The sequence below is a fragment of the Marmota flaviventris genome, chromosome 2 (genome assembly GCF_047511675.1).
Source record: "Marmota flaviventris isolate mMarFla1 chromosome 2, mMarFla1.hap1, whole genome shotgun sequence".
In the NCBI taxonomy this organism is placed as follows: domain Eukaryota; kingdom Metazoa; phylum Chordata; class Mammalia; order Rodentia; family Sciuridae; genus Marmota; species Marmota flaviventris.
Window position 1 is genome coordinate 98,514,446 of NC_092499.1, and position 72,089 is coordinate 98,586,534.

The 72,089-nt window shown below is 41.4% G+C and overlaps 1 protein-coding gene and 1 non-coding gene across 2 annotated transcripts; both read right to left on the bottom strand.

The window, feature by feature from the left end:
* Window positions 1-3,712: 3,712 nt before the first annotated feature.
* Tnfaip8l3 (TNF alpha induced protein 8 like 3) lies at window positions 3,713-39,436 on the bottom strand. Its single transcript, XM_027926200.3, has 2 exons — window positions 39,213-39,436; window positions 3,713-5,223 (listed from the first exon to the last, which is right to left on the bottom strand). The coding sequence occupies exons 1-2, from the start codon at window positions 39,262-39,264 to the stop codon at window positions 4,661-4,663; spliced, it is 615 nt and encodes a 204-aa protein (XP_027782001.1). The 5' UTR covers window positions 39,265-39,436; the 3' UTR covers window positions 3,713-4,660.
* Window positions 21,813-21,914, bottom strand: LOC114085107 (small nucleolar RNA U13). The gene has a single exon (XR_003581401.1). It is a non-coding gene; the product is annotated as a small nucleolar RNA U13 (small nucleolar RNA).
* Window positions 39,437-72,089: the final 32,653 nt, after the last annotated feature.

A 72,089-nucleotide genomic window follows, 5' to 3' on the forward strand; every position in this document is an offset into this window, starting at 1 on the left:
ATTGCCAGGATAGAATGGTCAGTTCTTTGATTTGATTTGTAGGTAAGTTTTTCTTGGCCAATTTTCTTTCAAAGGGCATGGAGAGCATGTGGAAGCCCACTTGCATATATAGTACAGACCTATATTTCCCCTAGATACACTTATCCCTCAACCTTTGACCTTTCACATATGGGTCACTGTCAAGAGCATGGTAACGTTTTCCACTCTCAGCAAGCCTCCACTTATGTCGCAGCAATGTTTTTCAAAATGGAGCACTTGTGAAACCCTAAGTTATGCCAGCAGACCTCTCAGGGATGCCAGACCTTGAGTAAGAAGCACATGAAGTTAAATTCTGTTTTTTCACATAAGGTGCTCAATTAGCAGCAGTGACACTATAAACACCCAAACTCTAAAACCAGATGGCATCGCTTGGCTATAAGGTCATTCCTACATGACTCAGAATGTACTTATGTTGATTTTAATTCTAAAAAGTCAGAATGAACAAAAACTTTAAAACTTCCTTTGGAACTCATGGACTGTTCCTCAACTTTTCTCCCTGCCTCAGAATTACAGGGATTTGGCGTGGTGGCTCAGTGGTAGAGCATTTGCCTGGCATGTGTGAGGCCAATTCTCAGCACCACATACAAATAAATAAATAAAGGTCCATCAATGGCTAAAAAGAAAAAAAAAAGAATTACAGAGATTTATAGATGCTATTTTGAGAAATAATGTATCTTCTTTCCTAACAAGCAAGATCCTTACCTAAGGAAAGAGCAAGAAGCTGGACACAACTTGGGCTGTGGCTCACTTAGCAGGTCAGGCTAGATAGAGGAAATCCATTCAACCATACAACTTTGAGTTAGAGGGCTTTGGCGAGCCTCTTTCTTTCAAGGCCATCTGATTCATGGCTATTGTTGAGATCCCATTGTTGGACAGCTCCCACAAAAGTGATGTCTTCACAGCCAAAGTTAGCCAGAATTTTCACTGATTGGTTGTACTCTTGACATCTGGGATCTTGTTGAGTTAAAAAGAAAAAATTCCCAAAGATATTGGGGCAGAGGGCATGTAAGCCAGATTTGAGCTACTGCTGCTGCTGCTGTTGCTGTGAGTGTGTGTGTGTGTGTGTGTGTGTGTGTGTGTGTAAGAAGTTCATTGAAGCAGCCAATGAATGAACTGATTTGCTTCTGAAAAATGTACAGATGGGGAGAGATAGGAGTTTAGAGAAGCACAGATGGGAAAGTTTTTTCATTTTGGTTTATCACTGAGCAGAGAACTGGAGTTGCTGTGAAGACTCACAGATGCAAACACAGGGAGGAAGAATGATACAGACACATGACAGGAGGCAGCCAGCAGGGAATGTAGTTCTGCAGGGTTCTGACACATGAGGAATGACACGTACCAAGGGGAGGGCTGGGAATTTCAGCACAAGTATCTAGTTTCCTATGTGAGGCCAGAGCTGGGTGTTCAAGGATGATTTGAAGACCCAGTGATATTTCCAGATGATTTATACAAGCTTCTCCTACCGCCCCCACCCTTAAAGAATGAGTCATGTCTCTGTACTTGATTTGCTGAGCCAAGTACTGCTCTCTGAAGTCTTTATGCAGCTTGATCAATTGAGTGATTTTTTTTTTTCTTTTCCTTCTCCTTTTCTTCTTCTCCTCTCTCCCCCATCCTTGGTACTGGTATGCAAGTGCTCTACTACTGATCTATATCCCTAGCTCAATTTTGCTTGTTTTGAAATCAATTTTCCTGTTCCATCATTTTTACAAAATGGTAGATAGACTTTATTATTGATATTACCTAATGTATAATCTCAATTTTGCTTTTGTGGTTCTCATTGGAAAAATTTTATAGAGCTCTGAGCACAGTGCACATCTACAGAGTAATCTCCTTTTGAAAATATCTGCTACCCTCTGTCCTTTTTTTTTTCATGGCCACCAAATAATGCAGTTGGAGTCCTTAGGATAAACCAATATCACTATGTTATAAGTTTCCTTCTTTGGTCACTAGAATGTAATGGAAAGTGTTTGAAATTTGTTGGCCTTTCAGATGCCTTCAGATGAAACTCAAGAATAACTTGAGTTTAGATGCCAAAAGTATGTTTGAAAAGTATACATGGGCTGGGCATAGTGGCGCGTGCCTGTAATCCCAGCAATTCGGGAGGCTGAGGCAGGAGGATCATGAGTTCCAAGCCAGCCTCAGCAAAAGCAAGGTGCTAAGCAATTCAGTGGGACCCTGTCTCTAAATAAAATACGAAATGGGGCTGGGGATGTGGCTCAGTGGTTGAATGCCCCTGAGTTCCATTCCTGGTTATCCCTCTGTACCCAGAAAAAAAAAAAAAAGAGTATACATGGGATTGGTTTGGCTCTGTATTTTTAGATGAGTGTGGGATTACTTGCCTGGACAACCCAGCTCATTCTAGCTGCTGTTAATAAACTTGGGATACATCCAGCTGCCCTTGTAGTAGAGAACCCATTGGTTCCCTCACTGGGGGAGCCTAAGGCAGTGGAAAATGTTTCAGTCCATGCCACTATACTTGCTGAGACCTGCTGATGGAAACACTGATCTTTCCTTGCCTGGAATAGGAAGGACCAAGTTTCTTTAGAGCTTGTGGACTGTCAAAACCCAACACAACCTTCTTTCTACCACCACTGCTGTGCTTGTGGCCTGCTATGCCTGCAGCCCTCTTTGGCTGGGAATCCTGCCTTCTTTCCCCATTATCTCACATGGGCGAAAAGCAGTTCCACCCATTCCTTTTGCATTTGAGTTCTCTATAATGTCCACTTATTTAATGAAAAATGAGCCAATTTCTAGAATGATGTCTTGAACTAGAAGGAAGTCCTTAGTAAGACGAGGATACCTAGAAAGGCCTTAAAGCCTCTACCTGTGTAAATCGAGCTACTGCCAGACCAATGTCCAGCAGGCAGATGGAAGGAAGGGGAGCACTGTAACTGCAACTTCTATCAGGACTGCCAAATGGCCAGTTAAGTACCCCAGTCCAGAGGTACATAGGGCATTATCATTCAGCCCTTGAGTCAGAGAGGAAGACCAGGTCATGTTTGTCAAATGTGGAGAACAGGGACTGACTTAACTCTTCCATATACCTTAGTGGACATCCTTCCCATGAACTTACTCTGTTCTGTGGGTGAGAAGCTTAACTGGATAGTTTGCATGATGTTGACATAGGAGCCAGTTGAGGCTGAAGGGCCAAAGTAGGCTTAGTGGGTATGGTGTCCCACCTTCTATAAACCATCTCTCACTGTTCACAATGCTTCTGCTAGAGAGAGACCATGGGGCTGAGCTAGTGTGTTTTATTTTTGTTTTTGTTTTATTGTTATTGTTTTTTGAGACAGGGTCTCTCTAAGTCACCCAGTCTGGCCTCAAGCTTGCAATCCTCCTGTCTCAGCCTCAGGAGCAGCTGGAATTACAAGTGTGTGCTATTTACAGCTTAGTGTGGTTTACATGATCATAAGATGTAAGCATCGTGCCCTGATGTTGATTAAGACTATGATGGCAAGATGCCCAAGGTCTCAGTGTGAAAGTGAGGCTGAGAAATTTAAGTGCCTGTGTGTTAGCTTCCACTAATCCCCTCCAAGACACACCCACATGTGCTCCCTGGGGCTACTTCCCCTTGGGGTGTGAGTGTTGACCTCTTGCTCTTCATTTTCTTCTTTCTTCCAATACTTTTACTCTAACTCCAGGGAATTTTCTTTTTGAATCACAACTCCAAGACTTGTTTGAAGGGTAAATTGAATTTATTAATGAATCAGAGAAAACAGCACAAAATTACCATGAAAAGCCAAGAAAGATGAATAGGGTTTCACTCTGCCTGACTCTCCTGTACTTATTGGAATAAAGCCTCCCTGGGTCAAAAGGATGGAGCCCCTTCATGAGGGAAGGCTGGTCCTGCAGGGGGAGCATAGTGTTCCTCTGCTTCTGTGTTATGACTCAAAAACTCTCTCTCCATATCCTGTGGAAACTTTCTTTCCACTGGGTTATAAGTCTGCTCATCTAAGACCTAAACAACTTAGAAAGAATGTTTTTAAAGACATTTTTTTTTTATTTTTAAGCATACTTTTTCACACCTTTGGATTTCATTTTATTTTGTTTGAAGCAGCATATTTAGAGAGAGATTCAAGCCTGACCCATTTTTAATGCTGCTAAACGATCTAGACCTAGGTTTATCCCTTTCACACTCAGAGAGAAAATATTAAAATCTTACATTAGACTTTTCAACATTAGCATGACCATACATCATCTCATTTGATCCTCACAAGAGCCCTGTGAGGTAGGCAGACAGGCATCATGGCTCCAGAACACAGAGGACAGAGTTGTAACTGGGAGAGGTGATAAGTGAATTCATGTCCTCTGGCTCCTGGTCCAGGGCTCCTTCCACTCTAAGATGAACTGAGCTCATCATTATGAGCAAAGCAGCCTTTTTGCTTAGAATAAATGAACTGTCCTTTGGGCTTGCAAACACAGGCAATTTAAAGTACAGACCTCATCAGAGAGCTACGGAGTAAACACACTTGAGCTCAGTTCAGCATCAGCATTAGATGGATGAATAGGACAGAACATGGACATCTTTGACAAGGGTTTCTGCTTGTTTTCTTGATTCTCACCTGGACCATGTTGGATGTTGTAACTTTAAAGCAGCAAAGTCCAGGAGGAGAGTAGCCATTCAAAGGACTTTTTCATCTAGTAATTTATTGATTCCTTCACAAATCCTCTTGAGGTTGGGCCTACAGTCTCCATCTAAACTATAGAGGGTGGATAGGAACTCCACATCAGCAAAGTGGTTGAAGACATGGTTGATGCGCCCATGGGTCCTGGGCGTTAGGTGCCGCTGCACCAGTTCATGAACCAGTTCCTTGCACTCATGCAGGAGCTTGGAGAGCACGTTCTTATCGAAAGTGTATTCTACCTCATAGAAGCTGACCATAGTCATGGCGGTCTGGTTCAACTTCTTCCGGAACTTCTCCACAATAACAACCTCTTCCTGATTGAACTGGTTGTTCCTATAGAGAATCCCAATTTTGATTGCCACCTTGATTAAGTCTTTCATTATCTTGTGGGCTTCCTTCTTGTTGTGGGTGTGCTCTTTGGTGACTTTGTAGAGCTCATCAAAGATCTCACTGCTGGTGTCGTCAATCAACATGTTGACCACAGTTTTGCTTGCTATTTTGCTCAGAATCTTCTTCTGGGCTTGAATGGCAAGACTCTTTGAACTAAACACATCAGAACCTATAGTAAGAAAAGAAAGAAATGTTTTAGGAATATGAGACTTGTTAATTATGTTTCTAAAAACTCATGTCTTTATATACCATAACTCCCTAAGTGAACTCCACACAAGCCTGGTGGCCCCACATTCTCTTCACATGCTGTGCCTCTTTGCCCTTTGGAACCTTCTTAACTGTTCTTGTGCTCTTTGCAAGGGAAGTGGTCTCCTCTTGTCCAGGCTACATCTCACTATTTTGGATCTTCAAGCATAAAATCTTTTTTTTTTTTAAATTTTTTATTGTTGGTTGTTCAAAACATTACATAGTTCTTGACATATCATATTTCACACTTTGATTCAAGTGGGTTATGAACTCCCATTTTTACCCCGTATACAGATTGCAGAATCATATCAGTTACACATCCATTGATTTACATGTTGCCATACTAGTGTCTGTTGTATTCTCTACTAGCTCATGGAGAACTCCCTACAATTGCTGCCACCATGGAAACATTCAGTTTCACAAATTACACAGGAGCAAATTACTGCATAACGACAGAGATCAGTAGAACCAAAGCAGTAGGCACCAAGGGCCTTCCATGGCCCCAGTAAGCTCTCTCTCCAAAGTCTAAGACTATAGGATCTTTAAGCAACTTGACATCCAAGTGAACCTGACATAGTCAGGATTTTCCCTTCAGCCTCAGAGCAAAGAGAATAAACACATATCATATAGAACATAAAAGGAATGAATTGTGTCTCCTGACTACCCCAAGAAAGCTCTGATTTCCTGATTTATGCTTTTCCAGAGTTTGAGACAAATGTTATTCTTACCCAGTGTGATCATCCACCGTGGTCTCCAGACTTTGTGTGAATAACTTTTGCTCAAAAAAAAAAAATCAAATATGTCCCCCTATGACAAATATCTAGAAGCACTAGGATTTTCAAAAAATTGTGCTGTAAGCTTTAAAGTCAGTAATGGCCCTGTCACTGAAACATGTCTATGTCTCCTCAGGTGATTATTCCAAAAGGAACAATGAAATATAGATGGATCTGTCTTGAAATATAAAAAAATGAGTCATTACTTTATAGTCACAGCTTCTAAAAACTGCCTAAGAATAAGGTCTGTTATCATTTGGATCTTTAATGTACCCTGAAAAGCCTATGTGTTAGGCAATGCTGGAATATTCAGAGGTGGGATGATGAGATTATGACAGCTGTAATTCATCAGTGGATTAATCCATTCAATAGATTGATAATTTGAATGGACTACTGGGTGGTAAACTGTAGTCTGGTGGGAATGGCTGGAGAAAGCAGGTCACTGGAAGCATGCCTTTGGGGACTATATTTTATCCATGGATTCTTGTTCTCTCTCTGCTTCCTGGCTGCCATGACCCTCTGCCATGATGTTCTGCTTCACCTTGGTCTAATTTTTAAAGAAGACCTTGCTGTGCACCCTTTAAATGGACAATAATGGATATCATATCACAATGGTACTTGAATTACTTCATATTTCTGATCTCTAGAAATATAAAATGGTGCATTAGTGTTTTAAGCCACTAACCTTGTGATAAATTGTTACAGAAGCAATCGGAAATTAATTCAGGTGAGTAGAATTCAAACTTCCTATTTTATTTTTTGAGACAGAATCTTACTGTTGTCCATGCCATCCTTAAATTCCTGCACTCAAGCAATCCTCCTGCCTCAGCCTCCTGAGTAGCTGGAACTGTAGGTGCATGTTCATTTCCCAATATTATTTGATCAAGGAAATCTTTCTGTCTTCTTAGTAGAGCAATCACCTGTCAGGTTTGCCAGCAATCAGGAGTTTCCCAGATAGTGGACTTCACTGATAAATTTGAAAAAGTCCCAGGCAAATTAGGACAAGTTGGTCACTTTACTTTTATTCTTGAAGTATTAGTGATTGTGCATCATTGAGATTAAAAAATGAAAAACAGAGATGCAAAAAAAAGAAAACATTTCAGAAAGTGGAAGCAGATAATGTTTAATTAATGGGTAAGATGCTTCTAGATATCTCAGCAGGGTAAGCTGTACACTCTACATATTGCCACACTTCTCACCCCTTTCTACCTGCTTTTCAATTTTAGTGTCATGGGCTGGGGGTGTAGGTCAGTGGTTGAGGGCTTGCCTAACATATGTGAGGCCTTGAATTTGATCTCCAGCACTGCGATTAATTAATTGAACTAATTCTAGAGTCAACTCTAACCCTTTTTATCCCCTTTAGACCAAGGACTCTTTATTACTTTTTTTTTCCTATAGTTATTCAGCACTTACTATTAGCTTGATTCTGTATGAAGTATTATGGAAAAATCCCCCCAAAAGTATTCAGTTGGGTCTTATTCTGAATATGGTTCTGCAAGGAGGCAAGATCTAGATAACAAAACAAAATGCAGAAACATGAAAACAGCCTAAATTAGCATGAGTGGTAATTGTTGGCATGAGCTCTGAGGACTCTGAAGGTAGATTTGAATGTAGGTAGATGGAGACAGCTACAATGTTAGAAAGTAGTTTCTAAAGTCAGGATACAGGCCAGTAATTTCCACCAAGATGGTAAGTCCCTTGGTGGTTTCCCTGATGTTTCCAGTCATCTTTCTTGTAACAAAAAAAACCCCCAAAAACAAAACAAAAACAAACAAACTTATTTTGTACCTACACATGAATTGGGAGTACAAACTTCTAGGGTGAGAGCTTAGAAGGATCGCAGTGTGAACAACATCTCTGAAGACTTAAAGATCAAAACTCTACAGCAGAAAAACTCAAATGTTATAGATAAACAAAATCACTGGAAAGCTTTAAGGAAAAAAATTCACCACCAACACCAATGATCCCAAGCTCTCACAAGCTCCCTAAGTGATTATGACATGTTAAATGTGCCCCACCATGTATCCTGTGAGTCCTGTTCTGTCCTCTAGGATAGAAGGATCTGTAGTCAAATTAAATGAGTTTGTAGATGACTAAATATTAAGGCTGGCTCTTGATGGTTCACCATACAAGTAGTTTACTAAGGCTTTGAGCAGTACTGCGAGAAAGATAGCTGCATGTATAGTTTTATTTAGTCCACTTCCCAAACTTTCTGGAGACACACACACACACACACACACACACACACACACACCACATCTTTTACATATAGAAAATAATGGGAAGGATGAAGAAGAATAAAATAAAGACAGGCTGGTCAACAGAACACTTTTAATACCTCCCAAAGATATGTCAGGGCACAGTGGGGAGATGCCACTTCTTATGGTTTGGATATGAGGTTATGTCCCCCCTCCAAATCTCCTGTTAATGCAGGAATATTCAGAGGTAAAATGATTAGATTATTAAACTGTAACCTGATCAGTCCATCCTAGTTTGAATGAACTGACTGGGTGGTAACTGTTGGCAGGTGGGGTTTGACAGGAGTAGGTGGACCACTGAGGGCATTCCCTGGAAAGTTTGTTCTTCCTACAGCTCCTTCCTGTCCTTTTTCTGCTTCTGACCCATCTATGAGATGAGCCATTTTCCTGTGCTCTGGGCCCTTCCCATGATGTGCTGCATCACCTTGGGCCCAGAGCAATGTGGTCAGCCACCTGTGGACTGAGACATCTGAATCTGTGAGCCCCAAATAAACTTTTCCTCCTCTAAGTTGTTCTTGTTGGGTATTTTGGTCACAGTGATGAAAAGCTAACTAAAATACCACCGTTCCACCATGCATACATGATGTTACAATGATTTGAGGGAGAGGATGTGCCCTGAGGGGCAGTCCGATTCAGAAGATTTTGTATAAGCAAGGGAAATCTTGGCCTTGCTTCCATCCATCCTTTTGTCTCAGTCTTCTGCAAAGGGACCGTGTTGGTGACCTATAAGGAAGGGATACTGTAGGCAGAGAGGAAGAGCATGAGTTAGGCTTTGAGAGTCAAGGTCAGGAGTATGCTTGGAATATTTGGGGGAATAGGCCTAACTAGTGGACATATGCTTCTTGGTGGAAAATACCAAGATATCCAGGATAGGCCTTGGCAAAACCCGTTTTCTCACCCCTGTATACAATCCTGAGGAAAGCTCTTTTGGCTAAGGATAAATTTCTTTTGACTATGTTTGAACAAAAGTTCCCATTCTCTAGCCACGAAAGGTAAGAGATTAAATATGATACTTCAGAGCCTCTAAACATAGAGCTATAAATATGATTATACAGCAATAATATAGCTCCCCTGACCAGCATAATGAGACAACATTGATGAAGCTGAAAAATCCATCCTTGTAGAAAGAAATGGAAACCTTCTGAACTAAGATTGATGGGAGAGCTCGAGTAAAGGAATGTGAAGTCAATGCTTTGAAAGTAAGTATCCTTAGGACATTTATAAAAAAAGGAAAAGTACCAGGACTATGTTGGGAGAATGGTATGACAGGAATAGGGAACTAGTTTAGGGAGACAGAAAGCAAAAGATAATCTAAGTGGGGACTTCACTGGGACTAGTCTGAGTTACTGCTATTATAAATGATGTTCATCCAGAGAATAAGTGATGTTTCCATGATTCTAGAAAACACCAACCTTTCTCAGATGGTGAAATGCCACACTGATGGTGATAAACAGCAAGATCTTACCAAGCCGGATGAATGGGCCTAAAAGAGGCAGATGAGCCTGGTAAGATGAGCATGGTAATAACAAGGTAATAGATTTGAGGAAAGATGAAGTAAATGATGATTATAGAAGATTACAGCCTCTGAGCTGTCAGCTATAGCCTAGGAGAGTACTTTGAGCCTCACCCAGGATGTGGAGGTGGAGAGGGACCAGGGGACAGCTCTTCTGTCACTCACAGGACTCTGCAACTTCTCTACCTCTATAAGAAGGGTGTGGAAAAAACTTGAATATAAATATGTAGAGTTGTATCAAAATTAGATAGCTTGAAATTATGTGTAATAGCCAGCATACAGACAGTATCACTTGACTTCTGTAAACAGCTTAGATGAAGGCAGGAAAGCAAATTAGCTAAAAAATGTTAAGTAGAAGTTAACAGTGGACATGGTATCCAGACAAAAATAACCTATGGTGCTTTATGAGCACCATCTGTCACGACAGAGGACCCAGGGTACAGGGAAGGCGGGAGGGAAGGCCCCAGGTCATGGGGGGCAGGGTAAGACCCTGTGCCAGAGGGAGATCTGTGGTAGTCCATGCTTCTGACTCTCAATCACTTACTTTTAAATATTGGGGGGGAAACTACAAGCAAGCTTCCTTGAGATGGAGCAGGCTCACAACTACTTTGAACTTATAGGAACTATCCTGCTCAGCTGCTTATGCACCCAGAAAAGATGCGTGGTCCTGATATGTCCCTCATGTTATACCCATCACTACTGATGAGGGGCCAGGAGCTGGAAGCGGGGGTGAGGGCCTCCCCTCTCCCTTCTCATTTCCTTTTCTCCTCTGGGTGAATGATGAGGAAGAGATTGGCTACAGGAGTAAGGTAGTTGGCAGGAAGGGATGCCCATGACAAGAAGACATGGTTTCTGCTTTAATTCTTGGTTGTCCTTAAGTAGCGATGGGGACAAGATTATCAAGGAGCCTTGAGTAATGTTTTGAAATGTAAGTGTAACACAGTTGTGGTTTCCAGAAAGACTAACTGAGTTATGGCATCTTCAGGGGAGTCAAACTAGTCAAACCGTTTTCCTTCCCTAGTATAAAACTGTTTTTTGTATACTACTGGAATATCAAAGAAAGAACAGGGAGCTGGAGGAAATAGAATCAAATGAAATTGTTAAGGGATGGTGGGGCCTTTAAGTTAGGGACAAGCAAAAACCTTGATCTCCAACCTCATGGAAAAGTGATCAAAGCTTAGAAGCTCATGAGAAGTGCTTTTTGTTGATCTGATCCCTTTCATACTTGAGTGAGATGGTATTTTTGAGGCTTAAGAAAGGCATTCAGAGGGCTGAGGTTGTGGCTCAGTGGTAGAGCGCTTGCCTAGCACATGGGAGGCACTGGGTTTGATCCTCAGCACCACATAAAAATAAAAAAAGAAAGAGAGGAAGGAAGGTAGGTATTATTTCCATCTACAAACTTGAAAAAATATTTTAAAAAAAGAAAGGCATTCAGAGACATTTAAAATGCATACACAGTATAACTTAGATGAACAAGGAGGGGTTAGGGTTAGTCCTTGAGGACTTCTGTTGGTTTGGTCTCTCTCTAACTTTCCAGAAGAGCCCCACCTGCCTTAAAGACAGATCCTCTGGTGAATGATGAGAAAGGTCTTCTAAGAAGACCTGAGCTCCCCTAAATTTCCATTACCTGCAACAAGAAGAAAGTAGTTTGTGTGTTCTATGGACAGGGACACCGTGATTTAAAGGGCAGCAGCCTCCACCAACACCACTGGTGTGGTGCACAAAATGAAAACATTAGAACCTTTATTTATGTTTTATTGTAATGGAGAAAATAAACTTTACTAATATCTAATACAGAGACTGACCCTGGTCCCCACTGGTGTGTGGCATTCTGAAGGAAGAAAAAGTTACCCAGCATGGTATGTGAGTGAGTGTGTGTGTGTGTGTGTGGGGGGGGGTGTCTAGCGTATACCTCACTTGTCTGTGCCCTTTTAGAAGTTTTGCTTTATTTCAGCATATGTTTATGTATGCTTGGTTAAACAGGATCACTGATTATATTATTTAGTTCTAACTAAACTAACCATTGCAAAACAGACTGGTGGTTTAGAAAGATTTCTGTAAGAAACAAAACCAAGGACTGAAGAGCATGCATTAATCATGTAAGTACATGCAAACCATGAGGGGATGGCAGAGCTGGTGACTGTGTTCCTTGTGGCAAGAGCTTTTCCACAGCCAAACTATAAGGGAAAAGTAATGGTCTAACCAGATCTGATAAGAGATGAGCCATAAACATTTCAAAATTTTTAATAAGATGATTTGAAATATGGATTTCAAACACTTTTATTTGCCTTGAGTTATTTCCCAAAGGCAATAGGAAGACTTAACAGTTAACAAGACAGTTTTTTGTATTTCATGTTTGAGGTAGGATCTCACTGTGTTGCTCATGCTGGCCTTGAAACTAGGATTCTGCTCCCTGAGTTGCTGGGATTACATTTGTACACCATGGAGACTAGCTTTAGCAAAACAGTTAAATGCGTTGTGTTATTGATCTTTAGCTTCTCCTTTGGGAGACAGGAAAAGCAATAAAGAGTGGCATGGATGGCTGAGGGAGAGGGATAAGCCAAGAATGATACTGAATGTTCTTTCTAACCAGAAGACTCATTTGAGTAGGGGGACTTTTAGGTGCCATCAACTGAAATAAGCATCTTGGAGAAGCCAGTATAGCAGGAAGATGAATTCAACCTGAGTTGCCAGTGCCCATGGGTGTCTGGGCGGAGATGGGTGCGCTACCCTGTTCAATCAGGCACCTTAAGTCTCACTCATATGACCCCAAGCTTCCTATTTTCCCATGCAAATGCTAAGAAACAGATGATAAGAAGACAATTTTCCTGAAACAATTATCTAGCCAGGGACCCTGAGGGATAATCAGGCTCTTCCTTCAAAATGGAAATACCTGCTTATCCTATTAAAGTGGGTTCTCTATTTCCTGTAGTTAGAGCCACACTGTATCCTTCTTGGAATTCTCTTTCTCCCTTTGTGGCTCACCACAAAACCACCCTTTCTCCACCCAGTGAGAATAGGTGATTTAAAATTTAGTGTGTACTCTACAGAAAAAATAAAAACCATTATGCATGGAGAAAAAAATAGGGTAGAGAGGCAAAGGCAGGTTTGTGTGCAGGAGGATTGGTGTGGAGGGTGGAAGAAGGAAGGACTGAAATACCTGAGACAAACCCATAACAGAGGGTGTTGCACTGGACCATCATCACTCCTGAGACATGTGGTTAGTCATTTCGCCTCCAACTTATGCTTGAGCACCCCCAAATCTTGCCTTTTCCTCAAGCCTGTGAGCAGGCAGAGTTTGGCTTTGCCCATGGTGGATGCTTAGTCCTAGCAATTGATTCATTCAGAGACAGAACTGGGGATGGATGTGTTTGTGGGGATGAGGCATGGTGGACTTTCTTAGTTATACTGGATGTTTCAGCATGCTAAGCAAGGACATATAAAAGCAGCTATAGTCAAAACAGACATTTCTTATAGGAAAGGAGATTCAGATATCTTCAGAAACCTTACAATGAGTAATCGCCCTTGAAAAGCAGCACTAGACAGTAAGAAGAAGACGAAGGGTTTTTTTCATTCTTACTATCTTTCAATAACATATTGAAGAGAGACTGGCAGGGATAGTTGTGAAAACTTTTAGTTCATTATCTCATCTGGTCCTCAACCTCTCAAACACCTATCAGCACCAAGAAATATGTAACTCAACTAAGGATAAGCTAGAGATAAGGATCAAAACCACAATTTGTTTAACTGTTTTGCTAAAGCTGGTCTCAATGGTGTAAAAATGTAATCCCAGCAACTCAGGGGGCCAAGGCAGGAGGATTGGGGGCTCAAGGCCAGCATGTGTAACACAGCGAGACCCCATCTCAAACATAAAATACAAAAAACTATCTTGCTTCCTGTTAAGGCTTCCTACTGTCTTTGGGAAATAACTCAAGGCAAGTAAAGGTGTTTGAAATCTACATTTCAAATCATCTTATTAAAGCTTTTTAGCATGAATTTGTACCTAAGGTGGCATACACCGTGTATTTGAATCTCAACAATTCTGCAAGAGAGGAAGCTCTCTTCCATTGCATAGAGGAGGAGACTGAGGCACAGCCTGTAGAAGTAATTCACTCAAAGCTCTGGTGCTAATAAATAGTAGAGCTGCCATTGGGCCCAAGTTCACCAGACACCAAACAAAGCCGGCAATCTTAGCCTTTCTGAATCTACCTTCAGAAAATTGCTCTTGGCTTCCTAACGACTATGATTTCTCACTTATTAGAAATGTTAAGTAGGCCTCAATTTAAATCTCCAAGTAGCTAGGAGAGTTAACATCTCATCATTAAAAAAATACAAAAAGGACATCTTATGATAGCACAATATTGTGTATTCATCAAAACTTGAAGATAGATGTAGCATTTATTTTTAGAGGGGGATTATATATATTTCAACAGAATTATATATTGATTTTGTTTTTCATATTGATTTTATAGCCAGCTCTGAAAAGTGAATGAGTGTTTGATAATTTTACTTACCAGAGCTAACTGAAGCAGACACTTTGTGAAGTCACTGGGGGGTGAATCATCTCCAACTCAACAGGTTAATTATGGAGATCTGAGAGATATTTTTGTCTCACTGCAGCAGAAGAGCAACCATCACTAAAACAACATCTACTTACATGATTCCTTTAAACAAAGCTTATCTACCCCCACCCTGTTGCATCTAACAAATAACTAGTATCTCTCTGAATGGTAGATCATATTCAGGTTCAATAATAATAATAGAATCTACTTATGTGGTGTTGCTTATATGAAGTGCTTCATGCACAACAATTAATCATATTCTTGCAGAAACTCTATGAAGTAGGCACTAATCATCATCACCACTACCACCACCATCACCATCATCATCATGGTCATCACCATTATCAGCAGCAGCAGCAGCAGCAGCAGCTATAACATTTGAGATGAGCAAACAGAGATGAGATAGCTTGTCTAAACCTACTACTTAGGAAGTGGCAGAGCTGGATTGTGCCATCTGTCTTATAGTCTTATGCTTCAACCCACCATACTGAACTGCCATGCAGGGGGTGACAAACCAATTAGTTTAAATGCTTCTTGAATTGCTGCCACTTAAAAATGGAGTTAGAGCAGTTTTATTTCCCCTCGGAAGAATTAATTTCTTTTTAAAAACCTACAGCACATCTAAAACATCTAGAAAAAAACCAAACACTTGTGTGGTCACCACTCAAAAGCAACAAGTCTTAATATTTTGGCCTTAAAGACGGGGAAGTAAGGAGAGGGGACCTTCCTCTCTTCTGCTTCTACCTCCTCAGATCTAACTGGAATCCGGGAGTTGATGTGCCTTAGCTCATCTCTGTTTTTTTTTTTTTTTTTTTTAAATTTTTGCCTCATTGTACGAGTGTGCCTGCATCAACATTATATTGAAAATCATTTTTAAACTTCACATTAAAATGTGTCACAACATATTACACATATCCTTCTGTAACTTTTCATTCAACATCATGCTTTCCAAATTTACCTAGTCATTTAGTTGCCTGTATGAAAATATCCCTGTATTTCCTGTTGATGGACATTTAAATTATTTCCACTTTCTGCACATTCACAACAGCCTCCCAGAGTCTACACCTAGGGCAAGCCTGCCAAGTCTGTAGCAGGAGCTGCCAAGTGCTCCCCAGTGACACTGCACTCATTTTCGCTCCCAGCAGCAGCGTCTGAGTTCCTGGGGTTCTGCTTCCTCATCAACACTTCAAGTGGTCCAACTTTTTAATTTTTGCCAATCTGATAGGTACAAAGTGGAATCTTGTGTTAATATGCATTTCCCTGACTGCTAGTGAAATTTGATGTTTTTGTGTTTACTGGGCATTTATGGTTTTCTCTTCCATGAAATGCTCATTCATATAATATACTCATACTTTTTTTCAATTAGATTGCATATCTTTTTCCTGTTTACTGGTAACAGGCTTTAAAAAAAAATTTTTTTTTTGTTTTTAGTTGTTGATAGACCTTTATTTATTTATATGCAGTGCTTAGAATCGAACCCAGTGCCTCACACATGCCAGGCAAGTGCATTACCACCGAGCCACAATCCCAGCCCTTGATAGCAGTTTTATATACTAAGGATTCTTATCCTCCACTGATCTCACATGAGTTGCACATACCTCCTCTCAGTCTGTAGTATTCACTCTTACTTTTATTATGATGCCTATAGTCATACAGAAGATTTAAATGTTAACATTGTCACATTTTTCAATCTTTCCCTTGATGGTTGATGGGTTTTTATATCTCGTTTTAAAAATTCCTTTCCTGCCATGAGGTGATAAAAGAGTCATGTATTTTCCAGAAGTTTTAAGGTTTTGCTTTTCACATTGAGATCTTTGATCCATCTGGAATTTATTTTATGATGTCAAGAATTTTTTTCTCCTCACAACTTATTCTTTTTATTGAATAGTTTATCCTTTCTGCTACTGATCTGTTAGCCCCTCCTTTTTCTTATCAAGTTTCCATATTTCATGCATCTGTTTTTAAGCTTTTTACTCCTCCATTCCACTAGTATTTTTTGTTACCAATAACATATTTTCTTAATTACCAATACTCTTAAATTATGATAGAACAAAAGGAAGTCCCTTCTCTTTATTCTGCTTAGAAATTGTCTTGATTCTCACTTTTATTCTTCCATATGAATTTTTTTTTTTGTACTGGAAATTAAACCCAGGGACATTTTACCCCTGAGCTAAGACCCCAGCCCTTTTTATTTTTTGAGACAGGGTCTCACTAAATTGCTTAGGGCCTCCATAAGTTGCTGAGGCTGGCCTTGAACTTGTGATCCTCCTGCTTCAGTCTCCCAAGTTATTGGGATTACACACGACACCACTGCACTGGGTTTCCACATGAATTTTAGAATCATTTGATCAAATGCAATAGCACCCTTTATTAATCTTAAGTAAGCTGTTATCTTTAATATAAAAACATCACATCCATTAACATGATATTATTTCCACTTAGTTAGACCTTCTTTGTTCTCCAGTAATGCTTATGGCTCTTCTCCATAAAGCTCTTGCATTTTTTTCCACCAGATTTCCTTTAAGGTAGCATAGAGTTTCAGTTGCTCCTGTTAGCATAAATTTTTTCTATTACAATCATTGAATGGTTGTTAATGATGCATAGGAATCCAAATGGTTCCTGTATATTTATCTCTAATTGAGAAATTTTGCTGAGCTCTGTTATTAGGTTTTATTTATATCTCTTGGATTTTTTTATGTATACAACATTGCTTGCATAAAATTTTTCTTCTACCTCATTTTTTCTTTCTTGCTTTATGCCATGGTGGGAACACCCCATACGATTTGGATAGTAAGAGTGCTATTTGGCATCCCTGCTTTATTCTTTAATTTTAACAGGATTACCTCTAAAATTTTCCCAATAAATATGATGAGCTTTTGATGTGTACCACTTATCAAGTTAAAAAAATCTTTCTCCTGTTCCTATTTTGCTAAGGTTTTTTGTTTTGCTTTAAAGTAGAAATGCACACATAACTATAATACTTTCTTTGCACCTATTGAGATGATCATACAGTTTATCTCTTTTAATATGTGAACTTATAAATTATAAAAAGGCTTTTTTATTTAAACCATCATTGCATACCCAGGGTAAGCCTTTCCTGGTCTTAATGTGTGTGTATTTACTATATTGGTGAATCTATTATTAATATTGTATTTAGCATTTTGAAGCTATACTCAAAAGTGAGGTTGGTCTACAATTTCTCCCTGGTGCTTTCCTTGTCCCATTTTGATGTTAGAGTAAACTAGCCTCATAAAATGAATTGAGTAGCTTTCCTTCTTTTCTTGTTCTCTGAGGTTGCTTATGTAAGATATGTAAGGTGGGATTAACAGTTTTTGATGCTTTTAGTAAAAATTGCTCACTTAAGACTAGTGTATATTTTGAAAAGGTGAGGACTCAGTTTATGTAATATTTGTTTATTCAGGTGTAGCAGGCAATCATCTCCTAAAATAGCAATACTTTTGATATTTTATTTAACAACAGTCTTTCCTTCCTTTTTCCTCCCTCCCTCTCTCCCCGTCTCTCTCCTTCCTTCCTCCCTCCCTCCATCCTTTCTTCCTTCTTCTCTCCCTCCCACTCTCCCTTCCTTCTTTCCTTATTTTCCTCCCTTCCAGAGAGCATCCACAAAGGAGGAAGCTGCTCTGAATGGCAGATCACTCTCAGGAATAAAGTGATAAACGTGATTCACTAGTATAATTTTTAATACTATTCTCCTTGTTTTATTTTAAGAGGGGGAGACTAAGCAGTTATTTCTGCTCAAAGTTGTTTCTTTAATAATTTTCTCATCAAAAATGTTACATGAGCACTGCAAAAAAAGTCATAAAATATAGATAAGCTAACAGAAGAAAATGAGCCCCCATCATCCCAGCATGCATCACAGTTAGCAAGTGTATGTTCTTCCAAACATGCATATTCACAAATGTAGGATCTATGAACACTTGTTTTTTTTCACCTGAGTTTTCATTAAACATTTTGACAATGATTTTCCATGTCAATAAATATATATCATCTTTTTTAAATGACATTTTTGTCACCATTATTTCTATCAGTTCCCTCTTTTAAATTTTTTTTTTTTTTTAGTTTTAGAAGGACACAATATGTTTATTTATTTTTTATGTGGTGCTGAGGATGAAACCTAGTACCCCACACATGGGAGGCAAGCGCTCTACCACTGAGCTACAAGCCCAGCCCCTATCAGTTTCCTCTTGATAGACTTCAAACTGTTTCCAGTTTTTGCTATTGAGAATCTGGGGAAAATAGCAAATGACTCAGCTCTATATTTTGGGGAAAGTTGTCTAAAGGTATGTTTTCGCACATGATAGGAGTCCCTGCTAATGCCTCTTCCTAGACCATGAGATGGCTGGAGGCACTGAGGAGGAGTCTCAGAAACAGACCCTCTGGTTCTTCCCACCCTCTTGTTCATTCCAGTCCTCCTGGCAGAGGTCTTCTTATCCAAAGTCAGTTAGAGAACATGCTGAAATTAGAAGTCAAAGGTGGCTCATAAGGATGGCTTTGCCCTAACCCACTGGCTGAAGACAGTTCAACAAGAGCCAAATATAGCAGATATCAGGCCCTGTGTCCTAGCTGCCAACCACACCCTGACCTTCTCATGCCTACAGCCAAGTCTGATGGACCCTGCCCAGGTGGAAGAGGCACAACTGAAGCCTGTCTGTGGTGGCTGAAAGCCCCCTCCCACCATGAGCCCCTGGCCAACCCTCACTCCTTCCCCCAGGGAGGATGTCCTTTGCATTCATCTTCACCTCAATCCTTTCCGTGCTGCACTGTAATTGACTCTTCTTTCCACACCTGGGGCTGAGTTCTTGGGGACTGATGCTCAGATGATTTACGTGACATTACAAGTGCCTGCTTTGTAGAAGTAATTCAATAAATGTCTCTTAAATGAGTGATGAAATGAGTGATTTACCATGGTCTTTCTCATTCCTTGAGGCCCACATTCTATCTGTTCAGGATCCACAGTTGGAAGTAGGTGTGTATTGACAAAATGCAGATCGAATTGCATATACTCCAATGCCTTCTCACCTCAGCACAGGATTTACCCCTTGCCTTTCACTCCATGCTACCTGCCTGGCTTAGTCTTTACCCCATCAAACAGCAGCATCACTTGGGGCCAGATGCATTGCCTACCACACCCTTAGTGTTTAATTCCAGCAGGAACCCTCTCCATGACAGTAGCACCTATCCCTCCTGCCATGCCTAGAGCCTCCCCATTTGTGCCCCTTCACACTCATGAGCTATTTTAATATCGAGGAGTTGTTGGGCTTGGGAATAGCACAAGCCATGTTCTATCTCTCTGGCGATCCTCTCTCTCTCTGCTGGCAGCTCCCAAACTGTTCACTACAGCAGGCGCTCAAAAACCCAGGCTCAGGCCACCAGACTGCTAACAAGGACGCCAGTAGGATGCCATATTCAGAGTCATGGGAGGATGCCAACAGGGTAATATGTGAAATTAGTAAGTAGACTGAAGCAATAAAAATGTCAGTCTGGAATTCAATTTTTGAATTCCACCTATAATGTTAAAAAGCAGGCAATAAAATGGATCAAAATCTAGTCTAATTTGGAAAAATAAAATGTGACCTGAGGCAGTAGGTATCTGAGTCTAAAGGACTGAGGCTCCTGAAAGATACTATAGTTAAATACAGCAACATTTAAACCCTCAGTTTAGTAAGGTTACAAAAGGTTAAAAAAAAAAAAAAAAAGCTGTTAGCTATATTAGGGAAGTTAGAACAAATGAGGGAGAATAAACCAGAAGGTACTTCTGGATGGGAGACATTTCATAGATAGAACTATGTCTTGTTCAATGTTCTACTTTATTTTGGAGGGAAGGGTAAAATATGAATTTTGTACAATGATATTTTGGGTTTCAGTCACATTGAATGTGTAACAGCAGGAAAGGGGACGATGTAATATATTACTTATAATATCCCTTATGTATATGTTGTAGTAAAATTGTTGGGTTTTTTTTTCATGAATTTGAGATCTGAGACAAGAGTCAAATCACATTTCTAATTTCTGCTGGTGCCAAGCCTATGGAATGACAGTGTTGAGGGATGTAGTTTGTAGATGGGAGGTGGGATGGCCCCTGAAGGGGGTCCTGAGATGGCTCCCAAGTTCTCCAGGGACACCTGTTTGGATGGAGCTAAGGGTCAGACCCATTCATATTGCCCAAGAGAAAGGACCAACCAGCAGTGGCAGCCTGACTTCCTGGAAGTTACTAAGAACTGTGTCTTTCTCTGAGGCTTCCTTTCAAAACTAGATTGTCCCTGTACTTGGTTCTACAGCAGTGAATGGCTTGGAATAAAAATATTTAGACCTTAGGGTAATGTAAAACAATATCACCAAAAGGCTTCACCATTTCCCAGCCAAGTCACCAGGTATAGTCACTCAAAGATGCTGAGAAAGGCTGTCCTGAGGAATGGAGAAGCCAGGATGTGGCATGGGGTTGCTCCCCAAAGACAGGGAAACACAGACAGCTGATCAGGGAACCTGACTCAGGCCACTGAGCTGGGAGAGGACAGAATCAGCTGCCAGTCCCACCCCTGCACCCCCAAGTACTCATGGGGACGCTCATCCTCACCTTCCTGATTTCTTGGCCTGTTAAATGAAGAAGCCGACTAGATGATTCTGCTGATTTGTTTTATATTCTCAGTTGTAACCCCTACAGAATCAGAAACTGAATATGTGCATTTTTTTTTCCCTTAAAAAACCAGCACAGGGCAACATCAGATGTGAGCATGGGCCAGGTCACCAGCTTTTCTTTTTTCATGTGCTAGCTCCCTGCCCTGCAAACTCTTGCCCTGTTCTACTCTTGCCATCTTCTTAAATGGAGTGCCCCCTGCTTTGAACAATCTGGCCTTAGAGCCTCTAGCTTTCCCTTCCTGTGGCTTTCCTCCAGCATGCCTCCTTCTCCCCCTTTTCTTTGGGGCCCTTGACTCCCCAACCAGGCCTCATCCTGTGCTGACCACAGAGCACATGGGGCATGCTGGCTCTCCCCATACCTCTTCCTGTGCTGGCCTCAATGCCCACAGACTAAGCTGCAGACTGGTAACCCTGCCAGGCCTTCCAGCCCCAGCAAGCACTGATGCAGCTGCCTGTGGGAACTGTCTGGAAACCTCAATGCCAGCTCTTCCCACTCGGCCTGGCATCCCCGTGTCTCCAAGAGAAGTTGCTCATCCTTCCTCCAGGCTCACCCCATTTTGCTTTGTGTATCTTCTCCCTAGATCCAAGTATCACCTCCTATCCTCCAACAACACCTCCCCACAGTGGGGCTTACTCAAGGACCTCCAGCCTGGCTTCATTTGCTTCTTCCCTGGCAGTTTCAGGATGGGGCACCCTTGACTGTTGTGCCACCAACATGTGTCAGGAACTTGATACTGATTTTTTTTTCTTTTTGTCAGGTGGGTAATGTGCAGATGTTGTAACAATGTTTAGAGGAAGGCACATCTCACATGATAGCATGAACACCCAATCATCACGCTTATGAACCAAAGGATCTTGATAATGAATTTAAACCTCCAAAAGCAAATGGCAACTGGTCAGCCTGGGGAACTGTGGTTTTGTCCTTCCCTGGCTTTCACTCGGAACTTGATAGTTACTGCTGTTACCAATGCCATAAATGGTCTTTTCTCTTTTTCTTTATTTTCTTTCTTTATTTCCCTTCTTCCTTCCTTCCTTCCCTCCTTCCCTTCTTTCTTTCTTCTTTTTTTTTTTGGATTGCTGAATACTATTTTATTGTATAGCTCACTTTTTGGTTTTATTTTTGATTAACATGTATTAATTATACATAGTGAAGGAGTTCAATGTGATATTTCAATATGCATATATGCATATGGTATCCACTGATCAAATCCAGCCTCCCTTTATCCAACCCCAACCCTCTTCCCAATCTCTAGTAATCAGTATTCTACATTTGGATCCTCTTCTAAATACATTTCCATATTTGAGAAAGAGCATGTGGTATTCTCCTTTCTGTGTCTGATTTATTTCACTTAACATCATATCCTTCAGCTCCATGCATTTTGCTACACATGACAGATTTCATTCCTCTTTATGGCTGAATAGTATTCTGTGGTGTATATGTACCACATGTTGTTTGTCCATCCATCTGTTGACAGACACCTAGACTAATTCCATATCTTTGCTATTATGAATAGCAGTGTAATAAACATGGATATGCAGGTGTCTCTTTTGTATGCTGACTTCATTTCCTTTGGATATACCCAGGAGTGGGATAACTGGATCATGTGGTAGATCTAGTTTTAGTTTTACTAGGCATGCTCCCTACCACTGAACTATAGCCCCAGACCTCTAATTTTAGTTTTATAAGGAATTTCCACACAGTTCTCCATAGTGGTTGTACTAATCTACATTTTCATTAATAGTGTATGAGATTACACTTTTTTAAAAAATAGACATTTTTAATTGGAGTAAGATGGTCTCTTGTTGTTTTGATTTGCATTTCACTGATGGCTAATGATATTGAACATTTTCTCATTTATTTATTGGCCTACCAAATGGTCTTTTAATTGTCTCTGAGAAGTGTTTGGAAACATGGGAGGGCATTTTTTATTTTCACAGTGTGAGTGGGTGTTTTTCAGGCTGTTGGGAGCGGGCAGGTATGCTAACTATCCTGTAATCCAGGACAGAAAATGCCAAGGGGATTGCCCTGAGACACCTACTTCTCAGTCTTCATCTAACCTGGCCTCCAGCAGGTCTCTGTCTTCCTGATCACAGCTCTGTGTCCTTCTCAGACTCCTTCTGGGCTCCTCTTCTTCTGACAATGCCTTAAGATTGTGTGTTCTCCTGGGTTTCCTTAAGGCCTTCTCCACCACACACTCTCTGTGAGTGATAGGTGCCACTCCTCTTCCATGTGTTGATCCCTTCTCAATATGGCCTCAATCCAGTCTTCTCTCCAGAGGTCCACCCCATTTCTAACTGCTTGCCTGGTTTCTCCACCTGTATTCCCAGACCCATCAACCTCCACATGTTCAAAATCTCATCATCTTCTTTCTTTACCCCCAGAAGCCCTCTCCTGGTATTAGGTGTGACTGCCCCTTGCCTCATGTCAAGACAGGAATCTGGGGGCCATCCTTGCCTTATTTCTCTCCTTTAGTTCCCACATCTAGTGGGGTACCAGGCAGTCTATTCAGCTCCCTTCATTATCTTCAAATGCATCTGTTTTCCTCACACACTGTGTAGCACAGATCCTCATTATAATACCCACCTGAATGCTTATCTGCCTCCTCACTCATCTCTCTACTCCAGCTTCCAAGCCTGGGTGCAGCTTGGATCATGTTAGTCCTTTAGAAGGAAACTTCACTAGCTTCCCAAAAACTTCAGGATAAAGAAGAAGCCTCTAGAGCAGGGCACAGGCTGCTGAGCTGATGATCTATCTACTGTTCACCCACTACATGTCTGAGTTTTCAACTCTGGGCTGCACTCTGGTCTTACCTGTACCAGAGTATCTCATGCCTGGTCCCTTTTTGTCTCTGCACATTCAGTCCCCCATGCGTGGACAACTTAACCCCTCCTAGCCCAATTCCTACTCAACCTCCAGGGCTCCATTTGAAGGACCTTGGATCTCTGGGTGATTTCTCTACCCGTAGCTGCCCTCCAAGCACACTCATTCCCTTGTATAGCAATCTATCATCCATTAATCATCCACTAGCTATATGTGCAACTTAATCTTCCCAACAGTCTGCGAGCTCCCAGAGGGCAGGAATCGTGGTTTATTCATGTTCCCAGCAGCTGCATCCCAGGATTGAAACACAGAAAATGTTCATTATACGAATGTATATCTCTTAGTCCTGACATTTTATTAAAGGCATTCGCACTCATGTCAGGAACGATAATGGTAAGGGGAACTGGCATATCCTTGGACACTGAAACCTATTTCCTCCAACTGGGGGCCTGAGGCCCCATCACCATGCTCCTTCCCCAGTGAGAGGGACCAGGGAAAGGGACTATATTTGCCACATTACTCCCTAGACTAACTGGCTACTTTTATTTTTTTAACTTTTTAAAATATTTATTTTCAAAGTAATACATAGTACATTATTACTTTCAAAGTCAAAAACAAAATGTAGCCTCTTCTGGCCTGTCTCTGACGTTGGCTCTTTAAAGAGAAAACATTTTGAGCTGTTTTAGCTGTTTCGATGAGTAATTACCTCTATGTATTTAAATTACATGCTTATACTGTTAGTTCTTGATTTTATTGACTTTCAATTTCCTACTATGGAAGAAGAGAATTTAGCTCTCTTCCTCATTCATTTCTCCTTCCACCTTCCAATTTGGTTCTCTTTCAACATTTGGTTAAATCACACTTCAGCAATTACATGACTGGGATTTAGATGCCACTCACAGCTTAGTCATGGCAGTCTGCATTTCCTTTCTTATTCGTCTTGTTTTCCCAGGAGTTAACACTTCTTGTTTATCTTTTGGTTAGTTTTCTATATGTCTAGAGTTTACTCACTCCCAAAGTTTCCAGCAGAATATAAAATTTTTCCTGATAAATTCAAACACATCAACTACTTGACTACTTCCATTTTTTTCCTTGGAGGTCCTCCTGGGAACCCTGTCCCGTCCCCGTACCTCATATCTGGGCATGTTTCCCTCTACATCTGATATAGGCTGTCATCCCAGCTTCTCCTTCCTTGTTCGCCTTTTCTCCCTGTGTCTGTCTCTTGGTTCTCAGATTTTATGGCTCCTCTTTCTTTATATCTTGGTTTCCAGTGCAGCACTGTGACTAGCACAGATATCAGTAAACTACCTTAAAACACCAGAGAAGAAAGGGCTAAAGCAAAACAGAAAATATGATGTAGGTTCTTCTATATACACTTAAAGTGCAACTATTTAAAAATGTAAGCAATATCTACCATGTCTCACAATGACTTTATTCCACTTATGCACTTGACAGGTGGCTGCGCTAGATTGAGAACTCGGTCAGGAATCATTTACCTGGAGGATGCAGAGACATTGTACCACTGTTGTCCAGCGCTCTGGTTGCTCTTTAGAATACAAGTATGTTGGTAAAAGGCCTGATTGATTTTTCTGGAAGCTTTTAAGACTTTTACTTCAGGACTAGTCTCCAGGAATGGCCACACTATTTGGAGTTTCTGCTGTCCTAGTCCCTCTGATGCCCAAAGGGCTCCTGAGGGAGGGTAGGGGCCTAAGGCTAAGGAAATGGAGAGGAACTTCTAGTGTCCCAAATGCTGCAGGAGAAGGGGACAGCAGGAGGAGGCAGAGAACTGGGACCAGGGGCTTGGGGAGGATGAGGAAAAGTCAGGAGGAGAAACTGCTTGTGGCAGGGGTTGGGGGCAAGAGGGATAGGGCCCCACAGGGAAGCACACTTTTCTCTAAGTTTCAGATTTTTTAAGGTTCAGAGGGACTATTCCTCCGGGAGGAGGGGCCCACAGAAGCTAGGGCAGCAATGACTGGATGACCAGCTGCAGGCCAAATGACTTTGGAGAGAATGGGCCTGTCTTATGGCACCCCTGCCACATGCCCCTGATGTCCTGACCATCAGGCCAGTGACTCCTTGTTCCTTGCTTGGCCTTGATTCTTCTAGTTACCTTCTAGTTATCATCCAGCTTCATACGTTGCTCAGACTACGTTCCACTCTCACGGGGCTATGGAAATTTGACAGAGATATTTTTTTATGTGGAGTTTTTCTTTTTCTTTTCTGAGGTATCGAGGCTTGAACTCAGGGCTCATGCATGCTGGGCAATTGCTCTATCATTGGGCTACATTCCCCCAGCTTTTTTTTTTTAACAAAACAAAAAAGCACCCAGGATAGTTAGAAACAGACTTCTTTACCCATCCCTGAGCCTCATCTCATTATTCACCTACTCCTGGGTGAGGGGAAAATCTGGGTGAGGGGTACTTGGGAATAGCCCATGATCTTACTGCACTCGCTGGGACTAGCATGTGCTATGTATCATTCTTAGCACCATGCCTGTTTTTCTTGTCTTGTTCTGCCTCATCTTCTCTGATCTCTCCTTTAAAAATCGCACTGGTCATATCCACTCATTTGCAAATAATTAGGAAAGACAGTTTCTTAATAATAAGGGAACCGCTTTCCACTTGAAAACTAAGTAATTTTTTTAAATGAGAGAGAGAATAGTCTATTATAGTTTTTGTATATGAAAAGGGGTCAAAATAATAGTTTTTTAATAACATGAACCAATAAAATAAATATAGACAAAATCCTGGCTGATAGGGAATACCAATCACCAATGGTGATTGGGACTAAGTTACAACTGGGTTAAGTTGCTGATAAATATGTCTAACCAGTGAGCACTTCTTTTTCCTACAAGTTTCCTGACAGGGCTTCCTCTGTTTGGTAGGCTAGAGTGGAATGGGGAGGTAGGGAGATAAAAAAGAATTGGGGCTACCATATGGTCTCTTATTTTCAGCTCCAAAATATACAAGAAATCTTCAATTAAATTTCTGTCTAATTACATTATACATAATATCACACAATTCCTCAATGAATTTTTTTGGGGGGGAGAATGATGGAATCATGTTGATGGTGGCAACCTGAAAGCTAATAATCCTGTTAAAACAAACTTTAAATGTTCTTATTTTCCCCCTAATTTTAGAAGTAATACAAAATCCAAATATATAAATGAATATTGCTCATATTTAGGACAAGACTGAATTATAGAGAAAGGGTCACAGAGAGAGTGAGGGTCAGAGACACCAGGTGTTCACATGCTAGTCAGCAAACAACTGCAAGTTCACATTTCAAGAAAGCCAAAAAGGCAGAGTCCACAAGCTCACCCAGCAGGTCCTATTAGCCTGCAAGGCACAGTGCTGTTGGCCGGTCTGTGACCTCAAATGTATGACTTCATTACCTAACCTGTCCACACTTCTTCATGTCCAGGTGGGGACCATAGGAGAGGATGGTGATGGGTGGAGGCACCAGACAAAGAGGGAGTTGAAGTCAGGTCAGTGATGAGCGGGAAGAGGGCTGAGGACAAAGCCTGAATGATCCCCACTAGGTGGGTAGGGGAAGCCCATGAGAGCACCTGGAAGAAAAGACAGAGGAAGAAGAGGAACTGGGACAAGAATAAGATTGAAGGGAGAGGAAGGAGGGCACTGGGACGAGACTGCCAGAAAGTCAGAAGGACTAGCAGTAGACTAGACTGCTGGATCACTCTTGGCTGTTGCTTTTATTTTGTTTTATGGTGCTGGGGATGGAACTCAGGGTCTTGTACAAGCTAAGCAGGCACTCTACCATGGAGCACACTCCCAGCCCTTGGTTGTTGCTTATAAAACATTTCCTGCTGAAAGCTATGTACACTTACTGAGGAAAAAATCTGGAAGAAGAGAACCAAGAAGGAAATTAAAATTACTAATAAATTTGTCACCTGGAGTGATTTATTTTGTCTGAGCATTAAAAAGAATTTAAGTGGTTATGTGTGTGAATGTGAGGGGTGTTTCTTCTCTACTCCATATACAAAAGGGTGTGTGGACAGGGGTATGTGTGTATGCATATATGTATATACATACATAAAACAAAATTGAATGGCAAAGCATCTGCCTTGCATTCGCAAAGCCCTCGGTTTGACCCCCAGTTCCAAACAAAACAAAAAACAAAACAAAACAAAAAAAAGAACCCCACCCAAAAAAATAAGATTAAAAAAAAAAAAAAACAACCCTTTTCAGGGTTGGGGTTGTGGCTCGGCGGTACAGCACTCACCTAGCATGCCGAGGCCCTGGGGTCAATCCTCAGCACCACATAAAAATAAATAAATAAAATAAAGGTACTGTGACCATCTACAACTAAAAAATAAATATTAAAAAAAAATTGATTGTTGATCCTTTTTTGTATAACATTATAATGTGAACACTTCCCTATACCATTAAATGTTCTTCAAATTAATAAAATTTGAATAACAGCTGAATAAAATAGTATACTATGTGAAAATATCATTATGTATTTATTTATTCAGTAAATTAATATTGAATATTGAAATTGTTTATTTAGGCTGTATATTGAGTTTTGTTTTTCTCTTTAATTCCTGCCTTTTGGAGCAGTTTTATTATTTATTTATTTTCCCAGCACTGAGGATTGAACCCAGGGGCACTTTATACTCAACTTCAACCCCAGTCCTTTTTATTTTTTAAAAAATATTTTTAGTTGTAGGTGGACACAATACCTTTATTTTATTTTTATGTGGTGCTGAGGATCAAACCTAGGGCCTCATGAGTACTAGGCAAGTGCTCCACCACTGAGCCACAACCCCAGCCCATACCCAGTCCTTTTTATTTTTATTTTGAGACAGAGTCTAAGTTGCTGAGGGTCTTGTTGCTTGCTGAGGCTGGCCTTGAACTTGTGATCCTTCTACCTCAGCCTCCTGGGTTGCTGGGTTTACAGGTGTGCACCGTGGTACCCATGTGGGACAGTTTTAAATAGTAAAAAGTGCCACTTGCTTTGCAACTGGGATAATTCAATGTCTCTGACTCTGTTTCTTTATTGTAAATAGGGATTAATAATACCTGCCTTATCCATGTCATGATTTTGCTAAGAGATCATATATGAAGGATATTTCATATATGAGTTCTTAAGAGTTTACTTTGGGTGACTTGGTGGCCTCTAGCAGAGCAGGGAAAGGTGAGGGAAAGAAAATGGTCTGGATTCACTGTGCTGAGGTCTCTCCTGAACCATGAGGAAAGGCCCAGGGTCTCTGGAAGATGAGAATCTTGATCAGGAATAGGACTGGGCTGGACTTTGGCTTCAGGGAATCTTCAGTTTCATGTCATGAAAATGAATGGTCTTTTCCAAAAGAAAATGTTTTGTCAGAAAAGAGTAAGGCCAAGACCCCGTGGTGGGGGACACAGCCATGGGGGGGTCGGGGGTAGGGGAGGAGCCAAGAGGGTAATAATTATGAGGGAGATAGCAATAGCCATGGAAGAAAAGCACAGGGAAATCAGGATGATATACAGGCAGGGAAGTAAAATGTTTTAAAAAATGGGGAAGAGGTTGGGATTATGGAAATCCAGGTTCTGGGCTCTCTAAAAATTGTCCCTGTTTAAACTTAGCTCTGCCAGTGTCATTTAACTTCAATGAAATATGAAGTTAAATCCTGAAGGTAGAGAGGCCTAATGCAGATAAACAAATTTCCCAATTTCTTTACAATTAAAAATTAATCCAAAGAAAAATAAAACATAATTGGAGAATTAGAGGCCAATAAATTGTCTCTTGAAGCTAGTAGCTATTAAATATTAAAGTAAATTTACCTTTCAAGTTGTCACTGGACATTGTAAAACCTACCAACCCCATCTCAAATATTTTTAAAAAGTAATAACCTAAGGATTCCATGTAGGGCTCCTCTGACTGAGAAAGGGGAGTGGGCCTGGCCCAGGGCAGGAGGCTGCTGGGCCAAGTGCAGGTGTGGGGGGCTGTGGTGGTCTGATCTCTGGGTGGATGGATACATATAGGTTGAAGAAACTTAAGACAGGAAAAGGAGGCAAGAGGTAGGGGTGGTAAGAACACAGTGGAAGGTGTCAGAAGGGAAAAAAAGCAGCAATCTTTTGATATTTTAAAACCTAAAATGCCTCTGATCCTATTTTTTAAAGTTGTGTGTTTGGGGGAAAGGATAGACAAGCTAGAGAATGTAGTCTCCAGTTGCAGGGCAGCCAGATGTTTTTTGGATCCCCACGTAAACATTTCAGAAGGGTGACTCTTGTTCTCTTATCAAACCCTATTCTTTCCCAAATAAAGCTCTTTCACATCTTTTCAGGGTTCCTTTTGAACTACTCTCTTTTCTTTGGAAAAACTACATCTGCTTCTGCGGCTCAATCCAATTTTCTTCTTTGTACTGTTTTCACATAGTCCACCTTGAGTTTGCACTCTTGTGGTCAGAAAATAATGTCACTAAAAATCAAAAACTTAGAGACAACTCTGGAAACTAAATATGAGCCATCTAGCTCAGAATCTCAGCTTCTTTCCACTAATGCTGCAGCCTCAGCTTCGAGTTTTCTCTCCCATGTAGTCCAAGTGGTAACCATGCCCTGCAGAGTCTACATCTGAAATTACTCTAAATGTTGGTGTGAACAAAATTAGACCCAACTTAAGTCCACTCTGAAAAGGGAACGTTTGTCTTTGGTATTGTTCTTCACTCTGTTTGTTGATCTTTTTTTTTTTTTTTTTTCTCTCTCTCTCCTCTCACCAGACTCCCATGAGGGATGCCCATGGCTCTGAGGTCTTTCAAGGACCTTTTCTCCCTGGCAGATGCTTTGTGCTGACTCTCCCCCTCTTCTCTCCTTCGGTGGTTTGAATATGTTTTGTTCCCTCTAAAACTCTGTTGAACCTTAATTGCCAATGTAATAGTACTGACAGATGGTGGGACCTTTAAGAAGTGACCTGGTGAGGGGGACATTGCCCTCATGTATAGGTTAACATCCTCTCTGAGACTGGATTAGTGCCATGAAAGTGGGTCATTACCTAGTGAGGCTGCCCCTTGTGTTTTGTCTCTTTCATACGTGCCCTTTTGCCCCTCTATTTTCCTACTCTGTGTTGATACAACCATCAGATGCTGACCTTCCCAACCTCTAGGGCTGTGAGCCAAAATAAGCTTCTTTTCTCTATAAATAACCAAGTTTTAGGTATTCTGTTATAGCCACAGAAAGCAGACTAGGACACCTCCCCAAACACCCTTTACCAGCCCCTGTTCTGGAGCCTAAACCAGCCGATCCTTGTCTATGTGTTATTGGGTTAATGCAGGGAATGTCTGCAGCTTATAACATCGTGAGATACAAAGCCCTCAGTAAGAGAGGGAACCCCCAGGGTCAGGGTTCTGGGCACTATGGAAGTTGAATGAGGATGAAAAGCAGCCTGGTGCATCCATCAATCTAACTATGTAGCCCACCCCTTACAACAGAAATGTCTTTGGATTCATTTCCATGTATGAACTGTGTAATTCTGAGCAAGTTACCTTTCTGTGCCTTCATTTCCTAATCTAGAAAATGGGACTATTTATAGTCCTTAGCCCAGAAAATGGCTTGGTATGAGGGTTAAATACCATACAAACAATTAACTGAGTCTCCAAGACATTGAAAGTTCTTAGTATATATAAGATAAATAATAAAAATGTAATATATCACTATTATTTCACCAGTATCAGCCCTCTAGGGATGGCCCTTAGCTGGCAAGACCATCTTTGTGGTTTCTCATCTTGTTTGACCACAACTCTTTAAAACTCTAGTTTCTCTTACCAGGCAACTCTTATCCCAGTCTTTCCTCCCTGATTTTATCAATCCAATCCACAGAAAATCAAGGAACCAGGCCTCAAATGTGGTAGGAAAGCTGCCGCAGACAGCCACCATTCCTCCCTCCTCTATTCTATTCCATATTTGCTTACCTTCCCCCACAGAACCCACAGACCCCAAATCAGGAGCATGGGAAGTGCATGTTCACCAGCAATAGCTCTTTACAGAATTTTCTGCCTCATGTGAAACTGAATGCCTTTACTATAAAAATCTAAACAGGAGGTCTCCACCGGCTTTGTATTGCTAACATGCTTCCTTTTGGGGACTACAACAGTTCACAGAAAGCATATTTTACTTTTGAAACAGAACCTAGCAGCCAGTGGTTGCCCTTGTGGTTTTTCCACAGTTTAAAGCAATATTGGATACCACTAAAGTGCCTCCCCCCGCCCTGCCTGAGAACTGAATTACAAAATCCTGGTTTCTATTAGGGTGTGTCTGGCACTTTCTGTGCTGCCAAGCCCTCCATTTTTATAGCCTGCACACTGGTAGATTTTCCATGAACAGGCTCAAATTTATTCCCAGGCAATGATGTTTAGGAAACCCAAGATGAACATGAAGATTGTTCTAAAGTAGCCTCAGAATTTGTGCCATGCAGTTGCCTAAAAAGAACATTTCTGATTTATTAAAAAACATATTATACTTTAGTATATGCAGAAGGAAAAGAGTATTAACTCTTCTTATATGTTTTTTTTGGGGGGGTATTGAAAGAAGTTTATATTTTAAATTCTTCCTTCTTTTCTTCTTTGTTTCGGTGGTGCTGGGGATTGAACCCAGGACTTGGCGCATGCTGGGCAAGCCCTCTACCACTGAGTCACACCCCCCATCCTACCCTTTTATTTCTATACTGGTATAGAATACAGCCCAAACACCCACCTACACAGGCATTTTACATAAAGAGTTGGAAGGCAAGTGACTGAAAACAAAACAAAATTATTTATATAGTATTTTTATAGAGATTTACATGTGGATTCCAAAAGGAGTCAATGGTAACTCTGGAGGAAAATGAAACAGAAAAGTGCTAATGGAAAGTGTGACTATAATTTAGTTTGGCTGACAAATGAAAAAGCAGGTGTTATATATATATTTTTTTAAAGAGAAAAATAGCATAGGAAATACAGCTTTATATGTACATATTGCACACATTCTCCATTTCCAGAAGCCTTCCCATAAAACTCCAAAACCACATTGCCCCACTTGCCAAATCCTACATTATTTATTGCTGGTGCAACCCAATCTTATAGTTCGTTTCTTTTGTGTGTGTTTTTCTCTCCCTAACACAGCTACAAACTTCTTGAAAGCAGGACCACATATAATTTCATTTCTGTATACTACCATAGCATCCAGCACCTCTCTGAACAAAAAACATGATCTACCAATATCTGTTGGATTGTGGGGACTAAACAGTTGAGTGCAGAGCTATGAGGTCTAGGATGACTAATTTAATCCAGCAGTCTTCACTGTCTTAAAGAGGTCTAGGTAAAGTTAGCAGCTCAGCAGCCATCCACTGAATTCAGCTGGTAGACAGGGCCATTGCCACTATTGAAACTTCCCTAAAGAATCAGGTAGGTCATTGTGCTATCATGTACTATCCAGATCCCCTTCAGGAATGAAAGACTTCCTCCACAAGTTTCTAGGAGATCTGCCTGCAGAAGCCCACAACTGAAGGGAACAGTCTGACTCAAGGTCACACATTATTAGAAGGTCTGAGTCCCTCATCCCACCTCAGGACAGCTCTGAAGGACCATCTAGCTCCAGAGCCTCCTGTGGGCTCTTCTGAGGCTGTCATTGGGTCTACATTGCTGCTCAGCTTCTCCCTATGCCCAGTCTGGCTCCCTCCCCCGCTTCCCTTCTGCAAGTATTAATCCTAAGAAAAGTTCCAAATAATCCTTCTACATGATAACCTCTGCCTCAGAATCTACTTCCTGGGGAACCAACCTACAACACTGTCAATCCATGCATACTCCATCCATCTATCTATCCAGCCAGCCAGCATCCTGCTACTGTATTTAGGGCACCTGGGTGGTGTGGAGGTAGGTAATACAGAAGAAAAAGATCCAATCCTTGCCCTAAGGGAGCTAACTAATAGTCCAGTACAGGAACAACTATAAAATATGTAATATTAAGTGGCTGGTGCCAAGGGAGAACACATAAACAGTAACATCGTTGAGGGTGTAACCCTAGGCAAGGGAGGTCAGGAGTCTTCATACACTGGCTTAGCTGTGACTATCGGTACCTATGTACTGCCTCCCCATCCAATTTCAAGCTTGGGAGGACAGAACAGGCTGTGTCCTTATCTCTATTCACACTCCCCATAATTTCTAAGAGTCCAAGGCAGTGCAAGAAATCTTAAAACACCGGAAACAACACAGCACAACACTGAAGGAAAGCTCTGGCAGTTCTAATTTATAGAACAGGTTTCTGGTTGCTAGTCTAGTTTTTAAGTGAAAAGTTTTCTAGAGGCTCCTCAAAATGCTTATTCACTACCAGCCCAGTAACATCTTGGGAACATGAAGAAGTACAAGTCATGGTCTTGACTGTCAAAACAGCTACAGCTCCTTGTGTGGATGAGTCTGAAATCTTGCAAATTTCAAAAACAGGAACAAGAAATGGGAATATGACTAACAGCCAATGGTATATCATCCCCATGCAGTCCCTGCCCTTACTTGGCCAATCTATCCATCATCAATCTGTCAACAAAGATTACTCAATGACCTCTATCAGGAACCCAACCATGGGAATAGAAAATCCCTAAACCTCACAATCCCTCCAAACGAAGGCACCTGCGGAGTCTGCGGTCTAAAGAGGAAAAGACCCTTTAACCAAAACATTACTGCCAAGTGTCTACAGGAAAAAGAGGTACCCAGTGCTGGTGAGCATGTACAGGGTGGCAGAGTCTGTCTTCTGCATATCTCTGCCTGCAGAACATCTCCACTCAGCTGTTCTGCCCTCATCCCAACTCAACATGCCACCATCTCCTTCCACTCTCCTTCCACTCCTTCTGTACAATCTGTCACTAACTTCTGTTGTTGATTTCTCTGAAATGCCATTTGCATCCTTCCTCTTCTGCCTTGCCTTAGTGCTACCACCCTCTCAGATATTGTGGCCACACCCTGGAAGCTGAGGCTCCAAGCCTAGGCAATCCCTGCACGTCTCTATCTCTGCCAGACACACCTTCAGAATACCCAGCTCTCATTTGGTCATGTCTCTGCTTAACAATCATAGGTTCTGTCTCCCCAGCTACCATCAGAATCAAGTTTATAATTCTTCTTATAATTTACCTACATTCATCTCATTTTATGTCTTAGGACCTCCCGATATATGCCCTCACCTCCAGTTGCCTCCCTGTTATCTGTGCCTCTGCTCAAGCTGTGTCTGCCTCCTGAAATGTCCTATTGAATCTACCCATTGAATCTATCTACTCCTTGTTACTTTTTCACCTGGACCAAGCTGAGGACTTATAGAGACAGGAAGGGCAGAGTTAGGGGTTGGCTGTTTTCTAGTTCTTTTTTTCCTCTTGAAGTTCCTCTATCATACACAGACCCCCTTTTTGTGGAAATGCTTTTCTTTCTTTTCTTTTTTCCCCCCGGTCCTGGGGATTGAACCCAGGGTACTCTGCCACTGAACTACACCCCTAGCTCTTTTTAAGTTTGAGACAGGGTCTTGTTAAGTTGCCTAGGTTGGCCTTGAACTTGTGATCCTCCTGCCTCCACCTCCCAAATTGCTGGGATTACAACCATGTTTCACAGTGCCTGGCTGGAAATGCTTTTCTGCAACACCCATCCAGGCACAAGGATGCCCCATCAGCTTAACCTAGTTGTGGGTGGAAGGAGCTCATCTGCCTTCAGCAGACTATCTTGGTCTTCCAAACCAGAATGGGGAAAAAAGCTGACATTGCTAATGTTTACTCCCCTGTTGCTTCTTAGGAAAGACTCTTAATCACTCTCGAGTTAATACACCAAGCTCTAGGATTTCTGAGAGATGGATGGTGGGTTTGCCAAAGGGAAGACTGCCAAGTTGGGTCTCTGGAATGAATCCAGTGTTCCATAAACCCTGCCTCTTTCCTAATCATAGAAAGAACCATAAAATGACAGAAAGGCAGCAGAGAGCTGCAGGCAGCAGAATGACACAGAATTATCACCCTGTGCTTCCTAAAAAACAAAACAAAAAAATGCAGATCAAGACAAATCTCATCCCCAGCCCCCAACCCTCTTTTCTGCGGGGTGTGATGGATCTTCACTGCACGATGTGGGAAGATTTGGTAGAGCTTCTTCAAAGGGGTAAAGAATGAGTGGCCTGTGAAGACTGCCTTGCTAACCAGCCAGTAGGTGATGGGAAGGAGACCAGGGAGATGGTCATGATGGACAAAAATGGAAGGGAGGGAGGCAAGCACCTCCCATGCCTCCTGCCATCTGGAAGGGGTAAGATTTCTGGGGGTGGGGAAGGGAAGAAGAAGCAGAGGGAAGGGCATTGTCACTCTTTTCCCATTTGAAGCCATAGGAAAGAAGGAACCCGTCCCATCTCTAGGTTGGCAGGTGGATTGAGTAAGAGGTTCTCTGTTTTATACAACTTTCCCTAGAGCTGGAGGAGAGGGTGGTGAAAGTAGCAGGGTGGGCTGTTCCCATCTTCATACCTTGAGCTGGAAGATGAATGCAGATAACAGATGTGAACTAAAAATCTCTACACACACATACACACACACACATGCAGGATGCATCTGCTGAAAAGGAAAAAGTTTCAAAATATATCTCTTCAGGTAATTATAGTAATGTGATCATAATGACAATATTACTAACTGCTTTATATACACCTAGTGATCTGTTTATTACAAATTAGTGTAATATAGTAGACTAGAGTTCACTATTTAGATGTATCCTTACAAATAATCCAATCAAGTGATAATCAAAATAACAGCTCCATTTTATTGAATGATTACTAGGAATACCTTTCATGTGTTATTTTATGTAATCCTCATAACCTCTTTGTGGTATTATAGTTATCCCCACTTTACAAAGGGGGAAACTGAGGTTGTAGACGTTAAGTAACTTGCCCATCAAATGGAAACTTAAACTAAGGTCTTTATGATTCCAGAGTTCTGTCTCTTAACCTTACAAGGTCCATTTTATGGCTTTTTCACAAGTTCCAAGAGGGAAGGGAATTGAGGAGGTAGCAGTCTTATATCTCAACTCCCTACAAGGCGCGTACACTCACACATTCTCACTGTTATCTTTCTCGGTTGCAGACCCATTCACCTTGAAAAGACACAGGTCCACAAATCAATTTCAAGTTTCTCTTAAGGACAAAGGTCAATCCCTATGGATAACATACCTGCCAATTAACTGGTGTCTGATTCTGCAACAAGAATTTCCATTTGATAGGATGCAGCCAAAGCAAGATGGAGAATTAGAATCTAGTTTTAAAGCTTTGTCACAAAGGAGAATACTTTAAGACTGAAAATAATGAGACTGAATGACATTTAGCAGAATGGCTCATGACATTACAAAAAAATATTCAACTTGTGAGAGTCAAGCACATGAAGAAAGAAATGATGGCAGAAAACAGTAATGTGCAAACAAATGGTGTGAGCTCACGAGAACTGGCTGCCCTGTTCTTCATCAGATGCATCTGACCTTAGTGATAATGTTTGCTGTCAGCTGTGCAGAGGTGCTTTGGACATGAGCTGACATGAACATCTACAGGCAGGGATATTCAAAACTGAGGCAGGGTGGAGGAGAAGACACCAGGGTGCATGGGAGCTCTTTCCCACCCCTTTTCCCCAAATACCAAAGACCCTGGAGTTTTCCTGTCTCCCCACTTCTTTTCCCTCCTTTAGCCTAAGCATTTTTATCCTCTTGCCTCTCTCTCTCAATACTTAACTTCTGCCACCAGAAGAGGTTGTAGGTTGGAGTAGAGGTACCATGAAGAATTCTAGTTACTGCGATTGAGAGAGTAAAGTGTCAGTTTCAATGTTCCCCCTTCCCTTTGAGCTCTGGAAATATACTTAGATGTACATGAAACACTTACTGGAACTTTTAAAGGATGAAAGAAGATTGATAAGCAACCTGTAAAGCCAAATCTTGGTGCTTTACAGTCAAAGATACACAGGCAGGTAAAGGACTTGTGTTTATGAATTATATCCTCACATATCTACACAAAGCAGGTGGCTCTTGCACACACACACATTAATCCTCACATACAGGCATCTTGGGGATGTGTCACATTTCCTTTCTGCTAGTCTTCCTTCCCACCTGCCCACCTAAAGGAGATGACTACAGCTGCTCTATGAGGGGTATGGTGCAGCAGAAGAGAGTCACTGGGCCTTGGCTACTCCTTGTGAGTCTGGCAAGTCCTTTAACCACTGAACCTCTACAAAATGTAGATAATCATAAGGCTAGGTGCTATGTGGACGAAAGGGAATAATAATATGTGGGGTGCTATGCTGCCTGGCTCCTTAACCAGCCTTTCTGTACCCACTCCAGGTCGGATGGTGCCTCCGGTCATTTGGTCCCCACCCTTGGCACTCAGGTGTAACACTGGGGAAAGTGGGAATCAGACCCAGACCTCATTCTGTACCAGGAGGGTCCCAGCCTACAGGCACAGGGCTAACTTTCAGTGACGCATAGGTCAACGGGAGCTGGGGGCGCTGAAGGAGGGCAAGCGGTCCCAGGTGCCTGGACCTGTGGGCGGGGGGGCGGGGCGGGCTGGTGGAGGTGGGCAGAATCTGCGGTAAGTCGACCCACGGTTGTGGGTGGCTTCCTCCTGTTGCTCAGTATCAGGGAGAGGCGGGGGAGGACATTCATTTTGTCTCTAAGTAAGCATCCTCCCATTGCTTCGATAACTATCGATTGTGAAAAGCCGGTGGCGCTTCTAAGAGGCGACGCCCGGCTCCAGTGCGCCCCCGCGTCTGTTTTCGGGGACCCCTCCTCGGGGACTTCCTTTGCCAGCTGCACGGCAGGGACCGCAAGCTCTTCTGCACTGGGTTGCTTATCAGCCTCGGGAACCGCAGCCACCAGCTGAGGCTTGACTCCTGCCGGTCCACTCGTGGGGTCTTTTCTTTCCAGTGTCCCCTGTCACGCCCTGGGACCCGGTCATCTGCTCGGCTGCGTGGCTCCGGCATCTCGGGTTTGAGCACCCAGCCGGCGCTTGGAAAGTTATTTCAGAAGGCAGATGTGTTGCAACCCTCTCTGCAGCAAACTACAGGACTCGGATTTCCTAAACCCTTCCCCGCCCCCACCCAGCCCGGGCGACCCTAGCCCGCCGCGGGGGACCCACAGCACTGAAAGCCACCCGCAAATGCACCTCCTCTCCCTCCCGCCTGCCCAAGTGCAACGGGATGGTGGAGGAAGCCCAAAGCAAACTCAAAGCGCCGAGCAATCCCCAGCCCTGGCCTGCAAGGGATCGAGCTACAGGGATCGGCCTCCCGTCCCGCAGCTCCGAGAAACACTCCAGATTTTCTGCCCCAGTCTCTGCTCCTCTCCAGTCCCAGTCCTCCCAGCCGGGTTGTCGCGGTCCCTCAGTACCTGCGGCGGTCACGGGCTCCCCCTCGCTCTGTTCCCCGGAATCCGAATCCATGCTTCAGGCTGTTGGCCGGACGTCCACCGTCGCCTGCCCGTCTGCGGGGCGCTGGGGCCGGCGTCCCGGCTCGGGCTGCCGCGGCGCACTGGATGCGGGCAGCAGGGTGGCTGGAGTCCGGGTGGCGCGGGTTGGGCAGTGCGTGGCCGGCGGCTGCGGCCAGGGGGCGGCTCCGCTGAGGCGAGCGCCACCGGTGTCCAGCTCCCCGCGCCCGCCGGCCGGTGCCTGCGTTAGGCGAGCACGGGGCGGAGGGTGGGGCGCGCCGAGAGAGTGGGGAGGAGGCAGAGGCGGCGCGAGTGCCGAGGAGCGTCCGGCGCCCCGCGGGCTCCAGGCTGGGGTTAAATACCCCGCTTCCCTCCCCCACCATCGGTGCCCAGCGCCGAAAGCCGGGAACCCAAGGTTGTGCGGGTCAGCGATGCAGAGACCCTTTCCTTGGGTGTGGCCAAGTTTGCAGGATTCTTAAGTGAAAAAGTGCCTCTACCCGCTTTTAAGAGGTTCGGTGTTTTCAGAGTTCTGGGACTGACCGGGTTCGAGTCCGAGTCCACCGTTCAGAGACCTTGGACGAGACCTGTGTGGGTCTGTTTTCTCACTCGGAAAATGGGGAAAGGGGGAGAGGGATGGCAGTTTCCTTCTCGTAGGAATGTCGTGGGGAGTGAATACAATAATTCATGTGAGGGACCAAGCACAGGGCCTGGCACCTAGCGAGGAAGTGAACAACACACGGCCAGTAATGGTAACTCGAACTGTTCTTGGGCGGGACAGGTGAGGCAAGTCCTTGTGGAGCTGGTTCTGATGGCTGGGTGAGGCCAGGCACTGCCTAGCCTGGAAGGTCCGATCTGCTCTGCCAATCAAGCTGCCCGGCCACTTAGCATTCCCAAATTGAGAGGCAAGAATTGATTTTACACCTTTATTTTGTTGATGGGATTAAACAATGTAAAAACTTCCTCAATGTTCTCCTTCCACTTTCTAAAAAAAAAAAGGAAGAAAGAAAGAAAAGCATTTGTAAATTTATGTACTAATTAAGAGACTAAAGTAGGAGAGAAATGCACAGAGCAGGGAGGCCTTAGTTGTTAATTCTTGATTATCCATGCATTTTTATTGTCTCCCTAATTTACAGGCTCCAACATTTACACAACTTCACGCTAGCTTTTATATATATATAAAGTGTTAAGAAATTGCAAACTATTGATCCGAGTAAAAAGAAATCAGTAATACAGGGTCCATTAAATGGTTCCATTTACAGTGTTTCCTGTGCTCATTGATTTCATCTGTATAAGGAACCAGTGATGAATTTAAGTAGAACCATTTGAAAATTCTTTTTGGAGGTTAAAAAAACATGGTTGAAAGTTGGCAATTTTGTAGAATTCAACCTATTTCTACAGATGTGGAAACTGAGTCTCAAATAACTTCCCTGTGATCTCATATCCAAAAAGTGGGTAAGCTGAGACTTGAAGTTGGAACTCTCTGATGTGGCCACCTGTTCCTAACTGTTGTGGTCTAGTGTCACTTAACAAGTGAGTTTTGGCTTCTGGGTTAGCTGGGGCTGCCCTCCTACTTTAATGAAGGTCTAGCTTTACCAAGTGCAAATAACACTTTGCTTTGAGTTCTAAGAAAAAGTTTTCTGGATGACCAAATTCATGGACTTAGTAATACAAGTTGGATGAAGGTTGACGAAATGGTCAAAAGAGCCCCCACACTTGATGCACGCTCTAGAACAAACGGCCCACTTCTCTCTTTCCTCATGTGTTGGCATCTCCTTCATAGAGAGATTGTAAAAGAGTAAATGAAATAATGAGTGTGGAAGCTATTACCTAATGCCTGGCACACAGTTAATATTCGATAAGTAGAAAGAACTTTCATTCTTTGATCTGATGGATCCTGTTTGGAACAAGAAAATGTATTAAAACCACTTTCTAAAATGAAAAGAAAAACACAATAGCAAAATTTGGAAGCAAGTTAATACTCAGAAAACAAACAGCTAGGATAGTTCTAAAAGTTTGCTGTAAGAGCTTTTCTGTCTTAAGGTAAAGCAACAGTGGCAGCTTCATGGAACAGCAGCATTCATTGGATTGAAAAGGCTGTGTTCAGGTTCAGGAATGTCAGACTTTCTCTTTTGCCTTAGAACTTCATTCCTTGCACTTGGCGGGAGTTGTTTTTTGTTTTGTTTTGTTGTTTTTGGCTTTTGTTTGTGTGTTTTCAGTGGACAGGTGGTACAGAGTAAGTGCTGCACAGACACATCTATGTATAAAGTATAACAGCAGTAACTTAAACAGGGCTGCTCCTGTACTGGAATGTGATAGCAGTAGACAAGAAAAGGGAATGCACATTGACAACACATATATGCGCATCAGTCATCAGGTCTTTATGGAATACCAGTACATTTTGGCCCAGAGATAAGCGCTTGTGGGTGGGGAGGAGGAAGCACTGGTCAAAGTGTCCTGAAAAGTCTATGAAATCAGACTTAAAATAACAATACCTATTCATTTAGCTGTTCCTATGTTCACTCGTAGTATATTTCTACAAAGGAGGCAGGCATAGAATAAAAGATTGAGTGTGGAATTAAACAATGGAAAAGAGAGATCCAAACCAAATAATGTCTCCGTTCCAATTTCCTATGATATGCAATCTATTGTCATGGGACAAGAAGACAAAGGGAAATGACTGTTGGCATGCATGTGAATTTAATGAGGAGCATTAGTAGAACATACCTTATCTGTCCTCTCAGTATGGAAAAATCTGTGTTAGAGAAGGAAGTCCTTAAAATAGCATCCCCTGACCATCATCCCAACGAAAAACAGTGAAATCTCTGAAGTGGTGAATCTCCCTTTGTAAACCAATTCTGGTATTCTTCTTAAAGGGCGGGGGGGGCGGGGGGAACTCTTAGGAAAGTGAAAAGGGGAATGGGTTCTGCAGTTCCTCTGTATATTTTTAGAAGAGTGGCATCACTTTGCAAATTTGAAAACCTAGAGTCTGAGAGTTATAAACCACCTCCCTAAGTATTTCCACTACATCTTTTCAGCCTGGCAACTCTTCAGATGCACAAGTTTGTAATTCTCATTGGTCATTTCTTAACTTCAGCAAACAAAATCGTTGGCTTTTAAAGGAAATTGCCTGTCTTGTGGGAAAAGCATATCTATCTGTAAGGTGTCAAGAAACAGATAATAAAATAGATCCATTTCTGCTCACGCAATAATATTCCTTTAATCCGAGCCAGTGCAGTGACTCATCTGCCTGTCTCCTCTTGTGGGATGGAAAGGGAGCTGTCTGCAAACCTTCAGCAGAAGCAGGAGGGAGGGAGATTCCTCTCACGCTAGGGCTGCTGCTGTGCTTTGAAAGCCCAGGGGCTCTGCCACTGCCCTTTTCTATGGGCTGAGTGGCCCATAGCCCTAGGGTTTGGCAGGAGAGTCCCATTTTTAATAACTCATCTCAAGTTAGACACACTGATTTTAAGGACGCTTCTGCCAGGATTCAAGGTAGCTTCCGTGGGACTATAGATAATCTGGAGAGCAGGCTGTAAACTGGCTTCATATCCATTCAACTTCCAGGGTGCCTTGAAAGAGGGGGTTTTCCTACTTCTATTTTGCTAGCAAAAACAAGCTTTTATTATGACCCACTCCGTATTTCAAAAGCAATGCACGTTACTGTTAAAAAAAATTGGAAAAAGCATATAAGCAAAAAAGAGGAAAATAAAAAAATCTACTCATAATTCCACTAGTTGTAATCATTGTTAACATATTCTTAGAAAAATTATCCTCTTTGTATGTACAATATTCTGCTTTGTAACTTGCTTTTTTTTCTTTTACTTTTATGTTGTTAACATCATTTCATTTACTCTTTGGCAACCTGATTTTTAATATCTGTATAGCAGTCTAGTGGATGGTTGTACCATAATGTATTTGAACAATCCTCTGTTGTCAGGCATTTATATTTTTCCAGTTTTTGTTATAATAGCATCAGTAAATACCCTCATGTCTAAATCTTTGCAAACATATTTAATCAATGTCTGTAAACCTTCCATACCCTCTTTGGTTCACCTTGGAAGAGAGAAGACAAAAATTATAGATAACAAAATAATTGCTGTATATATATCCCAAGACGTTAAGTTTAGTAAGAATTCCAGAGGGATGATCACCACTGGTAGGCAGGGGGTGGGTTGTTTGAGTTCATTCTTGCATTCATTACACAATTGAGTTTGGAGGGGATTCCTATTAGTTTAGGAGAGGAGTAGAATGTTTCTTTCCACACTTTCTTTATGGGTGTGTTTTCTGTGCAGCCCCATCCAAGTCCAGACACCTCATGGGAGACAGAGGGTGGATGAGGCTGGTGATGCGGGCATTAGGCTGTTCTCCTGAGTTCTTAGCTTCTGTCTTCATGAGCTACCATAGGGTAGCTTCCTGAGAAGCTAATGCCATTTTAGTGATTCTAAAGCACTGACTCAGAGAAAAAGGGAAGTTGACAAAGAAGGAGAAAGAACAAAACCTGAGACCAAACCTCTGTTGCACCCCAGCCCAGCTTCCTTTTTTTTTTTCTTTAACCTTGAAACAGCAGCACCATGATGAGAGGTTCCTCCTCATGGGATGTCTCCCTGATCATATATGGTGTCTGGTCCCATGTGTGACATTTACTTTGGGAGCTGCAGGATGTGACTATGCTGCTATGCTGTAACTATTCTTCCAAAGATCCACACAGCCCCTATGCAGGCAGCCTAAGTGACTATTTTGTTGTGCCCAGCCTTTCTTCTGGACCCCTACACAGCTCTGTGACATAGGAAGGGTCAGTATTATTCCCATGAGAGAGAAGACAGAATCAAGTCTCATAGGGCTTCAGAAAGAACTAGAATATAGGCAGTTTTCAGGAAACAGAAGGGTATCCAAAGACTGGATAGGGACAATGTTGCCCCACTTTTTAAATGAAAGAAAGGAGTAGATCTCAGAAATAATCCACTGGGGGATTTCTTTTGTCACTCTCTAATAATTTTCTTTAGCTTCAACGTAGCCAGTATTAGCTGAGCACCCTTCTGCTTTAGGTGCAAGATAAAGGGAACAGACTGTCATAGACATCATATATTGTGATTTAAGTAAAGAATATGATGGATACCCATACAATTCCCTTGCTGCTCAGTGGACCTGGAGCTGGCTGAACAATCCTACCCAGTGAGCCCTGACTCATGGCAAAGGGTTAACTTGGAGGGAAGTCTTCAGTGGAGTGACATAGAGCTCTGCCCTTAGATCTGGTCCAACCAAACAAAAACAACAAAAGTGATTTATAGAAAAATTTGATGATTCTGTTCATCAAATGTGTAGATTCCCTAGCTAGGAAAAGTCAGGGAAAGTTTGGAATCATGGAAAAAATATGTGGGTCTTCATTGTCTATAGATAAAAATGAGTCAACAGTGGGATAACTTGTAGCTATATTGCTTCCAGAAAGCTAGGAATAGTCCTACTATACCGGAGCTGGTATTATGGACACCTGGGGTCTTAGGAACATGTGGTGCCACATTTTAAGGAGGCATATCAGGGAGGTCCCTGAAGAGGGAGTCACAGGATGATGAAAGAAATTTGGAAACCATTCCTTATGAGGAAGTTTGAATGTCACCCTGGGGAAGGAAAAAAGCAAGGAATGACTGGATTGACGCCCTCAGATGCATAATGGCTTAGATTCCACATAGGTGCAGTACTAATAATGGAAGTTATGAGAATGTGAATTTGGATCTTGGACCACTCCTGGCACGTCTATCCTCAGATCCATTCCTTGTCCTTTCTCTGTTCTGTATGGAAGAAGGATTGACCCTGTAGGCTGCATTTGCCTGGTTCCTGGGCCAGCTGGTTTCTGGATCCTGCTTATGGGAGGCATTGGCAGGAGACTGGAGCACAGAGGAAGGATAGCAGGGATGTTCTTCCCAATCCTCTATCCCTGAGTCTTGGCAGCTCTGACAGTAGCTGTACCTCCTCTGTGGCTCCAGCTTCCATCAGGTGACTCTAGTCTCTGGGTTCCAATAACTGCATCTCCTTCCTCTAGTTATGCCAGCCTGGAGTGTCAGTGGCTTCCTGCAGTTATTTAGGTTGTCTCATTGTCTTCTGCTTGGTTTCTCAGCTCTTTGATGACCTGTCCAGCCAGTTCCCTGTATTAGCTCTGTCAAAAATATATAAAATGCTTCCCTAGTTAGACCCTTTTGGTACAAAGACACAAGAAGAAGAAGTTTTTAAATGATTGTGACTGGATAGTCACAGGCAGGGGTACGGTGGGATAGTGGAATCCAGAATCTTTTGGATTCCTTTGGAAGTTGAGGCATAGAAGGAAAATCATATGCCCAAGTCCTTGGAGTGGCAGAGTTGGCACTAGAACTCAAGATTCTTCATCTCTACACCAGCACTCCTTTTATTTGATGTTGGCTCTCTCCTCCTGCACATATCTTTATTTACCACTCTCCCATGGTTTATGTTATTCATCCTTCTGATCTCTATGGAAGGGAAAATTGAGTCTCCTAAATTTGTGGGGTTTTTTTCCCCTTTTAATTCTCTTGTATTATGTGACAACTCAGTTCAATAATGCTTACTTGCTAATTATTTTACAGAACAAATATTGCTCGCCAAGTGTTGAGTAGAACCTTTTATTCTTCTCTTTGAAACATTTTCTACATAGAAAAGCTAAATACATGTTCCAATATGGAAGGTTCCACTTATGTATGTCTGATTTCATAACATCTATGTTGAATAGAGGAGTGAAAGGGGGACAGAATGTTCAAGGTCACCTACTCTAATGCTATTGCTATCCCTTTAGAATGAAGAAAGAAGTCCAGAAAGATGGAGCCGCTTGACTAAAGTTAAAGGGAAACTGGGATAGAAGCCAGGTCTCTGGCTCTAGTTTAGGATGTCCCACCACATTACCATTCTCCTTTATGGTCCTTCTATTTGCCTTGCCTGCATCCTATTTTCAATTGGCTTCCACATACTCTGTCCTCAACACTGATCTTTCCCATCTTTTCACCCCATCCAGTGGCCCATCTCCACCTGGAGTGGAACTATCCAAAGCAGGACAAATATCTCTGTTTAATTTCTTTTTAAAATTTCTTTTCAATTTCTTCATCAATGACTCTCTACTCTCCCTTCCCTTTCCCTTCTTTCATGGGTTTTCAAACTTTCCATTCCTCTCTCCTGTCTAGCCAGCATTTTATTTTCCCTTGGCATTGTCCTTTAATTGATCCCTCCCTTCTGGTTCAAGGCCAATCTGTCTGGTGGAGCTATCCACACTCCGAAGGGAGGAATCTTTCAAGCACTGGATCTGATCCCTGCTTGCCATAAGCCTTTGCTCATTCTCTGAGGAAAGGCATAAATTAATGTCATTTCTTAGATTTAGGACCCCTGGGCCTATCTCTGTTACTCCTTGGCTCTTGACTGTGAATGTGAGTGTCTTAATACCTCAAATACTATTTGCCTCTTGTAGCCAAAATGTCAAATTTATTTTAATTCAAACCATTAACACATATCATCCCATGAAATGGTTTCAACAAATTTTTCCTTTGGCTTTTAGTATCAATCTTAGCTGGTTTTTAAATCTTGCCAAATTTGTGTTATCTAGACATCCATAAGTGGTTAGATTTATTAAAGCTTTTCCAGAATAATGCCATTTAAAATTTAATATTTGAGTCACAGTGACCTCGTTCAAGTGAACTAGTCTTTTCCCAACACAGACCCATTGACCAGATGTTTCCAGTTGGCTTAATACTGTTCTATCATTCCCAAATAGGTTTCTTTATTCCTGTGTGGATTTTGTCTCAGGCACATAATTGTTGAGAACCCAGGAATTAAGTTCATCCTCCACATTCCTATAACTCATACTTTAATTTCTCTCGATGAATTTGATAGGTCCAAAAATCAAGTACTGAGGTTGTGTCCCAGAAAACAAGTGTTCAGGACACCTGCTTTCTTCCCTAGTATAGGTGATACTGCTGTAAGAGTTAATTAGAATGGGGAGTTACTGGCAGAAACAAGGAAGGTCTCATTGGAATCTCAATAGGAATCTCAGGAATCTGAGCCTCACAATTCCAACATGACTTCCTCTGACAGAGCAGAGGTGGGGTCAGCGCAACTAGACTCTCAACTCCAAAAAGTCGTCTTTCCAAAGTCCAAGGTGCCAACCGCCTCCCAGTTTCCCAGGATTACAGTCTTAAAAATTAATTCCCTTATTTTTATCTTCTATTTTGGCACCCAAGTTCCAATCAAATTTTAATGTTCTTTTTAAATCAGCGACTTTCTATGTTGTTCAGGTTGGTCTTGAACTCCTGGGCTCAATGAGCCCAGCCTCCTGAGTAGCTACGATCATAGGCATGTGCCACCATACCCAGCTTTTACCCATGTCTTGATTGCTGCCACATCTCCCTTTTGGTTTGTCTCCCCTTCTCCAGCCTTGCCCCAATTCAGGGACATCAAACCAAAGCTCAAGCTTCTGCAACTGTCAATCTTTCTGGTCTGAGAGCCTACTTCTTAACAGTCTTAGTCACTCCCCACCCACAAGATATGAATACATATCAAAACAAAGAACTATCTAGAGTCTAGGCAGTGAGAGGTTTGTCATAAGCCAGCCCTGTCCCATGTCCACTCTATTTCAGTCTCTCTCTGCTGCCTGCCCTGGCCACACTTCATTTCTCTGGCTCTGTCTGCAGCAGCCCATCCCTGGTGTGCACGCTGCCAGAGCCTCCTCCAGCTTGGGGCCTGCCTCCTCCCTGCCAGCTTTGCTGTGGTGGCTGGAGGTTTGGACTCCCGCTTGGCCTCAAGCCCTTTCCCCCTTCATTATCCTCATGGGAACTTCTGGCCAGCATGCCCTGGTGTTCTGGAACACATATCCTCTTCTTGGCTTTGCCTCTGGACAAATAAGTGTTGGGTAATTTCTGCTGTGTTGGAGTGAAGACACCTGGGTTTTTGTCCTGGCTGTTCATGAACTTGGTATAAGTCAAGGGCTGCCTGTCACAGCCCTCTTCAGATGACAGTTCTGAGTACCATGCATTCCCACTCACCCCCAATCCTTCCCCGCTAGTTCCTGTTTGGGTTTTGCCTCAGTGCCTCCATTTGCATTCAGATGCCATCTGTCTTGGAACAATAGCCCCGACATGCACACTGACTCTTTCTGAGGTAGAGCCATTTCCCCATTACTTGAAAGAACAGGAAATAAGTCAGTGTTCATCTCCAGAGAGTTTATGTAACACAACCTGCCATTTAGTATATTTGTACTTTGATTCAAAAGCTAATTTGATTATATATATATATATATATATATATATATATATATATATATATATATATATGAGAGAGAGAGAGATTATTTTTCAGTTTTTGGTGGACACAACATCTTTATTTTATTTTTATGTGGTGTTGAAGATCGAACCCAGCGCCCCGCTCATGCCAGGCGAGTGCGTTACCGCTTGAGCCACATCCCCAGCCCTTGATTGGATATATTGAATGACAAAAATTTGTGTTTTTTTTTTGTTGTTGTTTTGTTTTAATAAACTATTAGTTCCCTTATAGCACCGTTTAAGAATATAACCAAGAACCGGGGAGAAATCATAGAGGGAGTGTTCCTGAACTATTTGAAAAATTTATCTTTTGCTCAGTGGAGAGTCCCTTACGCTCTCATTCATTGCCTAGTTATCTTTTTTACTAAAAATCTCTGTGAGGTGTGAGAACCGGAGGGCGGCGGAGCACCAGAGTGGGGCGTAGAAGCTACCTGTCCTCGAATACCTACCTCAGAATCTGCTTATGACAGAACCTACCCTAAGATGTGCTGCCAGAATGAAAAGCCAAGAAATGATGCAAAGAGAAAAAGGAACTCTGAAAAAGCAGAGATAGGAATGGAAGTATTTCAGGGCCCTGGGCTTCTTTACCAGGGGCCCCTGAGACATGTGGTTATGTGACAGTTTCTGTACACACTGAGGCTATGGTGGTGACCTGGCTGCACTATATTCTCTTTAAGAGGCAAAAATGTTAAATAAGTTCAACATTTTAGAAAGTTTTCTACTTGAAAGAGTCAAAAACAGATTGTGATGCTTAAAGGAATAATCAGTTCATTGTTATCTGGAAGCCTACGTTTCCTGAGGACCTCTTGTCCTGATAGTAAAGACTTACTGAATTTTCAGTTGAACTAAAATCATTGCTTCAAGCTTCAAAGCTTCTGGGCCCAACAGTTTGGTTCTTTTTTTTTTTTTAAAGTTGTGGATGGACACAATATCTCTGTTTTATTTATTTATTTTTATGTGGTGCTAAGGATGGAACCCACTGCCTCACATGTGCTAGGCAGGTGCTCTACCACTGAGCTATAACCTCAGCCCCAACAGTTCAATTCTTTTAACATTCATATTCTTCACATTTTTCATAGCCTTTGATTTCATCCCTTCCCATCTCCTGTTTGCATAATGGAGTTCTTTTTTTAAAGTCTGTCTTCCCACGGAAGCCTCCTTTCCGCCTTGACCATTTCAATGGCCCTTCTTGTGCACCATTATCTCATGCCTGGGGTATGGGGATCAGCTCTGCATTCAGAATTCCAAGGGGGCAGTGCATCAAGATTTGTACTTCTGTTTTGTTTCCAATCCAAATTGATTATTTTTTTTCCAGTTTTCATCCAGATGTTTAATATCATGTAAACACAGCTTGAAAGTGTTCCCGAACTGCTTACAGATGTATGCCAGTGAAACCCTTTCCAAATTATATATAATGATGCTCTGGGTCTATTTTTATCTGTGTCATAATCTCAGGCTTGAATTTTGGCTATAAGACTAAGATGGAAAGAAAGTGAAAAATTCACATGTATGGGTGATTTGTCTACTTGATTAAAGACTCTGAATATTTGGAAATATTCATTGATTGATGTCATTTTCTACTGAAGGCTAGTGTGTCTGTAACTGTGGTGTCATTGTCAAAGGTTTGTGTCCCCCACAAGTTCATATATGTGAAGCCCCAGCCTCTATGTGACAGTATTTGAAAATGAGGCCTTGGGAGGTAATTAGAGCGAGACAAGCATGGGTTCTATTATTATTATTTTGAGTTGGTATGTTGCTGTGTTGCCCAGGCTGGCCTCCAACTCCCAGGCTAAAGTGGTCCTCCTGTCTCAGCCTCCTAAGCAATTTTTTTTTGTAAGATCCATCTCTGTGTGTCTGTGTCTCTGTCTCTATTTCTCTGTGCTTTCACTAAGAAAAAGTCAGAGAAAAGGTGTCTAGCTGCTACCCAAAGGAGAGTCCTCAACAGAGACTGTCCCTGATTTTGAATTCCAGCCTCCAGAATGGGAGAAAACAAATTTCTGTTGTTTAAGCCACTTACTCTATGAAACTTTGTTATGGCAGCCTGAGAAGACTCATACACATGAAGACCCATATTCTGACGATTTACTTAGCTTGTTCACTGTGACTTTCAAACATTCTGTAGGCTTATTTAGATCTCTTTACCTACTGTTTGACACCAGGAAGACACCCGTTAAGGCCCTTACATTTGCTCAATGTTCATCAAACCTTGGTTGTAAGATACAGTATTAATGGGTGATTGTGGTAAAAGGATGTGGTACCAGATTGAATTTTCCCAAGATGGCAGCAATAATTCTCCTATCCACATGCTTTTCTACAATATGGACTTGACATGTCTCACAGAAAGAAGTGGGGTCTTTGTCATCTCTCCTTGAATCTGGGTGGCCCGTGACTTGCTTTGTAACCAACCAAATGCAGTCTGGCTCTCTAGGACACCCTCCTTTGGATCCCTGAGCTGTCATGTGTGAATTTGGACCACTCTGAGCCTCCAGGCAGTGAGGTCACTGAGGCCATATGGAGAGGCCACGTGTGAGTGCTCCGGTGCCAGCCAACAGTCATGTCGACTACCAGACATGAAGATGCCTCCACAGTCCAGCTTTCACCTTGCCCTAGGTGAGTCCCAATACCATGGAGCAGAGATTAACTGTCCATGTTGTACCCTATCCAAATTCCTGTTCTACAGAATTATAAGCAAAATAGAATAGTAGTTTTAAGGTACTAGGTTTTGGGGTAATTTGTTTAGTATTTAAGTAACACTAACAAACATTTAATTTCTCCTGTGAGTGAAATCCCACCCCTGATCAAGGGAAACCAGGAGAAACCCACCTTGCTTGGATCTTTACTTTAGCAGCCCTCGGGTGCATTGCCCTTGCTTGTACCACCAGGCAGGATCAAAGGCAGTTATGAGTGTAGGAAAAATAGTTTCCACGGTATCTTGCAAGCATTGTGGATTTATTATTGCTTAGCCTTCTAGGAAGCTTGGGACCAGCTTTGTGACCAACTTATAATTATCTTCTTCCTTTGTATCTGGCTGTATTTATTTTTTGAAGAACCTCAGAATGCTTTTGGAGCAAGGGGGGATAAATATGAATTCATAGGGGAAATGAATATCTCTTAAATTACTTTCATATCTAAAAACTATATTATAGCATATAGCTTTATTATCACTAAAACCCTTTCATATTTTATCTTTTATATTCTTTAAAAGAAAAATGTAAGAAGCTAAAAGGTGCAGCCTAAAACAGAAGTTAAAAGAAATAATAATCATTACAAAGTAATCTAATATTATTTAGTAAGCAAAACAATGAGGTGCTTAGAAAAAGTAAAATTTCTTGAGCACATACTATCTTCTAGGCATAGATTTTCTAGGTCTTTTATGTATATAATTTCATTTAGTCTCATTTAATCTTGATAAAAGAACTCCATGAGCATATATATATATATATATATATATATATATATATATATATATATATATATATATCTGTTTTTGCTGAAGGCAAAGATCACATCCCATTCTCCTGAATTCTGTCCAGGTGCAACTCTTTTTGGGGATGGGATTTCATTGTAACTAGTTCACGCCCAGGAGGGATTCTGTGTAGCAGGCAGGGAAGGTGGAGCCCCAGGAAAGGGTGACACTCCAGCAAGGGACCGCCTCTTACATAGCCACCACTTTCTAAGCTTGCACTTTCATAACATAGCATTTCAGTTTTCTTCTCTTTCACTTTGTGACCCCTGTGCTCCGCCCTTCTCTGGAAAATCATTGCTTCCTCAAGGAGGCTCCCTGGAAAGCCTCCAGGCTGTGGGCCTGACTGAGGGGAGGCTTCTGTCACTCTGCAGTCTGAACGCCTGCTTGTTCCTGGGCACTGCTGCACAGTGAGGCGTGTGCCGTTTTCCCCATGTGTGGACGGGAACTGGAGAAATGTGCTCTTGGTACTGAAATAATTCCTCTCAACGGATTCAGTCATGAGCAGATCAGCCTAGCATTGTGACCACGGGCTTTTGGGTGGGGCGTGGACATTCTTGCATTTCTGTGTCATAAGTTGCTCACTGTAATGCTACCCTGCTTGCTGCCTCCTTGGCACGGCAGTGATCTTAAACACCAGAGAGGAGAACCCAGACCTGTGGGCAAGAACTCCAGCCAAGGTGTAACCACAGCTGTCATTCCTCGGTGGAACACTGCTAAAACTGACTTCGATTCTCAGGTTTCTCTAAGGCTAGACGGCATATATCTTAAGTGACTCAAAGAGTCTGATTTGAGTGAGCCAAACAGTTTGCCATCTCACCTTCCCTGCTGGCTACGATGCCTGTAGTTCCACCATCAGTAGGTCATACCACTGAATCCAAAGGAATATTCCAGTGTACAACTGTCCCCTAATAAAAATACCCAGGACAGATATTTGAAGCAGGTGTCCAAGAGCTCCAAGGTGAGTTTATTTCTTAACAAAATTTAGTCCCCTTCTTTCCCTCTCCCAACCTGCTAGCAAGTAGTATATACAACCTCTACTTGCTAGCAGGTTGGTTTTGTGTTGGCGAGTTCTGGAACCAATTTAGAATGTTAATGTTCTTCATATAACAGCAGCTACGTGTGGCAGTTAATCACTCCTTCACAAATTCATTGACCCATCAAAAATTCATTTGAGCAGAAACATGCTCAAGTGCAAGGTATTTGGCTGGACTCTGGAGATACTGGAGTGAGCAGCGTCCTTGCCATCATAGAGCTTGTGTAGGAGGAAGATAATTCGCCAGTGACGTACAATGAGTCACAGGGTGATCAGCCCTTGAAGAAAATAAGGGGACCGGAGAATGATAGGTGGAGAATAATGGGTTTGATATTCTATGTAGCTGACAGGGACAGTCTTTTGGCTAAAGTGACAATTAGGTAAGCTGTGAGCGGGCCTGTGAGCGAGCCACGGGGATGAGCCTGGTGGGAGAGGGAGCAGCTAGGGAAGGGAGGCCTAGTCGGCTGTGGGGAGGGCTGAGAAGGGTGGTCTTGAGGAAGGCAGAGGGCGGGGCAGGCAGGAGCAGTCACTCCTAATGTCTCAGTCCTAGAGCCTGGAAGGCTTTGGTTAAGCCCTGGTGGATGAGAGCTCAGCCTCTCTCCAAGAGGGCAAGGGACCTCCAGCCAGAGAGTCTGCTTCTGGCAGAGGCCCTGGAAATGCCTGTCAGTTCCCTCAGGGCTGTAAACCCAGTCCTCCTCTCTGCATCAGCAGGCCCATCCAGGATGCAGCTTCTCTTCACAGCCCTCATTGTGTGATGGCCTGCAGAAGCCTTCAGTCAACCACCCCCAACTCCCACCTCCCCTACACAAGACCAGGAGCAGGCACCTTTCAGGCAGTGCCCTCAGCCCTAGCCCGTCCCTGCCCCAGCTTCTCTGCTTCCCCTCCCAACCATCCTCCCACCCCATTCTTGAGCTTGGGCCGTGATATCACCAAAGAGGCTGTTAGCAGGGTTATGGACAAACACTTTCCACCTGGCTTTTGTGGTCAGGGTCCACCCTAAGTTAAGCCTCTCCTGCCCTTCTGAAATTCTGTGAGTGCTTGGTGTGTTCCAGGCACTGTGTTTTACAGGTGTCAAGGTTTCACGGAATCTTCCCTACTTCCCAGTGAGATTTTACCCATATTTTACAGATGAATAAATGGAAGCTCGGAAAGGCTAAGTCAGTTGCCTAAGATGACATAGCTAGTCAATGGTGAAGTTTTTGTTGAAATACAAATCTGTCTTTCCTCTGAGCTTCTTTTACTTGAATGCGTGTAGAGGGAGGTTCTGAATTGAGAAACTTTAATTTAATTGTCCCAGGCATGGACAAGTGGATCTGTGTATCTTGCCTGTGTTGCTTTTCCAGCAAGAATGAAGATCCTGAAAAAGCTCCTACCATCCACCACCAGTGGCAGTTCTCTTATTACAACATACAAAAAGGTGCTGCTACTCTGTCCTGGAGATTTCCAATTCCAAGGAGAAGAAGGCCTGCATTTGTAGGATTTCCCCCTATGTTTAGATGTTCTCTTTTCCTGGCCCTGATGCCTAACCTTTTACATCAAACATTTGTGGAGTGCCTTCTGGGTACCAAGGACTGGGGAACGCAAAGCTAATTACAACCTGGACCCTGCAGTCCTGGGTTACCCAGAACAGAAGATCAAGTAACCTCTTGAGAGGGCTGTTTTCCTGAGGAAAAGCCCACTCTGCTGTCTTCACCACAGTTCCCTCAGATCCCTAAGTTCTCAGTGAGAACACATGGTCTCCACCTTCCAAAGGACACAGTGAGAAATGAGATTCTCAGTCTGAAGGAATTAATTTGTTAGTTTGGCGGGGCAAGTGAAGGTCCCATGCTGGACAAGAACCCCAAACACTGTGCTGGCAGGCAGAACCTACCCTAGGCCATTTCTTGACAAACAAAACAGAAAATAAGCAAAGACAACACTATTTCAACAAGAGCCTGCAATGAAAATGGAAATTATATTATTTTTTTTTATATAACATTCAAATGGTAAATTATTTTGTAGTAAATTGGTGTTTCAAAAATTTTCCACATTTACTTCACATGGATTTTCAAGAGTTTTCCAGTAGATTAGGCAGCTCCTATGCAATTGTTAAGGTTAGTTTTGTTCGGTCTCCAGATGTGAAACTCATAGGGAAAATTGATGCCCATTTCCAGAAGTAATGACAAAAACAGAATTGTACACAGTTTTGCTGGTCTCAGAAAGTGTAACTTGTTTTCTGTTGCTGTTTCATCTGGGTCTTTCCTCTTCTTCAGGAGAGATGATGAGACTGACAGATGGGGAGAGGGTCCATCAGGTACAGCTGGAAGATCATTCCTTCAAGGTCACCTGTGGGCACCAGGAGGGAGCAGCAGGCAGGGTGATTTGTAAGGGGCCAAAATGCCCTCCCTGCCACCAATAACCCCAAGAGCCTTACATGTTTTCTAACATTCCAACACTAGGAACTTGTTTATTTCTTTGATGATGTTTCCATACTCTTCTGGGGAATGACAGAATGGAGCTCTTTTTGCATTTAAATGTCTTGTACCAAAGACCCAGATGTATGTGAATTAGGTGTGAATTAAGGATCTCCTTCTCTCTTTTTTCTAGGTGACATCCTTTAGACATCTTCCTCTCCCAATCTGAACTATGTCCCAAGTTCAGTGAAGCTCTGGGGTGTGGCAGTCTTGTGGTCCCTCAGTTTTTGGCTTCCACATCCCATCTCTCATCCATCCTGATGCAGAGATCAGCCACATCCTGATTTTCATAGGGGTGACCATCATGGTAAATGCTTTGTGAATTTTTCAGAGACCCCTGAAGATTTTCAGGAGGGCTCACTGGCCCATTAGGCTCAACTCTTTGTCCTCTGACTTCTCACAACCTGATTCTTCCAGGGCTTCCAATTCTTCTCCCTGCACTTGGACTACTCTCAGGTGCCTCGTGCTCTGCTTGGTCTCAGTAATCTGTCTTCATCCTCAGGAAACACACTCGTCCATCTTCTACCTGCTACTGAAGCCAGGGGCCAGTCATCCTTGCTTCCTCCTCCCTCTCTGTGTCCCACATCCAAATACCAAGTCCTGTCTACATTAAATGGTCCTATTTCTCCAGGCTGGATACGGGATTTCGACTTGGGCAGCCCAGGGAGTAATCCTCTGGTGGAAGGTGATCGGGGCTTATTTTCTAACTGCAGATGCATAGCCAATGCATTGTTTTAAATTTGATTGTTAATTTGGGGTGACTTTTGGGAGGTGACTTGATGGAGACAGGGAAAATGGTGAACATTTCCCAACCCCTCCACATTACTGCTCTCAGTCCCCATGGTCACCATGGCAACCCCTTTCTCACCTCCCAGGGGTTGGTACAACTGTGTTGCATTCCATCCTGGGCCTCTTACATTTTTGCTCATTTCTGAAAATTGAATCCAATCATACTGTTTCTGAGTTATATGGGTCTTCACCTTTCTGCTGAAGACTCACATCCTTGACATGACCTACAGAGCTCACCAGTCTGGGCTTGCCTCTTTTGCACTGCTCCTGCTCTTGCCTCTCTTTGAAAATAGCCACCCAAACCTGTTTTCAGTGCCCCAAGTTTATCTGTGGTATCCTCATAGGTTATTCTCTCTGCTTGTAGCACTCCACACGCCATCACCTGGTGAAGCCCTCTGCATCTCAGCTTAGGTGCACTTCTTCTGCAATGTGTCCCTGATGTCCAGGCTACCTCATTAGCGTTCTGGTGTGGGACTTTTTTTTTTTTTTTCTGCTATAGATAATACTAATAGCCTCTCACTGAGGGCTTCTCACCCCTGCTGGTCTGAAAGGCCATTTTGCCCACAGTTGCATCCCCAGTATCTGGCATAAGTCTAGTATATTGTTGGTGGCCACTGAATACATGCTGAATAAATGAATGAATGAATGAATGAATGAATGAATGAATGAATGAATGAACAGGATGTAAAAGGAATGTATGCATGTGAAAACAGATCTCTTGATGTTTCATCTGCAAAACAGACAACTGGGGGTGGGGGGCGGGGAGCCTATGCATGGTTGTTACCTTGTTTTGCTTCCAGAGATTGCTGAAAGATTAGAAATAAGGCACATAGAAATAAGGCACAGAGCCCAGCCGCTGGGACTCAGCAAGCTTCACAGGAGAACACTGTCTGTCTCCCCTTGTCCTCTGTGTACCCATCTTCAAGTCCCCTCCCCCTAACATCTGGATTGAATTAGAAGCAGCAGAGAGTTCAGAGAGCAGGTTTCTGTTCTTGGGAGGGAGAACTTTCTGACAGAGCACTCTGGATATGGATTGGATCTGTGATGGTGACATCCCTGTATCATATGATTGTTGAAATGGGGGGCACTGTATACCAGAATGGATGAGCAGAGGTGGACCAGATGTCCTTTAAGTTTCTTTCCCTCCCCCAAGAAGCTCTGATTCTGTCTCCTTTTTTAAAAAAAAAAAAAAAATTCTTTTGTTGCCTTGATTTAAAATAGGTGTAGAAATGCTGCAAATTCAAAGATGAGAGGAATCTCAGGAAAATTACGTTACTAGGAAACCAAAAAGGTTTGGCATTCTTTCAAGAGGAATTTCTATTCTGCCACCATACATTGTTCCTGAGGTTCTGCCAAACCTAATTCTTTATCCGTGGCCAGTCTTCTTTGAGCTGGATTCTCTCCAAAATTGGTTGGGGCTCAACATCTCTGAGCACCAAAAGCTACTTGTTAGCCTTGGCTTTTCCTGCTCTTTTAGGTATCAAAGTATAAAGCAGAGTTTTAAAGCATGCTTCTTCTTCTAAGTAATAGTGTAGATTTAATGTGAACATTGTGCTCTGTTAATTAAACATATAAAATGTCTAATTTAAGGTTTCTCAACCTTGGCACTATGGCATTGTGAGAAGATGGTTCTTTGTTGTGTAGGCTGTACTGTGAGCTCTAGGATGTTTTAGAAGCATCTTTTACCTCTACCCACTGAGCCCCAGTAATACCTCCCAGTGGTAGCAACCAAATTGCCTGCCAAATAGCTCATGGGGGAGCTAAATTGACCCTGGTTGAGAACTCCTGGTCTAAATAAAAAGACTAGAAATGAATAAATCATCCATATATTCTGTTAGTATAATAACTAACCAAATTACACCTGAACTCCAGCATTTCTGAGGTCATCACCTGGATTCAGTAGGCAGTACCTTGATATGATTAAGAATAAGAATTAAGATGACAAATGACTAGCATTCAAGTCTCTTAAGTTATTTGCCTCTGTAAATTTTACTTCCCTAGGGGAGCTGGGGTTGTGGCTCAGCAGTAGAGCACTCACCTAGTACATCCGAGGCCTTGGGTTCGATCCTCAGCACCACATAAAAATAAATAAACAAAATTAAGGTATTGTGTACAACTAAAAAATAAAATATTTAAAAATTTTTTACTTTCCCTATCTATGAAATGGGTCAATAATATCCTACTGGATGGTCATAGGATTAAATGAGATAATGTTTGCAAAGTGTTTATCATAGTGTCCCAACATTTAATAAGGGTGAAATTCATGTGACTTATTATTGCTTGTGACAAAACTCCCCAGGCTGAAAAGGATGATCTGTTCACTGGCAAATAACTTAAAAATCTGCATCCATTATATATTGGGCAGCATAGGCTAACTGCTATCACCAATAACCCAGAAGCTTAAGTGGTTGAACACAACAGAGTGTCTCACCCACCCAATGATCCAGCACAGGTATTTTTTGTAGGGCTGCTCTGCTGGCATTTCAGCTCCCAGTGGTGACTTAGGGGCCTGGGTTCTTTCTGCCTTATGACCCCACCCACTCTAGAACCTTTCCCAAAGTTTGAATGCTCCATGAAAATTTAAAGAATTCTGAGGTCAAATAAATTTGAGAAACAATATACTTATAAGCTCCATCTTGGAAAATTAAAGTGTCCATTAGCCTGATGAGTATCATCAGTAGAGATGCCTATTGGACTTAGTTAAACCCAATGTTTACCAATAAGTCAAACTTCTGTGAGCTTTTTAAAAATGTTGGCCTGTCAGCTATTAATATCCCACGGAACAGGCATCCTGTGGGAAATCTGAATGTTGACCCTGAGTGGAGGAATGCCATGGACAGGCTGATGTTTTCAGGAAAGGAACTCCAGTGACAGCTTGAGGGGTAGTGTGTCAAGCTGAGGAGGAGGCATCTGCCACAATCAACAAGCAAAGGCCTGAACCAGGCAGGGGTAGCTGAGTGGGAGAAAAGGGCACCACTGTAATGTGAGCATTTTTTTTAAAAAAATCAATTTTACCTCAATAAAGCTGAACCAAAAAAGGGGGCACATTTCAAGTCTGGGGTTGTTGCTCAGTGGTAGAGCACTTGTCTAGCACTGGAGGGAAAAAACAAAGAGAGAGTTCAGGGTGGAATTACCTGGACTCAGTAGGCAGATAGCTGAGGAAGTGAAAATGCCAGCATTGTCTGTCTGTTATAGAAAAGACCAGATGCTAAGCTGAAAGAGGAACCTTGGAGACTTGGAGGGAAGCTGATAGCTTCTGAAAGGTAAGATCGTCAAGGGAAAGAAAGGATGTGAAAGAGGAGAGCAGAAGGCCCAGGACAGAGTTTGGGAGAACAACTCATTTGGGATGGTAGGATTTGGAGATGAGCAATGAGAAGGGAGAAGAAACCTGGGATTGCAGCTTAACCTAGAAGCCAGGGAGAGAGTGTTTCAAAAAGGTCATTGCAGATGTCAGATGCTGAAGGACCCTTCCAGGAAAGGCCATTATTAGATTTGACATGCATTTAAGAGCATAATATGATAGGGTGGGGAGTGGAAGGATCTCAAGACTCAGGGCAGTGAAGGCAGATACCTCTCTGGGAAGGTTGACTGGAGAGGAAGGGAGGGAAGGGGATGGAGTCCTGAACCTCTTTGCAAGGGAGGAATTCAGAAGGAGAGAGGTAGAGACACCAGAGCAAAGGGGCCAGGGAAAGGGGGAAGTAATTCTGTCCATTGCAGCTGGCAAATGTTGAAAGTAATGCTGAGAAATGATGAGGTATGTGTAGGGAAATGGGGAGGGGGGGATTCCCTTTCTTTCTAGTGTGTAAGAGGGGATCTTCTTAAAGAGATGCCAAAATTGCCAAAACTTGTTTTACAAGCAGTTTTCTTGGAAAATTCCTTGTTGCTTTTGTTGATCATGAGTGATAATACTTATACAATTTCCAATTATTCAGAAATATAGACAGGTAATGGTGAAATTTGCCTATATACCAATCCCTGAAATAAGTACTCTTAGGTATGTATCTTTCTAGATCTCTCTCTCTCTCTCTCTCTCTCATTTCTATTTCTATTCTCTCTTATGATTTTGTTACAAAAATGGGACTGTGATTATAACTTTGTACCCTGTCCCCCCACTCACCAGGAGGAAAAGTTTACTCAGTGCTCACAGTTTCAAAGTCTCAGTCCATAGTGGGCAACTTTGTTACTCTGGGCCCATGGTGAGACAGAGTATCAAGGTGAAAAGGTGTGGCAGAGGAAAATGGCTCAGTATGTAACAACAAGGAGAGAAAAAGAAGAAAAAAGATAGAAGATAGATAGATATATATAGAGAGATTGACTCTCTGCTCACCAGGGACAAAATATATACCTCAAAAGTATGCCCCCAGGAGCCTACCTCCTCCAGCCACACTCTACCTGCCTACCACACCCTAACCTCTCAGTTTATCCTTATAAGTAGATTAATGTACTGATTAAATTAAAGTTGTCACAACCCAATAATTTCACCTCTAGACTTTGTTACATTGTCTCACACATGAGATTTTGGGGGATACCACATATCTGAATCATAACATTCTGCCCCTGACCCCCCAAAACTCAAGCCCATTTCACAATACAAAATACATTTAGTCCATTTTCAAGAGTCCCCACAGTATTAACAGATCAAGCATTGCCCTTAACAAGTCCAAAGTCTCCTCTCAGGCTCGAGGCAAACTCTCAGCATGAGCCCCTATAAAATCAAAATCAAAAGTTCCATATATCCAATATATAAAGGCACAGAGTAAAGATTTCCATGTGGGAAAATAGGGGCATAGAAAGAAGGGATGGGATCAAACAAAGACTGAAATTCAGCTGGGCAAACAAGTTGTGTAGCTCTACATCCAGCATATGGGATACATGACATCATGATGTTCTCTCCAAAGGGCTTGTATAGCTTTGTCCCTATGCCCTTTTGGTTGTAGCCCACATGGCCTCTCTCTTGGCTTGTTTCTTCTTGATGATTGCAGCTTTCCTTGGAAGCCATCACATATTACCAGCATATCTTAATCTTGGGGGGTCTCCACTGCAGCTTTACTTTCTTTCTGACATCTCCATGCATTGCCCTGTCACAGGCTGCCCACAGGGACTCAAATTCTGCTGTACTTTGCCTGGTCTTCTAGGCCTTCCTTTGTAATCTTAGTGGAAGCCTCCAGGGCTCCCCAACTCCAGCATCCTGTATTCATGCAGAAATAGTACCATGTGGTTGATGTCAAGGTCTTCCACCATCTTAAGCAGTAGCCAAGCCTCCTGGGACCATGGCTGCCACAGTCTTTGCCTGGGTGGCTGAGCATGGTGAAACGATTTCCTAGGCCCTCCTGGTCTTTTCTCAAAGAAAGTTTTACTTTTACATTCTTGACCCTGAGATGGGTGTGATCTTACCCTCAAGCCATTTCTTTAGTAGCTATCATCTTTTTAACAACCAAACCTTCTATAACCCCAATTGTATTCAGAGTTTTCTGGCCATACTCCAAATTTTTCAAATTTTTCTGCTCCTGATTATCATAGTAAACTTGACTAAAAGCTACCAGCAATATCCATTCCATCCACTGAATGCTGCCTTAATTTTTTTTTCTGCCAGATTAATTATTCCATTATCTTTAGATTCAGCCTCAGCAAAAACCTCAGGACATGGACAAAATGTCGACAACTTCTTTGCAAAAATGTGACATTAATGGCTTTGAGGCCAATTTCCAATGGAGTCCTCCTCCTTCTCTGAAACCCCATCAGCCCCGTCTTTAATGTCCATAGTCCTTTCAGCATTCTGATCTTCTGAGCTCCCACCAGAATTGCCCATTAAGCTCCACTTACAACATTCTAAAACTTGTCCAGCTTGCATATCTAAACTTTTCAAAATTCCCCCCATAAATTCCAAAAAGCTCTAAAAGCACTTGAACCACTTGTTCAGATTAGTCACAGCAATGACCCCATTTCTGGATATCAATTTCTGTTTTAGTCAGCTTTTTCATTGCTTTGACCAAGATAACTGACAAGAACAACATACAGGAGAAGAAGTTTATTTGGTGATTATTGTTTCAGAGGTCTTAGTTCATAGACAGCCAACTCCATTTCTCTGGGCCCAAGGTGAGGCAGAACATCAAGGTGAAATGGCATGGCAGAGGGAAACAGTTCAGGACATGACAACAAGGAAGCAGAGAGAGCTGTACCCTGCTTTTAAAACTTTATTCTGAACATCTTTTCATGTCTATTCATATGATTAGACATTATCATTTTAATGGCTGCATAGCATCCAATTTTATGGATGTATCATAAAGATATTAATACAGAATAATATTCCTTATAATACATGATTTTTAAAGTTTTTAAAAGTTAAATGGGGTTACATGCACTTAGGGCTGGACACATAGAAACATTATGAAAATGGAAGAATAAAAAGAGGAGGAGGAGCAGAAAGAGAGGTAGGGAGAGAAAGCCTAGCCCCCAGATCTGGTGCCATCTTGGAAAACAACTCCATTATTCATTTGTCCCTCCATTCAGGAACTGTTGTTCTATTTTTTTTTATATATCTAAACACAATTTCTACAGAATCATCCTCAAAAGAAACAGTCCACATAATATATTTTATTTTCAAATGAAAATATGGTACTCTGTTATGAGACATAGAGAAGGAACATGGCATCATATGTGTGGCATTGCTGTCAAAGGCACGATAAAACAGCAAACAAACCAACATTTGGAATTCTACAAAACAACTAGCTACTCTTGCAACTTTTCTAAAGTCTGAAATTATGTTTAAAATTTAAAAAATAAAATAAATTTTAATGATAATATAAACTTAAACTCTTTCATTTTTATTCCTGTCAGAAGATTGAGACATGAAGCTTAAAATGTTTGGAAATTGTTGACATGGAAATGGTTGATTCATGACTCATTAACCTTGAAGAAAAAAAAAAAAAACACCACAAAATTTAGCTTTCTTTGTCAGTGTTGCCGATCACTCACCAGCTTTCCTGCCAGCCCTGATGACACACAATCCATCAACTCACCAATGTCTCCCACGCTTGCCCTTCCTTCATTGAACTTGCCCATCCACCCACTGGCTCCCCAACATCAAAACACTGTGTCATATCCAATTTACCTGACCATGGTTTTGTGTGTATCTGGGTAAGTTTCTCTCTGTGTGGATCATAACAGACAGAATATTTGGGAATACTGAACATCACTAGTTCAGATCAATAATTGTAGACAATTTTCCTAAGATCCCAAATTTCCTCAGTACCCTATCTCACAGTGATGCAATATACCCATCTCTCGTTTTGATTCAGAAAATGTTGTCTTTACACCTCAACTTTTGCTTCCCACACACCAGCCTCTCCCATTTCCATGATAGGGGAGTAGGGGAGTTTCCATTTGTCTAAAGGGTTACGAGAATTTTGCAATAAATATTGGAACAGAAAGGTTGAAGTGGGAGGGGAAAGACCAGAACTAGAAAACTGAAGTTGATTGTTACAGTAAAATGTAGAGAGAGAGAGAGAGGAAGAGAAAGAAGGGAGTAGGGCAACAGAGCTCATAGCATAGCAAAAAAGAGGTTATGAAGTAGTATGTTTGGAGGGGACAACAAAGGGTTAAAGAATTGCTGGAGGTTATTTGAGAACATGAAAATAAAAAACTGGAATTTTTTAATTTTTTCTTTACTTTTGTTCATTTTGACTGGACTTCTTTTTTATTGTAACTTTATACAGAGACTGGACGCAAGGATCTGGATTTATAATGATTATGTTATTCATAATCTTTCAGTATTTCCCTAGTACCTATAAGTTAACTTGCAAACTTTTTAATCTTGTCATTTGAGCCCTCTACTCCATCCTTGGTTTGGCCCTTTTCAACCTTATCTCTCTTGTAGGAAACCTTCCCAGGCCAATTCACTGTCCCCCAACTGTGCGATGCAGTGCAGTGCTCACATGGTGCCTTTGCTCACATGGCTCCCATCTGGAGTCTGGCTTCACTTTCAAAACCTGCTTTGCTGGAATCCCTAAGCCTAGAGGGCTTACATTTTCTGATGTGTTACTAGCTCTCTTTGGCTTGAAAAGCTCCTGAGGGCAGACATACCTCTCTCAGTGCCAAGCTCAGTGCCTAACACTAGTAGGCTGTAACCCTCCTGTGACCTCAGTGGCTGCCCATTTGATTAAACCACTTTTCACACCCTGACTTTGGCATCCAGAGGCTTTCTGAGAATTTCTCACAGTCCAGAGAGCCAGGCCCTAACTACATTGCAGCCCCTTCCAATCCTTTTATTTACTTTAAAATATTTTAACAGATACTTACAAGCAGATTCCATGCTCCTCCCACAAGGCTATTCCCTTGGCTAGGAGTTTGTTCTTTGTAGATTTAACTTTTAAGACAGTTGCTGAAGATGCAGCTAAGATGCTCTGGTAATCATCTCCTCACAGATACAGTAGGTTGAACAGCCATTTATACACCAAATTACCTTCACAAGAGCAAGGAAATCAGGTAAAAAGCCATAGAGCTTGCTTTTAGTATAATAAGATGAAAATACCTATTGAAAAAGGCAGGAGGGGAAGAGTTACTTGCAACATTCTTCCTTCAATCTCAAGCTGCCCAGCATGGACAGAGATGCCTCCTGCTTGGGTGAGGGAGAGAGAATTAAGTCCAGCTCTTAGACTTGAAACCTAGTACCAGGCTTCTATAGTGAAATCCAGTGCTGGGCAGAGCCTCACAACCACTAACCCAGACCACTACCCACAACTGAGTCACTAGAAATGAGCCAGGATGCAGAGACTTCCTCTACTACCTCTTCTCTAAACATAGGTGGCAGAGTGAGGAGCACTACTGGGGAGCAGAACACAAGCTAGGGATTTGTCTTGGAGCCTAGTACCAAGCCTGTCATGGTAGACCCAGCAACTCATAGAAACTGAAGGTGCCATACATGGGCTGGCACTCAGAGCCTCTATGACCCTGGCATCAGAAAGAGACCTGTGTACCAAAGGACAGACTTGAGTTTTAGGCTGCATCCTTGCCAGCCTTGAAATGGGCCTGGGGAGCACCTACCCTTCTCCTAAGACTGTGCTAGGCCCCATGGCTATGAGACTCAGATACAACCTAGATTGGCATCAGCCTCAATGGTTGAGGGACTATTTCTACCACAGCAGTGCTAAAGATGGCTCTGGAACTGCTCTGTCTAGAGGCAGGGATCTGTGCCTCAGTGGGATGGACTTGGGCTTCAGCCTGCATCATCTCCAGCTGTGGCACGGGCCTCAGTGCCCCCCTGAGACTGCGCAGGTACCTAAAGCTATGTGATTCAGGCATGACTAAGTTTAGGGTCAGCCTCAGTGGCCAAGGGACTACTCTTACTGATACTATGGCACAGTTTGATAGTTCTGTTGGCCACAAGTATGACATAGGAGCCTGGGGCTGGTCTATCCATGGTGATTTTGCCTAGAGCCAGGCAGAATTCTACAGTGCCTGACAACAGCCTGCTTAGAATTTCTGGAAAGACAGGCACAGACAAGGCCAGATTATATATTATATAATTATATAATTATTAACTGGAATAAATACCTAATTCTTCAATGCCCAGATGATGTCACATGCCAACAAGCATCAAGAAGTTTCAGGAGACCATGATATCATCTTATGATCAAAATAAGGTACCCCAAACTGACCATATAGTAATCATATGGGAAAACTCTCAGAGAATTTAAAATAACTGTTGTAAGGAAATTCAATCAGCTTGAAGAAAATACAGAAAAATGTTAATATTCTAACAAAGAAATTGTTTTTTCTATTTGAATTTATATACATTTTATTTATTTTTTTAATTGGTTGTTCAAAACATTACAAAGCTCATGACATATCATCTTCCATACATTTGATTCAAGTGGGTTATGAACTCCCATTTTTTACCCCAAATACAAGTTGCAGAATCACATCAGTTACACATCCACCTTTTTACATAATACCATATTAGTGACTGTTGTATTCTGCTACCTTTCCTATCCCCTACTATCCCCCCTCCCCTTCCCTCTCATCTTCCCTCTCTACCCCATCTGCTGTTGTTTAATACACAATAGCTAGACTTTGGAATCAACCCAGATGTCCTTCAATAGATGAATGGATTAAAAAACTGTGGCATTTATACACAATGGAGTATTACGCAGCACGAAAAAATGACAAAATCATGGATTTTGCAGGGAAATGGATGGCATTAGAGCAGATTATGCTAAGTGAAGCTAGCAAATCCTTAAAAAACAAATGCCAAATGTCTTCTTTGATATAAAGAGAGAAACTAAGATCAGAACAGGGAAGAAGAGCATGAGGAAAAGATTAACATTAAACAGAGACGAGTGGGGGGAGAGAAAGGGAGAGAGAAGGGAAACTATGGAAATGGAAGGAGACCCTCATTGTTACACAAAATTACATATAAGAGTTTGTGAGGGGAAAGGGGGAAAAAAAACAAGGGAGAGAATTAAAGAAATTTAACAAAGAGATGGAAGCTATTAAAAAATCAAATAGATTTTTTTTTCACATCAAGTCTTACTATGTTGTCCAAACTGTTTTAGAACTCCTGTACTCAAGGGATTCTCCTACTCCAGTGTTCTGAGTAACTGGGACAACAGGTGCTTGCCACTGTGCCCATCTACAAACAGAAATTCTTGAGCTGAAAAATATGATCAGTGCAATTAAAATTGAGATAGAAGGCATCTATAGTAGCATATATCAAACAGAAGAAAGAATTGGTGAGTTTAAAGGTAGAGGCCACTCAAAACACATGTTGAAGGAGAAAAAATAAAAAATAGAAATAAAGAAAGTATACAGGAACTCTTGAATAGTACTAAAAGAGCAAATATTTGGATTACTGGGGTTCAAAAAGTACTGGAGAAGGCCAAAGGAGTATAAAGATTATTCAAATAAATAATAGTATCAAACTTCCCAAACCTACAGCAGGATACAAATATATAGGTATAGGAAGGTTAAAGGTCACCAGTCAGATTTAATTAATCCAAGTCTACCCTAAGACATCTTATTATCAATCTCTTAAAAGTGAAAGATAAAGAGAACATTCTTAAGGTTGCAAGAGAAAAGAAACAACACATAAGTATGTTACACTTTGCCTGACATCAGATTTTTCAGTAGAAACCTTATAGACCAAAAGAGAGTAGCATGAGATTTTCTCAGTATTGAAGGGAGAAGATTGCCAACCAAGAATATTACACTCAACAAAGCAATCCTTTAGAAAGAAGAAGAGATAAAAACTTTCCCAGACAAATTGAAGCTGACAGAACATATCTCCACCGGACCTGTTCTTCAAGAAATGCTAAGGGAAACTACAGATGGTAGCACATGCCTGTAATTCCAGTTACTCAGTGTGCCAAGGCAGGAGAATTGAAAGTTCAAGGGCAACACAGACTGAACTTAAAAAAAAAGATTAAGAAAGAAAGAAATGCTAAAGGGAGTTATTCAAACTTAAAGAAAGATGTTAAGGAGTAAAAAAAAACAAACATATATATGAAGGTATAAAATTGCTTGGTAAGAGTAATTATGTGATTATCAAATGAATTTGCAATGTTCTAATATTGTAAGCAAGATGCATCAACTTTAATATTCTTAGTATGAAAATCAAAAATGAAATTAAAATAATAACTATATTAACATGTTAAGATGTAGATAGTATAAAATGTAAAATGGGAGCTCAAAAATTCAAAAATTTGGAGAGGTATGAGTGTAAATGTATTTTTCATATTAGCATATTTTCTGTTGTTCTTTAGTTTGTTTTTTGTTCTTACCTTTATAGTCCTTAAGTTACTATTATTTCAAAATAGATTATTATAATAAAAATTTCTTTTTGTAAGCCATATAGTAACAACAAAGCAAAAATCTGTAATAGGCAAACCAAAAATAATAAACAAGAAATCAAAACACACTTCTAGAATAAATCTCTTAACCACAAAGGAAGATGGTAAGAGAGAGGAAGGAAGAAAGGAGCTATAATAATAATAGAAAGAAAATTACAGGATGGCTATCATAAGGCTTTATCTATTGGTAATTATCTTGAATATAAGTGGATTAATGTCTTCAGGTAAAAGACACAGAGTGAGTGAATGGATAAAAAAAATTCCCAAAAATATGCTTCTTACAAGAAACTCATTTCACCTCTTAGAATACACAAAGACTGAATGTGAAGGGACAGAAGAGATTCCATGTAAATGAAATCCAAAAGAAAACAGGAGTAGCTATGATTATATCACATAAAACAGACTTTAAAAAGAAGCAAAGAATGTTACATAATGACAAAGGGGTTGATTCAGCAAGAGGAAATAACAATTCAAAAATATTTAAGTCCCTAATATCAGAACACAAATATTTAAAGAAAATATTAATAGACTTAAAGACATGGAGAGAAACCAATACAACAATCACTGGGGACTTTAATACATCATTTCCAGCAATGGACAGATCATCTAGACAGAAAATTAACAAAGAAATGGCAGGCTTAAATTGTACTCTAGATCAAATGAATTTAACAGGCATATAAAGAAATTCCATCTAACATCTGATAAATGCATATTTTTCTCATCAGCACATGGAACATTCTACAGAATAGATTGTGTGATAGACCACAAAGGAAGTCTCAACAAATTTTTAAAAATCTAAATCATATCATCTATCTTTTTCTGGCCACAATACAATAAAACTAGAAATCAACAAAAGAAAAACTTTGAAAATTATACAAATACATGAAATCGAACAACTTACTTTTGAACAACCAATGGATCTAGAAAGAATCAAGAAAGAAATTTAAAAATTTCAAAACCTATGGAATACACTAAAGTCAGTATCAAAAAAAAGTATGTAGCAATCAACGCCTTCATAAAAGTAAAACTCAAATAAACAATCTATTGGTGCATTTCAAGGAATCAGAAAAATGAGAACAAATCAAACTCTAAATTAGTAGAAGGGAAGAAATAACAATTGAAGCAGAAATAAATGAAATGGAGACTAAAAAATTAATACAAAAGATCAATGAGATACATAAAAATACACAATAAGTGTAACTCCACATCATGTACAAGAATGGAAAGTTATACTCCACATATGTAAAATATGTCAAAATACATTCTACTGTCATGTATATCTATAAAGAACAAGTTTAAAAAGGTTAAAAAATCAGTGAAACAAAGAGTTGGTTCTTGGAAAAGATATACAATGGTGACAAACCTTTAGCTTGACAAGAAAATGAGAAAACACAAAATAGAGAAGTCATTACAATTGATATCACATAAATACAAAAGATCATTGGAGCTTATTATGAGTAACTATATACCAACAAATTTTATAAGTTAGAAGAGATGAAAAAATTCCTAGACACATACAACTTACCAAGAAGCATGAAGACATAAAAAATCCAAACAGACCAAAAACAAGTAATGAGATTGAATTAGTAATAAAAATCCTCCCAGCAAAGAAAACCCAAGACCAGATGGTTTCACTGCTGAACATTTAAAGAACTAATATCAATTATCCTAAGTTATTTCAAAAAGGAGAAGAAAGGAGTTCTCCAATCTCATTCTATGAGGCCCACATTACCCTGATACTAAAATCAGATAAGGAAGGACACAACAACAACCAAAAAGAAAACTATAAGCTGAAATACTTGATGAACAAGATGCAAAAATGCTCAACAAAATATTAGCAAATAGAATAAAATGGCATTAAAACCATTATTTACCATGATCAAGTGTAAATGGCTCAACATATGCAAATAAATAAATGTGATACACCATATCAACAGAATGAAGGACAAACTCTACATTGTAATCTTAATAGATGCAGAAAAGGCATTTGATAAAATTGAACATCCCTCATAATAAAAGCACCAAACAAATTAAGTCTAGAAGGAATATATCTCAACATAATAAATGCCAGTTATAATAAACCAACAGCCAGCATTATACTGAATAGGGAAAAGCTAAAGTCCTTTCTCCAAGGTCTGTAACAACACAAGGATACCCTCTTGCACTACTTTCATTCCATGTAGTCCTTGAAGTCCTAGTCAAAGAAATTAGCAAAATAAAGAGATAAAGGGCACCCACATTGGAAAAGAAGTCAACTTGTTACCATAGAAAAATCCCAAAAATTTCACCAAAAATTATTACAACTAATAAATGAACATAGCAAAATTGTAGTCTACAAAACCAACATATACAAATCAGCAGTGTTGTTATGAATTATCTGAAAGAGAAATCAAAAAAGCAATCCCATTTACAATAGCTACAAAAATACCTAAGAACAAATTTAACTAAAAGTTAAAAGATCTCTACAATGATTATTATAAAATATTGATGCAATAAATTGAAGAAGGTACAAAAAAGTGGAGACATCCCATGTTTATGGTTTAGAAGAACCAAATATTATTAAATAGTCCGTACTACCCAAAGTGATTTATAGATTCAATTCAATTCCTAACAAAATACCGATGACATTCTTCACAGAACTAGAGAAAGTAATCCTAAAATTAATATAAAATCACAGAAAACCCCAAAAGTCAAAGGCATCTTAAGCCAAAAGAACAAATAGGAGGCATTATACTACCTGACTTCAAATCATAGTACAAAACTTTAGCAATCAAAACAGCATGGTAATTGATATAAAAATGGGTGTACAGACCAATGAAACCACATAGAGAGCCCCGAGATAAACCCATGCATCTATAGACAACTGATTTTCAACAAATATGCTAAGAACACACATCAGAGAAAGAACAGTCTCTTCAATAAATAGTGTGGGAAAAATTGGGGTATCCACATGCAGAAGAATGAAGCTAGATCCCCATCTCTCATCATTTACCACAATGAACTCAAAATGAAGACTTAAGTGAAAAATTGAAAACTATGAAATTACTAGAAGAATACAAAGGTGAGACACTTCAGGACATCAGAATGGGAAAGGATTCAGGGGACATTACCTGCAAAGCAGAAAAAACAAAAGCAAAAACAAACAAATGGAATTACATCATCATTAAAAGCTGCTGCAGAGCAAAGGAAACACACTTCTCTCTCTTCGTATTGGGTATGCTGAACCGGGGCCTCAAACACCGATCTGCTTCCAGTCAAGATATCTTTTAGTCCTCGTTGATGAACATTCTTCTTTATTTAGCTATCCCAAAATAACCTCAATACTTAAATATCTTATTTTACAGCAACTTTTAAAGAAATCAGCATGCCTATATTTTGCTTTATTACACATTCCCCCTTCACCTGCAGGAGTCAAAAGCCAATCTTGCATGTTTCATTCTCCATATTTAGGCTATTTAACTTTAAGATTTTTCTAGCTACTTATTTCTCTGCATCAGAAAATTCTAGGCATTAAGTGTCTTCTGATGGCTTCCAAGTAAATCAAAGGGAAGATTATACCCCTATCTATTAATCCCCACCTGCCCTTCTCTTTATAAAAGAAACAGAAATTTGATGGGGAGTGTGCCTGTGGTGAAGGTGTAACAGGGCCATGCTGTTAAGATCTTTCCAATCCTGGGACACCTTCTCAGTGAATTTAATTTCCTTTCTAACTTTTAGAGAAGAAGCCCTTCGATGCAGATGGGCCCATCACTTACCAGTTCTATGACCGAAACTCTCAAGAGTTTTTCCTTTTCTCATCTATATGACAGATGCCACCTTCTGAACTAGGTAACTCTAAAGATTAAATGAGATATAATATAATAATTATATATATTATATCTCATTTAATATATAATATATATTAAATATATAGAATATAATAATATAATAATCATACATATTATATCTC

What these genes read in the sequence shown, in the direction of transcription:
- Tnfaip8l3 (XM_027926200.3), bottom strand. Translation starts at nt 39,264, where the DNA reads ATGGATTCGGATTCCGGGGAACAGAGCGAGGGGGAGCCCGTGACCGCC. An exon ending in GGAGCCCGTGACCGCCGCAG is followed by an intron (nt 5,224 to 39,212) that starts GTACTGAGGGAC and finishes TTCTTACTATAG; the next exon opens with GTTCTGATGTGTTTAGTTCA.